The following is a 72,089-nucleotide window of genomic DNA, read 5'->3' as shown; positions in this document are numbered from 1 at the left end:
TGCAAGAAACACGTAGCCATGGCTCATCAATCAGTGAAAGTCCAAGACAGAAAATGACAAAAGTCATCCTTGTCATTGAGAATTCTAGATTTCCCCCTAATTGACAGGAGTAATTCAGCAATGTATGACTATTGGTGGAACAAATCACTGTGACACATTTAGTGTAGTTTCAATATGTCTCCTGTGAAACTCAGCCTCTAGAAATGTGACCGTGCTAAGAAGTGGGTCTTTAAGAAGAGCTTAGGTCACGAGGCAACCTTGTCAGTGGAGAGTTGAACATGAGTCCTTAGGCTCTCAGTAGGATTCAGAGGTGTGTGTGTGTGTGTGTGTGTGTGTGTGTGTGTGTGTGTGTTCATCAGCTTCCCTTTGCTGTGACAAAATGCTTGAGATAAATAATTTATACTCAATTGAACATGTTTTCAAAGGTTACAAAGCAGGATGGCTTGACCCTGTTGCTTTGGACCTATGACCAGGTATTAATATTGTGTTTACCTCCTGGTATCCAGGAAAAAAAAAAAAGAGAGAGAGAGTAAGGGGATGAGAGACCACTCCTAAGTGACTAACTTCCTTCACCTGAATCTCCCCTTCAAAAGTTTCCAGAATTCCAGTATACCACCAGCTGGGGTCCAGACCTTCAACATATGCACATCTTAAATGTGCATTTAAGATCCAAACCACTGCAGCTAGCTTGCTACTCTGTTCTACCACATGAAAACATGGTGCCCACCTCCCCTCAGCACAAACCCTCACCTTACTGTGAACTGAACCTACCAGTGCCTTGAATCTTTGATTCCCTGACCTGTAACAGTAAAAAAAAAAAAAAAAAAAAAAAAAAAAAAAAAAAAGATCTCTGTCAATCTCAGGTTTTTTTGTTATGGCAATGCAAATCAAAACCCATTTTAAAGCTGGGCGTGGTGGTGCACACCTTTAACCCCAGCACTCGGGAGGCAGAGGTAGGAGAATCGCTGTGAGCTTGAGGCCACCCTGAGCCTGAGAATACATAGTGAATTCCAGGTCAGCCTGAGCTAGAGTGAGACCCTACCTTGAAAAACAAACAAACAAAACCAATAAAAAGAACCCATTTTAAAAAAGTAGTGTATCGATCTGCAACACATGGTAAATATTGCTTTTCCTCTTCTTGTTTTTAAATACTTTGTTTTCAGAGCAGTTTTAAGGTCACAGCAATTTAGAAAAGGTTGCAGGAATTTTTCTTCATCTGTGGGTCAACATGTGCGTAGCTTCTCCCATTGTCAACATGCACCCTCACCCCAGAAGGGCATGTCACTTACAACTGATGACACTCTGTTGCCCCATCATCACCCAAAGCCCATTAATTACATTAGCATTCACTTTTAGTATTTTTCATTCTATGCAAATATATAATGTCATAGATCCACAATTATCAGCAGCATCATGTATGGCATCTCTTACAATTCCCCATGCTCCATCGATTCGTCCTCCTCCTTCTAGCCACTGATGATCACGGATTTCACTGTAACTAAGCACTTTTTAGGATGGAGTGTTTGTAGCCTGTGTGATCAGACTGGGGCCTATGCACTCAGACCAGAAGGCATTAAGAACCAAGGACAATTAAAACTCTGCCAAGAAGACAAGAAAAGATAGCTGACTCCCTGGTAAGAGGTGAACCACCCCTCACACCTCAGCAAGAGCCTAGAGGAATTGGCAAGATGAGCAAAAGTGCTGCTTCCACTGCCATCCTGACAACCTGCACCAGGGTGAAGGAGATAGACACTGAGGACACTCAAAATACACCAAAGCAGAAATCCAGTAGCTCCTGAGAGCACAATACTAATGTAGACTTAAGGTACATTAATCACAGCTCAGGGAATTAAGCAGAAAAGGTAGGCAGAAAGAATGTAAGAGCCACAGAGTGGGAGGGAATATCCAGTCATTGCCCCACTCACAATGACTGACTTCACAACTCATAACCCCACAGCACATGGTGAATACCAGCAATACCACTGAGGAGGACTCTCAGTGAACAGGGGCAAGAAAGAGGGAAATTATGGTATCAACAAATGACATGTACATACAAAGTTTCTACTTAATTTAAAAAAATAAGAACAGCCAAATAGGACTAGAGAGATGGCTTAGCAGTTAAGGCACTTGCCTGCAGAGCCTAAGGACTCATGTTCAACTCTCCAGGCCCCAAGTAAACCAGACACACAGTGATGTAAGCACTCAAGGTAGCAGATGTGCACAAGGGGACACACACATCTGGTGTTTGATTGCAGTGGCTGGAGGCCCTGGCTCACCAACTCTCTCTCTCTTTCTTTCTCTCTCTCTCTCTCTCTCATTCTCTCACTTTTGCCAAAAAAAAAAAGAAAAAGAAAAATCCGGGTGTGGTGGCGCACACCTTTAGTCCCAGTACTCCGGAGGCAGAGATAGAAGGATTGCTGTGAGTTCAAGGCCATCCTGAGACTACAGAGTGAATTCCAGGTCAGCCTGAGCTAAAGTGAGACCCTACCTCAAAAAACAAAAACAAAAAACAAACAAACAAAAAAGAGCAGCCCAATATACCATTGGTCATAAGAGAGTAATAAAATATGAAAGTTCTTAAAAATAATTAGCATATGTGAATACCAAAAAAGATGATACATTTCCTTGGGCTGGAGAGATGGCTCAGCAGTTTGGGCACTTGCTTGCAAAGTCTAAACGCCTGGGTTTAATTCTGCAGTACCCATGCAAAGCCAGATGCACAGAGTGATGCATGCATCTGGAGTTTGTTTGTAGCAGCAGGAGGACCTGGCTCTCTTTCTCCCTTTCTCTCTTTCTCTGCTTGTGAATAAATAAAAATATTAAAAATGACACATTTCCAAATACCCAGAGGGAGAGTTTGAAGGTAAACAACCCATGGAAATTATCTTTAGAAGATAGAAAAGCTAATTGTCCTGATTTGACTGTTATAGTATATACATATGTGTTAAATTAAATATTGTACTCTGTACAAATATACATGTAAATTAAAGTATCTTTAAAAATCATTTTAAAATAAAAATAAATCACTTCTTTTTTAGCCAGTCATCATGGTGGTGCACGTCTTTAATCCCAGCACTCGTGAGGCAGAGGTATGAGGACCACCATGAGTTTGAGGCCCCGCTGTGACTCCATAGTGAATTTCAGGTCAGTCTGGGTAGAGTGAAACCCTACCTTGCAAAGCAAGCAAAAAAGTCACTTTTTACTTTATGTAAAGTTTTGCTTTTGCCAGACTGTCAGACAGTTGAAATATGATAGTATGTAGCATTTTCAGATTGAAGTTTTCGATTTAGTAATCTGCATGTGAGACTGGCTCTTTCCTGGCTGGGTAAGTCATGCTGTGGCGCTGACTTCTTCGTCTGGGCACACAGCAGGTCATGTGTCCATTCCTCTAATGAGTGGCTTGCTCCCAAGCTGAAAAGTATGAACAAACTTGCCATAAATATCTGTGAGAAAGGTTTCAGACTCAATTCAAGTTTTCACTCCTTTGGATAAATCCAAGGAAAAAATTACTGTGTCAAATGTTAAGAGTAAGGGAATTTTATAAGACGCTTCCAAATTGTCCTCGGAAGTAGATGCCACTGTTTACATCTCCACCAGCAATGGATGACATCTCCCGTGTGTGTTTTGGATTTTCACAATTCTAATAAACATCCCATTTTTGTCTTAGCTTGCATTTCTCTGATGACATGTGATGGGGGACACCCTTTCACGTGTTCATTTCTATTCTCTGTGCCTTCTGATATCACTCTTCATGGTTTTGGCTCTTTGTTCATTGGCTTGTTTTTCTTATGTTTGAGTGTTAAGAGTTCTTGGATTATAGCTCATCATATATCTGTTGAGAACACTGTGCCATCTATGGTCTATCTTCTCATTCTTTTGACTTATTTTTTCACAGAGCAGAAGTTTGTGATTGTAAAGAAGTTCAGCTTCTTTTTTTTACTGACAACTTCCTTATAGACAATAAACCATGATCATTCCATCCCCTCCTCCACTTCCCCTTCACAAATCCAGCAACCACCAAATCCCCTCCCCCTCTTAATTAGTCTCTCTTTTATTTTTATTTTTATTTTTATGTCATCAATTTTTCCTCCTATGATGAGAGTCTTGTATAGTTAGTACCAGGTGCTTTGAAGTCATTTGTGTCTGGAAGAGTGCATTGTAAGCATTCCTAGCCTTCTTTTGGCTCTTTATCTACTTGAGAGAGAGAGAGAGAGAAAGTGAAAGAGGCAGATAGAAGGAGAATGGGTACAGCAGGGGTTCCAGCCACTGCAAGCGAACCCCAGACCCATACGCCACCGTGTGCATTTGGCTTACATGGGTACTGGAGAATCCAGCCTGGGTCCTTAGGCTTCGTAGGCAAGTGCCTTAACTGCTAAGCCATCTCTTCAGACCTTATTATACATTTTTTCCAGTGCAAAGATTAGTAGAGTCTAACTTCCCTAGTCATTGCCCCAAGATGAACTTTCTCCTCAAGGAAAAGAAGCTGTCTGGTGAGTCACGTGTAGTGTTGCTTTTACTATGCACTCAGACCAGAAGGCATTAAGAACCAAGGATATTATAACTAGCACATACGTACACAGACCAGCACCTCAGCCAGGGCTGGTCCAGCTCTGGATATACAGATATGGAAAGGCTGCCTTGCTATGGCCTCTGGCTAGTGGACGGCATGCAGGAAGCTCCTGAGTACATATCTGCCATTGAGAGGATTTTTAGGAGAACAAATCATAGGTGACATTTCTTTCTTTTTTTCTTTTTTTTTTTTTTTAGTGTGTTATCCATCATAGCATATTAGATCCCACTTCTTGAAGACTCTACTTGATAGAATGGCTCAATGACGGGAACATTGTTTCTATGTTGGGAGGTGCCACAATTTTTTTTCTTTTTACCATTTTTTTCTTTATTAGTTATGTACATACTCAGTTGTAAACAGCACATTTTGGTACCATCCTTACCCTCATCCCTGTCCTTCCCCCTCCAAAGGGACCCTCCTTGATGGGGATGCCAGTTATCCCCATGGGGATTGTGGGTTGTGCATTGTGGTGTAGCCCTTAGTTATAGGTAAGAGGCAATGTCTCTGTGCATAATGTCCCAACTTGTGGCTCTAACAATCATTCTGACCCTCTTCCATGAATTTCCCTGAGCCATGTTGGGTTCATTTTAGGTCTGCTTCAGTGATGAGGTCTTGGGATCCTCTGTGTCTCTGCATCTCTGGTTTGGTAGGAGTTGAGTGTCCTCAGTGTCTATCTCCTTCACCTTTGTGCCGGTACCAGGCTCACCTAGAAAGCAACACTCTTGCTCACTACCCCAGTTACTCTATCATTTCAGCTTTTAAATTATTTCTGTCCTGAATTATACCTTCAATATTATATCTAAAAGGTCATTGTCAAAACCAAGGTTACACTGATTATCTCCTATTTTACAACAGAGTCTTTTTTTTTTTTTTTTTCGAGGTAGGGTCTCACTCTAGCTCAGGCTGACCTGGAATTTACTCTGCATTCTCAGGATGGCCTTGAACTCATGGTGATCCTCCTACATCTGCCTCCCGAGTGCTGGGATTAAAGGCACATGCCACCATGCCCGGCACAACAGAGTCTTACTATGGTTTAGATTTTATTTATCTCCCAGTGGCTCATGTGCTAGAGGTTTGGCCATTGGTGTGGTGGTGTAGAAGTGGGATGACCTTTTGTAAGTGGAGCCTAGTAAGTGACCACTGGATTCCTCTGTTCTCTGCTATTATGGTGTAATTTACCAACAAAGCCATCAGCAAGGCTGGTGCAATGCTGCTTCAGACATCTTGACAACATTGAGTCTTTCTATCCGTGAACATTGGGAATATCTATATTTATTTAGTTATTCTTTAATTTCTTTTTCCAAATTTTAGAGGTCTTTTTAAAAAAAATCATATATTGCTATATTTATACTCAGGGTTTCATTTCTGTAGTGCTAATTAAAATGGTATTGTATTAGCTCTTTTAAATATGGGGCTCCTTTCGTTCTATGCGTACGCACTCACTAGGTGGGACCTTGGGAAAGGAATTCTCAGGGCCTCTGTTTCCCCCATTCCTGTAAAATGAGGATAGTAATTGTCTTTTTTTTTTTAGTAACTGCCTTTTCTTTTTTTTGGGGGGGGGTGGTTTGAGGTAGGGTCTCACTCTAGCCCAGGCTGACCTGGAATTCACTATGTAGTCTCAGGGTGGCCTCAAATTCACGGCGATCCTCCTACCTCTGCCTCCCGGGTGCTGGGATTAAAGGCGTGCGCCACCACACCCGGCTTTTTGTTTTTGGTTTGTTTTTTTGAGGTAGGGTCTCACTCTAGCCCAGGCTGACCTGGAATTAACTATGGAGTCTCAGGGTGGCCTCGAACTCAGGGCGATCCTCCTACCTCTGCTTCCCAAATGCTGGGATTAAAGGCGTGCGCCACTACACCTTGTTTAATTGCCTTTTCTTTATAGAGCTATGGTAAAGATTAATGATGCAAAATGCTCATTATTGGGCTGGCCTGAATGGTGCTTTATAGTTGTTAAACCAGGGGTGATGTTGCATGCCTGTAATCCTAGCACTCCAGGAGGCAGAGACAGGAGGGTTTCTACAAATATTAAGCCATGCTAGGCTACCTAGAGTTCTACACAGAAACTAGAGTAAGAGAATGGCTAGCCATTAATATAATCAGACATCTGTAGAGTGAGTGTTTTCTAGTTGTTATACAGTGTTTTATTAGACTTACATATAACAGTAAACAAAAGAAGGGAAAAATGGTATTGTATTAAACTTTTTAAGTATGTATTTTATTTGCAAGCAGAGAGAGAGAGGAGACAGAGGGAGAATGGGTGCCCTAGGGCTTCCAGCCACTGCAGATGAATTCCAGACATAAGCGCCCCCTTGTGCATTTGGCTTATGTGGGCTCTGTGGAATCAAACCTGGGTCCTTTGGCTTCACAGGCAAGCACCTTAACTGCTACACCATCTCTCCAGTCCAGTATTGCATTGAAAAAAATTAATTTTATTTATTTATTTGACAGAGAAAGACAGAGAGAGAAAGAGAATGGGCATGCCAGTGCCTCCAGCCACTGCAAATGAACTCCAGATGTGTATACCCCCTTGTGCATCTGGCTAACGTGGGTTCTGAGGAATCAAACCTGGGTGCTTTGGCTTTGCAGGCAAGTGCTCTAACTGCTAAGCCATCCCTGCAGCCCTATTTTTAAAAAACATTTCATTTTATTTATTTGACAGAGAAAGAGAACCGGTGTTGCATTTTTAATGTCAAAATTCTGCTATATATTGTTAGCATATGGTCAAGCATATGACTTTTGTATATTAATCCTTGTATCTTGCATTTTGGTGTAATGACTTAGTAATTTCAGGAACTCTGTATATGTGATGTATGTATGTGCATATTCACATGTATGTATGGATGTGTGTATACATTGTGGGTGTGTGTATATATGTGTGTGTGTGTGTGTACATGCACATGGAGGACAAAGTAGATGCTAGAAATCTTCTTCAGCTGTTCCCCACTTTTATTCTTTTAATCAGGCTTTCTTGCTGAACCTAGCTCTCACTGATTTGGTTAGACCAGTGTTGGACAGAGGCAGAGCCTCCAGTTAAAGCAGGCCTATGCTATCAGACATGGTCAGGACCCTCGGGTAATGGAGAGGTCACAATAGCCTGAACCACGGACAAATCTCAGATCCCATAACCCCTAGGAAAAAGGCTCCTCTCCCAATTCTCGGGTCACAGTGAGCCTGGACCCCTGGACAAATCTCTGTCCCAGTCCTAAGACCAGCAGGAAGTAGGACCACTCTCTCCCACCCCAGCCCAGGGGCCTGGACATCCTGATAAGAGTTAGGCTTTGCTCATAACTCTGTGACCTTTGGATAGTGGTCTAGTAAACTCCTTAAATGGTATCAGCCAGCATCCTATGCACAGCCCATCCCCCTGTGACCCGTACCCTATACCTCTTCCCGCCACTATGTAGATCACCTGACTCTCTCCCTATGTGCTGGAATGAACATCCCTATGTGCCAACTAAGTATTGGCAAACAACCTTTGAACTCACCAATCCCCTTAGGTCCCTCTTCCTGCTTTCTCTCTCTCAACTGCTTATAAAAGCTCAGTCTCTGACAAATAAACCAACTGTTCTCTGAAGTTGTCTCCCGGATGTTTCTTCCTGGTCACACTCATGGCCACTCAAGACCCTGCTCCACAGTTGCCTGATGCCCCTGGGCAGCTGGTGTGCAATGACCCCCTGAGGAACCAGGGACCCCACAGACCAGTTAGCCAGGGATTCTGTATGTCATTATCCCCAGCTAGGATTACAACTGTGTGCCATGCCCGACATTGGCAATGGCTCTAGGGATCAAGACTCAGGTCCTCGAGCTTGCACAGGAAGCATTTTTCACACAGTATCTCCCAGCCCATGGGAGTGCTTGGGCTGGTTACTTTATAGTTTACAGTGTTTGTGACCAAAATCAGCTCCACTTCTTGCTTCCCAATGTACATACTTCGTATTTCATGTTGTTTCATTTCATCATCCAAGACTAGTAGTCACACTGAAAATGGATAATGAGACTTGACCACCTTTCCCAGGTCTTGGTATTCGTGGGAAGGCTTCTATTTCTCACCAGCATACTACCCTGTGCAGCTCAGTAGACACTAAACCAATAAAGTTTAGTCTTATTCTCCCAACCCCCATCCCCAATAGCTAATATTTAAGCATACTGTTTTTCCTTTTATACAAATAATCTGTTACTTGAAGGAAAATCTTGGGTTAAAAATTTGAAACAGGAGCATGTTTATGCAGTTGCACTATTCCTTTACTTTCGTATGCATTCCACAAATATTTGTTTTTTTTTAAAGCACTATCAGAGAATGAAAAGTACTTGAGTTTCTCATAATAAAAGAGAATGAAAGGCAGAAGTAAATAAATTCATGTGATCATTACATCAGTTATGGAGGACGTTAACAGGGTGCTATGAGAAAGTGATGTTATGTGGATCACAGGAGATAGAAGGAGGAAGGAAGATCCCTATGAGAGTATCAGGTAGGCCAGTTTGTAAAGAGTCATGGGAAGACCTTTCTAGGCAGAGGGAATGTTTGTTCAAAGGCTCTGCAGTACGAATGGAAGAGCTTCAGGTCTGTCAAGTCTTGACACAGACAAGGATAAGATATGCCCACGTAGGAGTAAGAGCAAAGAGCAAAGCATGGGGTAGTGTCAGAGAAGTGGTCAATCAGAAATAGAAATGAAAACGGAGATAAGCAGGCAGGTGATTTGGAAATTTAACAAAAACAAAAACAACCGAAGTTTCCTTTCAAAAGATGTTGGGTACTGTCAGTCATGGTTGGTTTCTCTAAGGAGCCCTTGTCCTTTCTCTTAGCAATGAAAAGGCTTTGGTAACCTATGGTTGCAATGGCACATGAGCTGATTTACTTCATTTTCTTCCACCGATTTAACTCAGGCAACTCACTACTTTGGAGACCCTGGAAAGGTAGGTACCATATGCAAATCACGTGATAATTCAACAAAACAGCCAAATTCCGAATAGACAAACATGTGTACTCCATTTTCCTGTGGTATTCTTGTAAAAAAAAAAAAGAAATCTTTCCCCTTGTTTCCTAAACTTGTGTAGATTAGAAGGCAATCTGATGATTCTGATTCATTTGCAATTAACTCATTTCCATGTTATTCTTTCACAGCAGTTCTTTGAAGTTTAAGAAACCTCTTGAGATTTATTTACTTAAAAAACCAATTTAACTTTAAAAGGTCCTTTTAACTTTTTCTTCTTAAGAGCAGGAAATTATTATTTCATAAACATAAATAAATGAAAAAGCCTACTTCTAGAGCTCAAGTTTGCAGCATAAAAATTTATGATGTTTGTCTAAGTGTTGAATTAGCCACATAGAGCCACACGTCCATGATATAGGAAAATCAACTTTGGAAGCTTAACAAATGGCATCATTTCTGTAAACTAGAACTTATTTCTTTGAGACAAATGCATTAGCTCACTTGTTTCCTCACTTTATTCCAGTGCACCGGATGGTGAAACTCAGAGAGTCTAAAAGTATCAGAACTTTAGCAAAAAAAAAAAAAAAAAAAAAAAAAAAAAAAAAAAAAAATCATAAAGTGGCAGTAAATAGATTCTTAAAAGGTTGTTTTACTGATTAATGCACTTCTGGTTTCAAGTGGCAGATTATCCTCACACCCCAACTAAATTCATGGAAAAGAAGTGGACTGCTTCATGTGGCTGAAAATTAGAGATAGAGGGTGGCTCATATATGGGAGAATTTAGAGACTCAAACAAGAGTCTTTAATTGAGACTAGAGGTTTGTCTTTCTAGCACTAAGCTTGTCCTTTTTTTTTTTTTAATTTTGCCTTCATGCAAAGACAAAATGGTTATTTTAAGTAACTTGAGGCCAGGTACTTCCAGGTTCCATTGGAGTCCAGTGGGAGACTGAAAGGATGACTCTGCACACAGCACTTTCTCTGTAGTTCCATTGAGATTCCCTAGATCTCTGACAGGGACAAGTAACATTCCTGATCCAATCAATGGGCTGAAAGCCTGAGGTTCTCTGGCCTGTCCTCAGTGATGTGGTTACTTCAGAACTACAGGCTTTAGTGATCCTTGCTTCAACCACTAGGATCAAGGTGGAGATGGGGGCTTTCCATAGGAAACTTGAGGAATGGTTCCTAGAAGACAATAAATGTTGTATAGAAAATACTCCAACAGAGTGATATGAAAATGTTCATGCTTAATTAGCCATAAATAAATAATTTATTCAGCAAATGCGCACACTGACCTTATTCACCTTCTTGAATCCCTTGATTGGGGACAGTGCAAAAGCAGCCTGCACTGAAGCCCTGGCTCTGACATAAATCACCTCGCCCATGTGGCCAAGTGCCTTCACTTCTCTGCGCCTCAGTGTCCTTATTTCTCAAAGGAGGGGATTGAACTCATTGTTCTTTCCAAGTCCCCCCACCCCCCGCTCTGCAGTGGTAATGACCCCAAGCTTGCCAAATGAGAATGGGAAGATTCTCCTGGCCTAGGATTTCATGGAAAAGAAAACGGAAGCGGGCCCAGGTGCAGGGCAGGAAAGACAGCCAGAGCCCCTGGGCCATAAAGCGAAGGAAGCCGGGAGAACGCTCCCGGGAGTGAGGTCAGCCCCAGGACAGGACATCTCTGCGAGCTGCGGAGCACCCTCCAGGCCCCTCATGGCTCTCAGGAGCCCAGAGAGCACTCTGCAGCAGTGCAGATAGTTGCCATAGAGAGGGACAAATAGACTGTTGTTTGCTGCAGTTGCTTGGATTCTGCCAGAAAGCGGCACGCTCAAAATAAATATTATATATGGCTCTCATCAGCGCTGCCTAATCCAGAAAGAAAAACCATATACAGTATATTTTCTGTGGTGTTAGAAATATAATAATTTGACACGTCCACACTGGCATGTGGAACCCTTGAAATCAAATGCATTTTGGAGGTGAAGTTTTGATTGTGTCCTAAGAAGCAAATATAAAACACATATCAAGTTACCAAAACCGGGGTGCAATGTAGTGCCTATATGTACATATTGTTATCAAAATTTCTGCATTATAATATTAAAATTAAGTGTTTCATTGGGATGAAAAGAATAGAAATGGTCACTCTTCAGTTCAGGTCAGATTTGTAACAAAAATTGGAGGCTGGAGAGATTGCTTAGTGGTTAAGGCACTTGCCTGGAAAGCCAAAGGACCCAGGTTCAATTCCCCAGGACCCACATAAGCCAGATACACAAGGTACCACATTTGTCTGGAGTTTGTTTGCAGTAGCTGGAGGCCCTGCTGAGCCCATTCTCTTTCTCCCTCCCTCTTTCTGTCTCTCGAATAGATAAAAATAAAATACTTTAAAAAAGTGTTTAAGAGCTTTTAGGGTTTCTCATTACTAGAATAAAAACAATGTACTTTTAGATACTCAAGTTAATTGAGATCATTCCAGACAAGGGAAGAAAGGAGAGATGAGGATTGAATCTAGATTCAGTATTCCCTATGGGGTTGTGGGTTATGGGAGCAGCAGTCAGTTATTTTGGAGGGAAGTTATTTTGCCTCTGAACATGATGTCTCAACCTGTGTCTGTGACAATCCTTCTAAGCCCCTCTTCTGCAAAATTTCCTGAACTGTGGTGGGTGGGTTTTAAGTTTACTTCAGTGCTGAGCTCTTAGGAGCCTCTGGATCTCTGCTTTGGTAGGTGTTGAGTATCCTCAGGGTCTGTCTTCTTCATTTTGGCATTGCTCAAATTTTGGGAGGTTTTGGCTCATGGTTGGGGTTGAGCCTGTGGTATATACCATGATAGGAGTGCTTGGGAAAGAATTTCCCCATGCTGGCTGAAAAGCAAGGAGGAAGAAAAGAGGGACCAGAGCCCCCAAATTCCTTCATATCTATGCATTTAATGACTAAAGTTCCTTCCAGTAGGCCCTACAGTCTACCAGCTCCCATTAGTGCCACAGGCTGGGGGGCAAGCCTTCAATATATGGACCTCAGAGGACACTCAAGATGCAAACTATAGCTTCTCCCTGAGTGTCACCTGTAATCTGTGGGCTCATATCTCTCAATAGGTATCTCTAGCTCAAATGGATCTCTTGATCAGGACCAGCAGATGACAAGACGTTTATCAAGTCTAACCATACTGGTGATTTTAAGTGAACTTTATGCAAACCCCCTTTCTCTTCTTCCCCCTCCCTCTCTCTCTCTCTCACACACACACACATACACATACACAGCACTCTTGAGTTTTTTCTGTGACATACTTTATTTTCAGTTGTCCTATATATCTCTCTTCCCCATCTTTTACTCTGCCACCAACTGAATTTGTAACTTCATCATCTGTCTATATCATTCATGAACCCCCACCTCCCTTCTCTGGTCCTAGCTGCCACTATGTAATCCATTCTTGTCACTGCAGCTAGAGAAGTCTTTCTGAAATAAAAGTCTGAGCAAGTTATGCCTCTGCATCGATCTGTAAATCTCCTCACCCTTAAGAGTCAGGCCAAACTCCTTGTACAGATACTATGCTCCAAGCTCCGTGATGATAAATCGTAGAATAACTTTTGGTTCCCAGTTTGTTGCTCAATCATAACTATAATTCTCCAAACCTGCTCCAGCCATCTTTGCCTTGTCCATTTGCACTTGTTATTCCCATTTCCTAGAACTATTTATATTTATGATTCAGGCAGCTTTGATATCTGTTGTCCCTGGAAATTGTTCAGATCATGCTCAGTTAATCTTTGAAAAGCAACATGCGGATCCATATGAAGGACTGATGTCTTCTGCAAACCCACCGAACTGTGCTTATGACCCTATTGTATTAAAGTTTATAATGTTTATTTTCTTTTACAAGATTCTAGTTCATTGTTAGCCGACGCCAGGCAGTTCATGTCCTTATCCCCTAGACCAGTGCCTGACCCCCACTTTCCCATGATCAACTTGTGTTCAATGATGGAACAACTGAGCATGCGTATATGTATGCACATGTACACACAGACCTCTCAAACACTAAGGCTCAGATAAAACATTCAATGTGCTTGAATGGCTTGAAATGCTAGCTCTAGGACCACTAAATCTAAAAAATACTCATTTGATTTTTCATTCAAACTCCTAGATGTCACTCAAATTGAGTGGTGTTATTTTGAAACAGCAATCCCTAATCTCAGAGGTTATGTGCCTCAATTCATCACCTGAGCCCCAGGAAGGACAAGCCTACTATATGGATGAAGAGTTATGAGACATGTGTAATGCATGACAACAGTGGAATTTTACATTTGAAGACTAACTATCTTTTCCCCCCATATATTGAAATTCAAGCTTGTGAGGAAAGCACACTGCTTAGTATTACATGTAGAAGCTGAAAAAGCTTCCATATCAAGCTGAATTTATTTTATTTTTCCTTGCCTATATCAGCATCTAATTCCTTGAGCCTCCAAGTGCTTCTGAAAAATCATTTAATGATATGAATTTCTTTGGGACAGTATGAAAAACTCAATCCATGTACATAGTATGCCATGATCAAATCAGAATGGCTAGTACCTTCATATTCCAAATTTTAAAAACTTGCTAATGTGGTAATTGTATTTATTTGCTGGTTTTGGTGTGAGAAGTGAACACATGTATAGTGTGTACTGATCAAAACAGGATAGCTGACATTTCCATGTTATCATTACTTTGTGTGTACTTCTAGCCCCAGTATAGTCAGCAATAAAATATATATTTTTGTGAATTATAGTAATCCCACTGTGTAGAACACTAGAAGTTATTCATTCCATCTGTGTTTTGATACCTATTATTCAACTCACCTCATTCTGTAAGCTTTCCAATCTTTTTAATTTTTTTTTTTTAAGAGAGAGAGAGGCACAGAGAGTGAATTGGCACTCCAAGCCTTCAGCCACTGCAATAGAATGCCAGATGCCTGCACCACCTCCTGGGCGTGTATGTGTGACCTTGCGCTTGACTCACCTCTGTGTGTCTGGCTTATGTGGGATCTGGAGAGTCAAACTTAGGCCCTTAGGCTTCACAAGCAAATGCCTTAACCACTAAGCAATCTCTCCAGCCCAAGCTTAAGCCATCCCGATTCGTGCCCTTCACCATCACAGGAGTGCCTCCCTCCCTTCCCTGGTCTCATTCATTAGTACCATCCCCTCATTTCTGAATGGGGGGCTTTAGCTTGCTGCCATTCACAGTTTCTTCTCATATCATCTGATATTTTGCATGTGGACTAATTCTACTAAAATCATCCTTACCCTGTATCTCAAGAGCTTATAGAATAAACTATTAAACCCATAGCTTGTTACAATTTGTTTTCACTTCCATTGTGACAATAATTTCTGATTGTCTCTCTGTAAAAGCCTTTGGCTTATGCATTGGACCCTACTTGAGCCTTCTCTCTCTTATCTGTGCACAAATAATAGTGACAGTTACTATCAATTATGGTTGTTTTGATGACTGAATGAAACAATATCTCTGTCACATAGCCATGACACCCTTGTCCTTGGTGTTATTGTGTTGTGCTGCTAAAAATACAAATTATATGTTTCTGACATTTCCATTAGTAGTCCCACTCACATTGCCAGTATCCATGCAACATACCAGCATTGTCTTTAATTCTCTATGATTTGCTGAAAACAACTTAGTAGCAGACACACAGATAACAAACATTCATACTGAAAAGTTAGATAAATAGCTAGAACTCAGTTCCTTGAGTCAAATATCCCCAGTTCTTAGCTTGCAAATGCTCTTACATTCCTTAGTTTTGCTAAGTTTCACTGGCGGCTGGGGAGAGGGCATAGTGGTTAAAGGTGCTTGCTTGCTAAGTTCCACTGTGACTGCCAATGTGAGGCAGCCACTTCAAGGTGTCAACAGCTTGAAGGTGGAAGAATCTGTCATGGTTGTAGCAGGGTCTCTTCATGGGCTGCTTTCTAAACGTGAAAATTGGCAAATTGGCAAAGACTTTGGTCAGTTCTGAGCGGGGTGGCGCAGTTTATATCCACTGTCATTATTATGCCAAGGGCTGTAAAGGGTATTACCCCATGAATGGGCACACTTGCTGGGAACAAAGCTGGCATCACTTCTCACCCTTCATGAATGCACTGTTACCTAAATTGCTTGTAATGGGGCTATAAAATGATGTCATACTGTTTAAAAAGTACTGAATTGGGAGTTTAGAGGCCTGGACTCTGAGATCTACTTAAAACTAATGGTATGATTCATTAAAGGCAGTAGATTATAAATTAATACCAGTCTAATAAAAAGATTATTATAAACAACAAATGTCATTAGTGAAAGCATCATATGTAAATAGACACTTTCATTTTTGTGTATATTTTAAACATAGAAAATGCATTGCATTATTGCTAAAATGGACTTTTATTATATTTGCGCTGCTTGCTGAAAACACTGTTTCTTTAAAACCAAAATAAGTTCCTTTATAAGACATGTTCTCAGTGTCAACCATCACTGAAGTAGAGAAAATACTTTCTGCTATTTTTCATAGTATTTTTGTGTGACTTTTCCTGGGGAGTCTATTTCTATTCACCCCAGATAGAGAGGACAATAGCAGACCAAAACAAAATTCTACCCACTTCTAGCTTGGTAAACCAACAAGTTTAATTGGAATTATATACAGGAATATGGGTGAGGAGTTACACACAGGCATCATACAGACTTATACCTCCAAGAAGAGTTTCCCTCCCAGCAACTGTTAGCTTGTAGAAATATCCTTGGGAAGGGGTAGGGCCTCATGCATCTTAGAAACTTCCACTTTCAGGAGGGAATACTAGTGAGTCCAATCTTGTGAGGGTTTTGGGTGGCTATTCACAATTGCTCTGACTTTAATATGGCAATGGCAAGGTTATGCATGAGGTTGTACAATGGTTTGATTCAGGTGTCCCTCATGAACTCATGTTCTGAGCACTGAGTTCCAAGCTGGTTGCACTTTGGGAATTGGAGCCTTCTATCAGGGGTGTGTTGCAGAGGGCTGGCTAATGGGTGTTATAGCCAGTTTCCAATTGCTGGTATTCAGCACACTTTCCTGTTGCTGCTGATCTCCAGATGTTGGCCAGGAGGTGATGTCCATCTTTTTCCCTGCCCTCGTGGAGCAACCCTTTGAGTCTGTACCAAAATAAACCCTTTCCTCCCATTAGCTGCTTTTGGTCAAGTACTTTCTGGCAGCAATGGGAAGGTGGCTGCAACAGGATATTGCCAAGAGTGGGGTCACTGCTGCTAGAAACCTGACTGTGTTGATTTTGGCCTTTTGGAACCGACTCGTAGGAGGAAGGACTTGAAACCTTGTTCTAAGAGATGCCTTGCCGGTATTGAAGGCAGAGTTTCCTGGACCATTATGGTAAGTACTGAAAGACCCGAATGCAATAAGAACTATGGACTCTAAGGTTTCGCTTATGAGGGGAAGAATTTTGTAGTGGCTGGAATTAGAAACTGGAATTAGAAACATTTTGTGTAAGAGGCTTACTGTATTCTGCTTGCCTGTATCCTGAGAACTTGTACAGGGTTGCATTGCATAGATATGGACTGGTGTGAGCCAATAGATAATGGTGCAGAAACAAATGAAAGCTTTGGTCTCGAGACAACAACCTAGCTTAGCTGCAGTTGTTTGAGAAATTACAACAATTGAGATTGGGCCAGCTGTTCTGCATTGAGATAGCAGGAAGAATGCGCCCTCTTTCAAAAGTGTGTGGGGGGGGGCTGAATACTGGAGGAGTGTTCTGCTCTTCAAAGTAGACTTTATTACCCACTGGATTAACACATTGGTAGTCCACTTGTTACTATGGAGTATAACAAATACAGGAAAAAGAAGGTCATTGGATTTGCAATAAGGTGTTTTTTTTTTTTTCTTTTGGAAATTGCCATGTGCGATGTGGAGCTGGGTTGTTGGAAGTCCTTGTGTGGAGACCCAGTGGAGCCATGAGAATGAACTGTAAGTTGCAGTGGAGACCCAGTGGAAATTCTAGGGCTATGGGTTGGCTGCCAAGGAGAGTTGCCAGCTCAGGATGGAGTATCTTTTGGATTATGAGCAATCCAGCTGGAAGGGTGGAATTGGAACTCCAGAGACTTGTCACTGGTTAGAGTTTTCAGACTTGGAGCTATAGAGTTTGATGCTTGCCCTATTGTTTTAAATCTTGTATTGGTTCAATCTTTCTCTGCATTGCCCAGTGCTATCTTTTACTGTGTGAATGTTTATTCTGTGCCATTATTATTTTCTTTTTCTTTCTTTCTTTTTTTGCTTTATAGGTTAAATATTAAGAGACCTTGGACTGTGGAATTTCAGCAGTGTTGGGATTGATAAAGTTGGACTGAATGCATTGCATTTTACATCATGGATTTTCATGAATTTATGATGGCCATGGGTAGAATGTCATGGTTTGAACTAAGTTTCTTCCATAAATGTTTTCTCAGTACTTATTCCCCAGCTGGTGGCAATTTGGGAGCTGGAGCCTCCTGGAGGTGCTGTTTTGTTGGGGGTCAACTTATGGACATTATATCCAAGGCTTCCCCTTGCCAGTGTTTAGCACACTGTCCTGCTGCTATTGTCTACCTGCTGTTGGCCAGAAGATGATGTCCACCCTCTGCACATGCCATTGTTTTACCCTGCCATCATAGACCTTCCCCTCTAGTTATAAGCCAAAATATACCCTTTCCTGCCATCAGCTCCTCTTGGTCAAGTACTTTCTTTTAGCAAAGGGAAGAAAACACAGGGAACAGATTTCCATAACAAGAAGAATGGGATTTTTTATAAAAAGGAAGTTTGAAGACTATGACAATTTTAAAATTCCTTTTTCTCCCTTCATATTGCTAACTGGAGCAAAAGTCAGAAAGATCTGAGCTAATATGTAGATCAGCAGAGCACAGCAAAGACTACATTGACTATCAGTGGGGGAATCACTGGTCAGTCTGGCTGTCTTGCTCACGGGTTAGTCTGGCTACTTTGCTCAAACTGATAAGACAAATAGCAGTCATAATTATGGCTCCTGCGGCATTCTTCCTGCTCAGGAAGTCAGCACAAGGTTCATCATGCAGACTGCATAGACAACTGAGCCAGAAGCTAGGAAACTTGCTCCAGATCTCATCACCGAGCCAAAGTGAAGCAAGTTCTATCTGTCACCCAACTTGTGTTCCCTTGCTGGAATCACCAGACAGAGCTGGTTGGGAGAATAACTGTGACTTCAACCAAGAAGGTAAAGTGGGTCTGGAGAGATGGCTTAGTGGTTAAGGTGCTTGCCTACAAAGGCTGAGAATGCATGTTTGAATCTCCAGGTCCAGTGTAGCCAGACACACAGCGACGTACACATGCAATGTCACACAATGTTGCCAAAGGAGGCACAGTTGTCTGGAGTTCGTTCTTAGTGGCTGAAAGGTCCTGGCATACCCGTTCTTGCTCTCTCTCTCTGCCTCTTTCTCTGTTTGTGTATCTTACTCAAAAATAAAATTTTAAAAAATGTGAAATTGGAGGTCTTCTATAAGATGCAGTATTTTCCTTGCTTTGTTCATGGAATGTTTGATGGCCTTAAATCACTCATTCATTGTGAAAATTTGGGGTTTTTTTGTTGTTGTTTTTTGTTTTTGTTTTTGTTTTTCAAGGTAGGGTCTCATTCTAGCTCAGGCTGACCTGAAATTCACTCTGCATTCTCAGGGTGTTCTCAAACACACAGTGATCCTCCTACCTCTGCCTCCCAAGTGCTGGGATTAAAGGTATGTGCCACCACGCCCTACTCATTGTGAAAGTTTTTAATGCAAGGATGAAAGAGCAGTGACTGACTTTAGCAGCAGGGCGGGACAAGTTTTGCAAGAAGGTGAGTGCATGTGCTCCAAATAGTAGCTAGGGTCACACTGAAAAATATTGAAAGGCATTGAAAAGACAACTCTTAGTTGCAACACAGTCTGTATCTCAAAGACCTGAAAAACATTGATGTTTTTATTCTCCAATGTTTCTCTACCCCTCCCCCCACACCACTCCCAGACAGACTGTTCTGTAAAAAGAGGCTTTCTGGTGATATTCAAGGCTTTTTAATTTTTTAATTTAAACAGGCTTTAGCTAGTGCCTTAAAAGGTTCTAAGACTCATTCTTAAAACACCATGCTACATATGGCCTTAAAATTTGGGTTTTCATGTTACCCTGAGGAAAGAGACTCAAGAATACATCATATTATAATGGAAAATATTTCTGAAGTTTCCCACCCTTGAGCAGCTGCTTGTAGTCTCTAACATGTGCCCAGATCGCCCTCTCCTGGTTAGTTACAAGAACAGCTAGAAGATCAGGGACCATCTGTTTTTGCATTGCCTGGGCTTTGACTAATCTGCATTTGATAGAATGGAAATTATCAAGTGATCAAAAGAGAAAAGCAATGAGGCAGAAAAAGAATTCTCATATGTGACGTTGTGATGCAGATAATAAATTGTGACTAAGTGGGTGCCATATAAAGCAACTTGATGTTGGCCTGATGTCTTGCTTTGATCATCCGCTAGTTGATCAAACTCATCACATGCTACCTATTGTGAGTGAGCAGCCCTCATACGACTTCTAGGTAAGATTGGCTTGGTCCTCATAAATTGGAAGACCAGAACCTGATGTAAGCTTTGAACATCAATATAACATTTTAAAATATACATCATTAGGGTGAAAAGATTATCAGGATTACATGGAAGAAGCTAGAGATCAGGAAAAGGACTTATTTTCACTGTAAAGTCACTCACAGACTCAATTCCTGGCTGTGATGAAAACTAGACAGCCTATCTACTCACCTCTTTGCCTCTGGTTCAGAACTGTAACCTTTGAAAAGGCTATGGTGGGGGGAGGGTTGAGGAGATGGCATAGAGGTTATGAGGCTCTCCTGCAAAGCCTACCATCCAGGTCTGATTCCCCAGGACCCACATAAAGCCCAATGCACAAGGTGACATGTGGATCTGGTATTCCTTTATAGTGGCTACAGGCCCTGGTGTGCCCACTGTCACTGTCTGCCTCTTTCTCTTTCAAATAAATAAATAAAATGTATAATAAATATATAAATAAATATATTAAGATATGTAAGTTAAAGGCTATGGCTATCAATACTGTTGGCTTCTTGGACAACACCACAGGTTTGAGCATGCAACTATAGTCCTAACTGCATCGCCTTACAAAAATCTTCTAATGTGAGCCTAATTTTCACATCTGTTAAATGATGGTCATACCCTGGCCACTGTGAAGACTAAACCTGAGAGATGTAAGATTCTTAGATCAGTGACGATCACAGAATTAATGATCCACAAATGTTAGCTGTGACTGTGACTCTGCAGTGGAGAGGGGGGAGGGTCAACCTCCATTCACCAGAGGGAACCGAAGGCCATTCTGTACTATAAACATGTATAAAGTTCAGCAGTAGAATTGCAGTAATTTCAAACACTATATCTCTTGCTTGCTCTTCTCAGATCTGCCTGATACCTTCCTTCTTTTCTAGGACTCACACAACACACAAATGGAGGTGTTGAAGTAAATTATTTTTTAAGCTTTTTTTTGGTCACACAATTATACATAGTTAGAGGGTATAGTATAATATTTAAACATACATCTGTAGGGGCTGATGTTCAAATCAGGGGAATTAGTGTATCAATCACTTCAATTGTTCATCATTTCTTTGTGATGGAACATTGAATACAAAATGTTTTTGGTTTTTCAAAATACATAATGCATTGTTATCTATAGTCCTTTACTGTGCAAGGGACCACTAGAACCTATTAACCCTATCAAGGGTTTCTTTTTTTAATTTTTTAAAACTTTTATTTATTTGAGAGTGACAGACAGAGAGAGAAAGAGGGAGAAGCAGAGAGAGAGAGAGAGAGAGAGAAGAGGAGAGAATGGGCATGCCAGGAGCTCCAGCCACTGCAAATGAACTCCAGATGCATGTGCCACCTTGTGCATCTGGCTTATGTGGGTCCTGGGGAACCGAGCCTCAAACCGGGGTCCTTGGGCTTCACAGGCAAGTGTTTAGCGGCTAAGCCATCTCTCCAGCCCTTGAGTGGGTCCTTTATTCCCACTGACCAACCTCTCACGAACTTCCTGCATCCCAGCCTCTTGTACTCAACCACGTTACTCTCTGAAGGAAATTCTTCATTATAATGTTTTCAGATCAAGTCTGTAACAGATAGCTCAAGATATCAGAATGGATTTGAATTTTACAGGTAAATGGGAAATTCTGAGAAAGAACTAACATAGTCAGACTTTTTAGCCTGTGATAGATAGGGAAAGAAAGCTTCATGATTCAGACGCAAGGAAAAACATGAACTCAAAATGGCCAAGCCAGGATTAATACCATCCCAGCTTCACTCACTGCAGAGGTACAAAACCATGTTTGCCTTTCATCTAGCATCGACTCAGTAGTTCTGACTAACAGAGTGCACACTATACCACACACAAGCTAGGCAAATACAGAACAGAAGAGGGACTGCTGGCCTTTTCTTCATCCTACAGAAGAAATCGTTGTGATCCAGGGAACTTTCATGTTAAGAGTACCAGAACACCTTGGAACTTGATCAGGGGACCATGGGAGCGCGCAGGAGCACCCCAGGGCAAAGCCCGCATGGCAACGGCATCAGAGACTGGGCGATGCCGCTGCCCCCAGAGTGCCAAGGACCGCTGACTACACCAGAAGCTCAAAAGGGCACAAGGAAGGATGCTGATCTCAGAGGGAGTCTGCTCCTATGCGGATCAGCTCTTGATTTAACACTTCTATCTCGCAGAACTGTGGGGATCCATTTCTATTGTCTTAACCACCCACGTGTGGCCGTCTGTTACTGCAGCCCTGAACACGGGCACAGTGCTCAGAATCCAACTCTAGATTGCCTTCCACAAAGAGTAGCGGCTTCATGCTTGACCTTCACTTGTTTCTCACATTCCACACCCAATCCATTGGTTCATTCTGTTGGTTTTTACCTTCACAGCATCCCCTGACTGCAACCTGTGCCCCACTTCCAACGCCACCTCTATGATGTGATGCATCATGCTCCTTACCTGGCTGTCTTCCTTAGCTACTGGGTGAGTGCCTGGATCTTGTCCTTGATCCCCTACAGTCTGGCTCTAACCTAGCAACTCAGTATTATCCTTTATTTTTCTTTTCTTTTTCTTTTTGGCAACACTGGGGCAGCTTTATGCTAGGCAAGCACTCTACCACTGAGCTATATTCCCAGCCAAATATTTACCCTATTAATCCTGGAGTCTCGTTACAGCATTCTTCAATGGCATGCCCTCCAGTTCAGAAACAGGTAGAGGTTTGGCATTTGATAACGAGACTTTCTGGGAGCTGCATCCCAGCATGAAGTGGACTACCACATCTCACCCACTCCTCTCCTGCTTGCTTCTCTTTGGATACATGTCCTGGATCCTTCTTGCTGAACCCTGGTTACACCAAACGTGTCTTTTTTTCCTTTCCTTTATTGTGTGGGTTGTGCATGTATGTGTGGAAACATGTGTGTGTGGAGGGCATTGTGCATATTTGTGTGTATGTGGCTAGAGGCCAACAATAGCTGTCTTCCATAATTGCTTTCCCACCCCATTTTTGGCGAGACTAGCTGGTTAGTGAGCCCTGAGCATCTCCCTGTCTCTGCCTCCCCAGTGCTGGGATGACAGGTGCATGCTGCCATGCTCAGCTCTTCTGTGGATGCTGGGGTTGTGAACTCAGGTCATCATGCTTGTGTAGCAAGCACTTACCCATTGAGCCACTTCTCCAGCCAAATTTCAGTCCTTTTTATGGAATTGTAATTTCTGCACAAAGAACTCCCCCCCCCGCTCCCCCGCTCAGGGTGGCACATAACTCTCTCCTCAGCTGCAGGACTCCACTCTTCTCTCTAGATAAGATTTGCCTTGCCAACTTAGTGGAAAGTGCAAGTTTCCTGCCCCTGGCACTTCTATACTCATTCTAATTTTTTCCTTAGCCATCATGAGTATCTAGTATTACATACAGGTACAGTCATCTCTCAGGGTCCATGTGATGATGGTCCCAGAATATTTCATGGGAGCTTAAATCTGCAGATGCTTAGGTTCATAGTATAACATAAAAGACATATTCCACATAACTCACACACATCTTCCTATGCACTTTAAACCATCTTCATGTTTCTTAAACTCAATCTACACTACTTAATGTAATGTAAACACTATGCAAATACTTGTTTTATTATTTTGTTTGAGGAATAACAGCAAGAAAAAGCCTGCACTAGTTTAGTACAGAAGCAATTAATTTAAAAATATTCCCCACCGTGGTTTATTGATATGTAGATGCACAGCCCTAGTCATAGAGGGCCAGCTATATTTAGCATTTTCTTTCTGCCTCTTTATATCAAAATGGAAGCCCTATGAGGACAGGGCATGACTTTCTTCACTGTCTGTCTCTCACACACTTAGAATACAGACAGCATCTATAGGATCTCAAAAGTATTAATTCAGTAAGTGGAGGAATGAAAGTTCTTTTAAATACAGTCTTCTACTTTTTCATTATATACAAATGTGAAAAGTATTGTTCAGAACAAATGATTAAACTATGAAACTTTTAAACAGGAGGAAAGGGCTGGAGAGATGGCTTAGCCATTAAGGCACTTGCCTGTGAAGCCTAAGGACACAGGTTGGATTTCCCAGTACCCATGTAAAGCCAGATGCACAAGGTGCCACATGAGTCAGGAGTTCATCTGCAGTGGCTAGAGGCTCTGGCATGCCCATGCTTTTTCTCTTCTCTTTCTCTCTCAAGTAAATAAATAAATAAAATATTCAATAAAAGGGAACAAATACACTCAAAACACCAGCAGCTCACTCTTCCACTTACCTAGATGAACATTTTAAGCAATTTAATTATTTATCTCCAATTTACTTGAAATAACCAAGAGATTCAAAAGTAAAAGAAGCGACAGAATGGAAGAGGGTTTGTAAGGCCTCTCTGTCATTAGTGATCACTTTTAAAAACACAAATTGAATACATTCTGTAAGTAATTCAAGTCCCAGTGAGGAATGAATGGGTCCAGATGACGTGCATTAACCTGAGAAAATCTGCCTGTGCTAATATGAAGGACTCCCTACAAATATGGCCACACTATTTTATCTAGTCTTCTGGATTTCTTTCCTACATTTGAAAAGCAAATCCACTCAAATCTCCCTTGAATGAAAAAGTACCATGATTAGTTATTGGAAACTTGGCAAATTTTGCATGACACTCTAGGGTGAATGAATTTTGGGGGGGGGCAATAGTAAGCACACTTTATGTTTCATAATTATTGTCAGTAAAGTGGGTAAGATTAAAAAAGAAAACTGTGCATCTACCCTATTGGTGAGGGTCTTGACACAGACTTTAGTGGTACAGAAGAAGGGCACATTAAATGCCAAAGAACAAAAGCTGGTGACTAGCCTCCCCGATGTCCTCCAGGTTAATGAACTTTTCACTGCATTTGACTGATTGATCAAATTCCTCTACAGGTCTTCAAGGCTTTATAATGTGTCTCCTGTGGGATCCAGTCTTTTTGATGTTTTCATGAAGCTTTTGTTTAACTTCTTGTATTTTTCATTTCTAGCTTTCAGTTTGATTTTTCTTCAGGATTTCTCTTTACTGAGTTCCATTTTAATATCCCACTTATTCATTTAGCTGTTTGTGTCCTCTTAGAATTCACTGAGGCATTTGTGTCCTCTTACAATTTATCCAGGACAGGGGGTTGGAGAGAGAGTTCAGCAGTTAAAAGTGCTTGCTTGCCAAGCCTGCTGGCCCAGGTTTCATTCCCCAGCATCCACATAAAGCTAGATGCACAAAGTGGCACAATTGTGGGTCCCGTGATCACCTGTGGTGGCGTGGCCATCTGTCTATCCATTCATCTCGTTGTTCTAAATTTTATCCTCCCGACAAGTGGATATATATGAAAAATATACATGAAGGAGTGTATTTACATGGCACAGGGAACAAAAAGAAGTCATGGTGTGTGTTGCTCAGATTTCTAAGAGACTCATTCACAGGAGGTCTAGGTGTCTGATGGCCTCTAACTGCAGATGCCTTTGAGGTTTCTGCTCAGTGTCTGAGCCAATGAACTGAGATAGCATTCATTTTAGGAAGTCCACAGCCAATGATTGTCCACAATGGTGGCACATGATCATCCTGTCTATCATCCTGGGACCCCTGCAGGTAATCTTCGAGCCAGAGCTCACTGCTACCTTCATGAGGCTTTCTCAGAAGGTAAGATGAGTCTCGAGGCTTTTCCTAAGTAATCTTACTCATTTCTCCATCCCCTTGTACAAGAGCCAGTCAGTCTAGCATCAGGGACAGGTACCTTCCCTACACATGTTCCTTTATCTCTTTCTCTCTCATAGTCACTATCTCCAAAACCCATCTTGAACTTCCAACTCCCATCTTGGGTTTTCTTCTCAGAGGACCAGTCCAGAAGCTTGTGTGATCACTGATGGATGAAGATATGAATTAAGTAGCTTTGCCTCAACAATACTGCTGTTAAAAATACTTTAATGGCTGGGTGTGGTGGCGTATGCCTTTAATCCCAGCACTTGGGAGGCAGAGGTAGGAGGATCACCATGAGTTCGAGGCTACCCTGAGACTGCATGGCAAATTCCAGGACAGCCTGAGCTAGAGTGAAACCCTACCTCAAAACAACAAAAACAACAACAACAAAATCTTTAATGTTTATCATAAGGAACATATCCAGGAAACCAGTGTCTTTGTACATGAGTTATTATTTCCAAGTTAACATTGAAAGTATAGCTATGAAGTTAAAAAAAAAAAAAAGCGAAACTTTCAGAGCCATGAAGTTGGGAAAGAATATAATGTTATATTTTTTTCTGAGAATTTATTTTCTCCACACAAGTATATTTGTCCAAATGCTAATTTGGGGGATTTGAGCATAATTTTGTCATGCTAAAGAAATGCAGGGGGCTGAAGAGATAGCTTAGCAGTTATGGTACTTGCCTGTGAAGTCTAAGAACCCAGGTTTGATTCTCCCAAACCCAGGCAAGCTGGATGCACAGGGTCACGCATGCATCTAGAGTTCCTTTGCAGTGGCTGAAGGTCCTGGCACACCCATTCTCTCTCTCTGCCTCTTTGTCTCCCCCATCTCAAATAAATAAATAAGTAAATAAATAAGTACAATACTTAAAAAAAAGAAATAGAGTACTTCTTGGGAACCCAAAGCACAGTAAATCATTCAATTACACAGGGTTACAAAAAGTATATTTTATGATCTTATAAAATACTTTATGAATAGTGAAAATAAGTTGGCATTAGTTTGTAGATTGCACATGTTTATACAGAATAAGTGTGCCTAAAGATTCAGACAACTGTCTCCAAGTAACAAATCATTAGCCAATCGCTATAAAATATTTCTAGATATTTGTGCATATAAATAAGCAAGACTCTGCTCCAAAATTGTTCACAAAAATGTCTTGGTATAATCTGTGAGATAGTATATGTAACTGCCAATGACAATCACAACTTCATGAAGACACAAGACAGCTAAATCTAGTGACACATTCAACCTTCAGTGCTCCAGCTCAACCTCCTTCTGACTCAGGATATCAACACAGCTAGCTAGATACAGCTGGGTAACCTACAGATACGGAATTCGATAGCATGCTTCATACAGACCACCTGGCATACATATGCAAGGAAAAAGCTCAGAGTCAGGAGACAAAAACTTGAAATGTCACATTAATGACCTGCGCCTTATTTCATGTTGAGAACAAAGTCTTTCACCATTTCTGGTCAACACTATTAGACACAGTCCTCCACTCCATACCTAGAAAGTGACAGGCTCTAACCTGGAGTTCATAGTTCTGATATTGACTATCCAGGTCAGCTGATTCTTCAGGCAGATTTTCAGTCATGAGAAGGCTGAGGACAGAGAGCTAGTACGTTTCGGTGGGATGTTCAACTCTTACATGCACACTCCTTTGACATAGACAGCTGCCTGCTCAGCATTCTCACAATATACTTAATGATGAGAGCCACCTAACCTCGTCTCAGGGCGGGAAGGGGCATCCTAAGGCATTGTCTAGCCCCCACCCCCTGCCCCAGAGACTGACAAATGAATGATTCATGACTCCACATTGAATATGGATAACCCTAATGAGGAGGATCTTCTGTGTAACGGGAATGAAGGAGATGGAACATATGAGGATAACCCAAGGGCATATGACCAACATGCAATGTGTTCATTCAATAAAGTTCTCAATAAAAAAATTAAAAACTCCTAGTCACTTTTTTAAATAGAAGTTTTAAGATGTCAAATAGATAGGTTTTATAGAATGTATTCACTGGAACTCAAAAGTAAGGAATTTCCATTGACATTCCACCATCACTAATTCAATACACATTGACTGAGGACCTGCTGTTTTATTGGAGGATACAATAGTTAACTAAATAGGAAATTCCCTCTAGGAACTTTATATTCTAGTGAAAAAGACTAAAACAACTCTAAATTAATGTATGCCATATACATCTACATTTCCTGTAAGTTGTATGTCATCAGTATCTTGGAGGAAAATGCTGGAGAGGAGAACATGGAGCAGTAGTGTGAGATTCTCCATAGGGCTTCACTCCAAAGGTAACAGCTTACAAAGACCCAAGGAGAGTGAGGAAGGAAGGCCTTAGAGAATATCCTAGAGATAGAACCAATCTTTTGTCATCTCTCTCTCTCTCTCTCTCTCTCTCTCAATCAATCAAGCATATATCTATCTATGAGAGAAAGAGAGAATGGGTGCACCAGGGCCTTTAGCCACTGCAAACAAGCTCCAGACGCATGCGCCACCTTTTGCATCTGGCTTACGTGGGTACTGGAGAATCAGACCTGGGTCCTTAGGCTTTGCAGGCAAACACCTTAACAGCTAAGCCATCCCTCCAGCTCCCAAGAGAACTGAATTTTTGTGAGGAGTGTGGCTTTATAAATGCCTAAACAACATGCTCTTTCTACAAAGCTGAACAAAACATCAAAAAATAAGCATATGCTAAAGACAGTCATCATTCCCAAACTCTGATGTCCCCGCCCATGAATATATTTTGTTACACTTGAGTCACTGAGAAATAAACGTGAAGGTAAGAACTTTTGTGACAATGACAGAGAATTTCAGGTCCTATTTCAGGCATATGCAGAGGTGGAAACGTGAAGCATGTGTGTCAAATCTATAGAAAGCCAGGCTAATCTAGAGACAGGCTGACTCAACATGAGGTAATGAAGCTGGCTGCAGCCCTGCCGTCCATGGCAGGATTAGCAGACTAGAGACATGGCAGCCACGCTCCCTAGGGGTCTTTGCAGACCATGGCTGCCCAACACCTTCCCTTCATGCACACTGGGCATCAGTTTTTAACAGCTGAAGTCATGGTTCTTGGTTAGGACAAAAATGTCCTAATAGAAGACAGGTACCATGAACAACATTATGTTGCTTAACGCAATGCTCAAAATTTACTTAGGGAAAGAAAAGGCCATGTTTGGATATATATGTAGGACCTGGGAGAACAGAGGCATACGCAGAAAGTTAAGAGCTGAGACTTTGCAGACGCTTTGCAGACAGAGTGCTAGAATTTACAGGCCAGCTTTCTCCCTTGGTAGGTGTCCCTGGGTATTTTTTTTTTTGGGGGGGGTTTGAGGTAGGGTCTCACTCTAGCTCAGGCTGACCTGGAATTCACTATGTAGTCTCAGGGTGGCCTCGAACTCACAGCGATCCTCCTACCTCTGCCTCCCAAGTGCTGGGATTAAAGGCGTGCGCCACCACGCCTGGCTCCTGGGTATTTTTTGAAGGGCTTTTATTGCCCCAGTCTTTGAAATAAGATAATAGTATCCTCTGCTTCAGGTTGCTGTGATGAGGATAAGTGAGCTATTCTAAAATGAAGACAGAATTCTGACATATATGAAACACTGGGTACATGCTTTTAAAACAGAGTATACAAATGCTTTAATTTGCCTTCACAGTATCACCTTTCCAAATGTAACTTCTTCATATTCATCACAGATTAAAGATTTACTTACCTTTCTTGAGAAACTTTCTTCAACATAAAACAGCTTCAAACAGAACTGTTTTATATGTGAGTCTGGAAGTTCTGTCAGGTTTAAACTGTTAACTGAATTCCGAAATGAAGAGGGTATAAAAACAGATGACCAAAAAGATTATCAAATGAATACTTTATTAGAGTCATAACACTTATAAAATAAATTTCTTTTCATCATGGAGTTATCAGATTTTTAAAACCAACAAACACTTTCTCATTTTTACAGCTAAGATGTGTAAAGAAATTCTTAAATGCCATAGGTTTTGTTCAAGTGCTTTGCCACTCAACTCACAAATCTAGAATGCAATAAATCTAAAATGTAGGTATTCACAGTTAGTGAGCGTTAGGTTTAGTTCTTAATGATCGAGAAGCAGTCCCTTTACAAAAGTGCCACCAACACACTTTGAAGAAATCATTTACTTTGGTGCCACAAAACATGGCCGGTTACATCTTTGGAAAAAATAAAACCTTACAACTAAATTCTAGAATACTATCTTTTAGTGATTCTGAGTAGAATGCATAATACATCTTTATGGCACATTTATGACTTTAAAATATATATAATTCATAATACAGGTTTAGAAAAGGTATGATGTGAGTATAAAGTCACCAGACTGATTTCCTCAAGTCTCATATTCAGACACGTCTCTCGTCATTAGAAGTGTATTTCAGAGCTCTAACAAGTTTCTTCTTCTAGGGAGTGTCAGGTGAGCAGATCTGATCACCAGGCTTTGATCATGCCACTTATTCATGGTGTGCCTATGCTCCATGAATTCTGACACTCCAACTCTCTCACAGCGCTCCTAGGTGATGATTCAGCTAGGCGGCAATGAGCTGAAAGAATAAAGCGATCCCAAGACCCACCCCCTTTCCAGAGCCTAGTTCTGTTAAAGCAACAGGCAAGTACTTTGTATGGAGAACATAGAGAGAATTATTGCCTACCTCTAACTGGTTCTCCCATTCAAGCCGTTTGGTAACTTGCCATAGCCACAGTCTCTACAGTGTCCTGTACTATTTAGCCAGAGGCAGCTTTTGTGGTAATAACTGTCTAAAAGCTGACTTGGTGTGTCAGTCACTAATGCAGTAACAACATCGACATTTGGGCTATGATCAAAATGTGAGAATCCGTATCTCTATGTGATCCATAATATTCTACTTAAATCTGACTCCCAAAATAATGCAAAAACAGAAAGTAAAAAAAAAAAAAAACAACTTCATAAAGATATTTGGAAAAGCTTTACATACATAAATATTTATATACTCATGCACAGGGCAAACAACCATATTCTGAAACATAAATAAACCAAAGTAAGACATACATAGATACCAGTTCCAGTAATGACTGTCTCTGGGGTAACTCTGGTGAGAGTCTTGCTCAGCTGTCAGGAGACCAATAGTTCGTTTAAGCAAATAGGGTTGACTTCATTCATTACTTTTCCTCATACCCAAGGCTTTGATGGAGTTATGGAGTTATTTTGAGAAACAAGATGCCCTTAAAAGGGTAAGTATTTGAACATGAACAAAAAGGAATGTGATTATTGGATAATGAGACTAAATATACTATGTGCTTTGTCTAGTGACACTTATAAACTTTTATGATTGGTTCAATAAAATGCAAAATACCTAACTAAAGGTTTCCTGGCAATCATTGACAAATTGCAGCTTGTGGGCCAAATCCAGTTTTAATACCTTTTTTTGTGAATAAAGCTTTATTAGCATATAGCCATACTATTTAATTGTTGTCTATTACTGCTTCCATACTACCACAGCAGAACTAGGCTGTACGTGTCCCATTTGACACAAAGAAGATGTGGACTAACGCCTGTTTTATACTAAGGGATAGAGTTTAGTGGGAAGGCTGTTTGAAATTTGTTGTTTTAGTTACCTAGTAAGGTTCAGGTGACTTTGCTACCAAACAAAAGGAATACTATTCCTTCATGAATAGTGTCTTGTGTACTCTATGAAGTACATGGGAGCTTTCTTCAAAAAGAAGACAGAGACAAATGTAAAGTGGACGATTATTTCTCTAACAGCATAATAATATTAAAATTCAACCCCTGAAATAAACCAAAACTTTCACTTAGGCTTTCTCTCTATACTAAGCAAAGTATGGAATGTGATGGTATCCAAAGTGACCCGACATATAAAGTAGAAACACAGCTGAGTTTTCAAGGAGTGTTACGGTCGCCATCTTCGGAAAGCCAGAGCCAAACTGCAACCATAACAAGCTGTCGTCACGAAGGCAAAAATCTGAGGAAAGAGAGAGGAAACCTGGTATGAGATTCATAACACTGACTTCAGGCAAATACTTACCTAGCAGAGAGCTGTAGGAAACTGACCAAACCTCAAGACACTTCAACACTTAATGAAAATAATTTATTCTGACCTCTTTTTGTGAATTTAAAAAATATTTTATTTATTTACTTGCAAGCAAAGGAGAGAAAGAGAGAGTATAGACTCACCAGGGCCTCTGCCTACTGGAAAGGAATTCCAGATGCATGTGCCATTTCATGAATCTGGCTTACATGGATACTGGGGATTTGAACCTGGGGAGTTATTGACCTCTCTCTCTTTTTTTAATGACTTGAAGTTCTGCTTTATCCCTTCAGACCATTGATCCTCCCATTATACATTCTTTTTAAATATTTAATTTTATTTATTTGATAGAGAAAGGAGGGAGGGAAAGAAAGAGAGAGAGAGAGAGAGAGAGAGAGAGAGACAGAGACAGAGAGAATGGGTGTGCCTTCAGCCACTGCAAACGAACTCCAGACATACCTCTTTGTGCATCTGGCTAACATGGGTCCTGGGGAATTGAGCCTGGGTCCTTTGGCTTTGCAGACAAACACCTTAACTGCTGAGCCATCCCTCCAGCCCATCCTCCCATTATACATTCTACATATCTCTTAAGAACTCTCTCATGTGCAGACAGCCTTATGTTCAACATCTGCTTACATACTGGGCTCACTTATTGTTTATGAAATCCCAAGCACTGTACTGAACATTTTAGTATGAGTTATCTACTTACACAGTGGCTTCACAACCATGAAAGACAGTAACAATCCAAACCCAAAGATGTAACAAATCATTTCTATGATTTTAGGAGATGGTCCTCAGGCACAGGTCCATACCCAGCTCTGCACTGCTATTTTCAATGTCACCGAGGCGTTCCTTAGCACCAACTACGTGTGCATCACCACATTTGGTGCAGATAAGCAAATAGATAATATTCCCATGTGACCTTTTGGGGCTTATGACCCACAGAAAACTGTCAGACAACATAGTTCAATATGATAAAATACTATGATTGTGTGTGAAAATTGGTAGCTCTGGGAAGAAATATCAGATTCACCCACAGAAGACTTTCTCAGTTCAGTTTCCGTGCTGCTGTTCTCTCTACACTCCTACTGCAGGTTGTTCCTCTGATACAAGTGGAGATACAAGTTCTCTGAATAAGAATAACTGCTTTTGGCATCTATTATTAGTGGAAAGTAAGTTCCTGCATCCTCAGGTATAAAGAGAGCAAAAGAGAAGTGAAAGAGTCAACATAATGTCAGCCGTGAAGGCAGACCTGAAAACTGAGGAGCTAGAGGTCCGCCTGCACCGGGGTGTGTGGATGGATGGGAACCTCAGGTGCAACTTGAGGCACATGCACGTTTATTGAGGAAGCTTCACTTCAGCGGAATGAAGTGTGTGTGTGTGTATGTGAGAGAGAGAGAGAAAGGGGGGGAGGGAGGGAGGGAAGGAGGGAGGGAGGGAGGGAGGGAGGGAGGAAGCAGAGAAGGGAAGGAAGGAGGGAGAGACAAATTTTGCACAAGAGGCACATCAGAAAAGAATGACTCTAGGGAGATCTCAAACCTGAGCTGTAGTGGACAAGGGTAAAACAGGAAACATGAGGTTCAGTATTAGACATGAAGGAAGCTATTTCAGATTTCAGTCAGAAAAGTAATTCCAACCTGTGATGCTTTTAATACTTATCTATGAAAACAAAACCAGTCTTCACACAGAGAGTTTTTTTTTTTTCTTTTCAAAGTTCCCCATAGAATGCTTGTGGTGGTTTGATTCAGGTGTCCCCCCCAAAACTTAGGTATTCTGAATGCTAGCTTCCCAGCTGATGGAGATTTGGGAATAAAGGCCTCCTGGAGGTGGTGTATTGATGGGGGCAGGCTTATGGGTTTTATAGCCAGTTTCCCCATGCCAGTGTTTGGCACACTCTCCTGTTCCTATTGTCCACCTGATGTTGGCCAGGGGTGATGTCCACCCTCTGCTCATGCCATCATTTCCCCCTGCCATGATGGAGCTTCCCCCTTGAGCCTGTAAGCCAAAATAAACCTCCTCCCCCCCCCCCCACCAAGCTGCTCTTGGTTGGGTGATTTCTATCAGCAATGCAAACCTGAGGGCAACAACCTTTCTGCCAATTCCCCATCTATTTTGATGGCTGGTGTATCTTCCTTCCCTGCTCACCTGTCTTCTCCCTAGCCTGAAGCAGAACCTGCAGTGTATTCATCCCAATGCAGCCCTCAATGTGGTAGGCCCACTGCAAAGGCTCATCCCACCCAGATGAACTAGGAGCAGGTTTATATTAGAAAGAGCAAAGCCAGAAACAAGCCTCCCATCCCAAGTCTGATGTTTTTAAAGAAGGTAAACAACACAATTCTTAGGGTAGAAATGGCTGTAGGAGGACAGGCAGCACTCGCTCACACCCCAGATGACCACCAATGGCCTCTTGCTTCAGGTGATTCCTTACTCCAGGGCTGGTAACAGTGTTTTGTGCATACAGCTGTTGGACAGACAAATCACTATTGCATGGTTAATTCTAATGCCTACGACAAAAAGACCATGCTGCTTCAGCAATTTCTTAGAGAGACTTAACAGTAGAAGGGCAGCGAGGGTGAGCTGTCCTCCGGGGCACTTACTGTGGCTGCCACGTTGATGTTGTACTGGTTGTCATTCAGGAGTGGTTTCACTGTCATGGTTGTGTTGCATTGCAGGTCATGCAGGGAGGTGGCCGCTGCTTCTAGCAAGAAGGCTCCAAAATAGAAGACAAACACTATAAAATGGTAGGCAAAGTCCTGGAATGGGAGGGAAAAGACATCTGCAGTTAAAAAATCACAAAGTTGTGGGGCTTTTTGCTTTTTTTTTTTTTTTCTGTTCCTTGTTTCAGAAGATGAAGTTTAAGTCTGGAAAAGTTGAAAATATGTGATCAAATTATCTTAAGTATATTCATAGTTTATTTTGGCTGCATTAGAAATGTCAGGTTATTAGAATCCAAATAAAAATCAACTGAGTGATTTTATTTGGTGTAAATGGCAAACCTTCTAATATAGTGACTATACAGAGATGCCAATATTACGTAAGATATAAAGAAATAGCATGCTCTATTTAAAATTCAATAAAATAGCATTCAAAGTAATATCCTTTTATTAGTTACATATATGTTTGAGCAATTATTATTTCCATCTTATATATCATCCTATATACCAAAAGATACAGAAGACTTAGTAAATCATAGAATTCAATAACATGCACCCCTACATTTCATTAAAATAGCTTGCATCCTTACAACCATCATTTATCTCTATTTTACAACCAGAATTTCTTCTTTACTTTTAGGTCAAAGCCTTACAAAGATTAACTTTTGGAGGGAAGCTTAATACCATACCTATTTGACTCTAAACCCTACTTTCTTTCTATTTTAAAAAAATATTTAAGTTGACAAATAAAATGTACATATTATGTAAATCGTGTCTTGAAATGTGTACAACTTATTTTTTTAAAAAAAATTATTTATTTATTTTAGAGAAAGAGGGAGGGTGGAGGGTATGGGCATGTCTTGGGTTCTAGCCACTGCAAACAAACTCCAGACACATGTGTTACTTTGTGTGTCTGGCTTTACGTGGGTACTGGGTAATTGAACTTGGGTCCTTAGGCTTTACAGGCAAGCATCTTAACCATGGAGCCATCTCTCTGGCCCCTACACACATTATCAAATAGCTAAACTGAATTACTAAATACATGTATTATCCCAAATACTTACATTTGCAGTGAGAGAAATTAACATCTACTTTTAACAGTCTTCCAGTATACACTGCCATTAACTACAGCCCCCATGTTATATACTAGGCCCCTTGAATGTATGCCTCCTGTGCAAGGTTTTGTATCCTCTGATCTACATCTTCCTAGTTTCTCCCACAAACCCTAGTAACCACCATTTTACTCTCTGCTTCTATGAGATCATCAGGCATGTGCCATTTGGTACCTTGGCTTCTTCCACTTAACTTCTCTATGCTCATCCATTTTGTTACAAGTTTTCTTTCATTTTAAAACCAAATAATATTCCATTGTTTGTGTTTGTGTGTGTGTGTGTGTGTGTGTGTGTGTTTGTGTGTATGCCACACTTTATCTATGTATTGATCCATTGATGGAGACTAAAGTTGATTCTATATCTTAACTACTATAAAAGATAGTGCAAAAGGGCATGGAGCCTGGATATCTATGACGTACTAATTTCATTGACTTTGTAATGGCAGTAGTGAGACTGCTGGATGTTATGGTAGTTGTATTTTTAAGTTTTTGAGAAACTTCCATATCATTTTTTATTATAACCCATTTATGCTCCTAGTAATTGTGATTAAGGGTTCTATTCAAAGTCTACTTTCTCTCAAATAGTGTTATTGATTATAAGAAAATTACAAGCAGTGAGAAACCGATGGTGAGACCCTATTGCTGAAGACTTCACATGCCTGAGAAGCAATGTTACTGAGAAATCAAGATGGTACTAAGCAGAAAACTTTCTCCCTGTATACCAACCAACTGAAAGCTGGAGAAAGCTACACTGCATGCAGCCCTTTGGGGAACAGAAGTCATCAGTGGTAAAAACAGTGGACACTGGAAGCCTCAAGTTTGGCCAAACAGGCCAAATGACTGAACAAGTGCAATAGTGGCATGTCTGCTATGGGGGAAACCAACTGCTATCTAATTGGACTGAAGGCCTGCTCGTTGGGAGGGAATACATGCATGGTACTGAAAACCTCATCAAAAGTCTATGTCAGGGGAGATCATGAGACTTAGGGGTATAAAGCCTGTTCTTGTCTGGATAAATATATATAGTATTTTCACCAAATTGCCCAGTAAGGACTACACTTAATGTTCATATTCATGTATTAATGCTACTCTGACTTCTGGTTAGAGAAGTTTCTCTTTTCAGATGCATTGGCCACTGGGATGACCCAAAAGGCAACATAATGCTGAGAAGAAGTGACGGAGGAGTGTCCACCACTGAAACATCTCTATCACACCCTCCAAGGCTCACGGTCCATTGCGGAAGAGGAGGCAGAAAGAATTTAAGAGCCAAAGGAAAGATACCACTCCTTACAATGCAACTTCCCAGACAGAAATTGGCCTTGATATCCATGACCTCATAGTGTCTAGCAATACCTACACAAGACCTTCATATTAGGAAAAAAAAATATGATAACATCAAAATAAAAGAGAGACTAACAGAGAGAGGAAGGTGATATGATGGAGATCAGAGTTGTAAAGGGGAAAGTGGGGGAGGATATATCATGGTTCATTGTCTGTAAGTATAGAAGTTGTCAATAGAATTAAAAAAATAGGAAAATTACGAGAGGGAATACTGCAATGCCTCTGTACGTGTCCATGTAGCAAACACAGTTGTGCATAAAATTGTCCTTGGGATGACCAGCACATGCTGCTAGGTTAGCGTTAACTAACCAGCCATGCAAGCCACAAGGTATCATGTTAAAATGCTTTCTACAAAACATTTCTCATTATACAGTCACTTGCATGCTTTCAAAAGACTTATGACAAATGTCACATGCTGGCCATATGCCTGAGCCATAACAGATACTCAGAAACATGGTTATTCAATATGTACGTTTAAATGTCAGTGCGCTTACAGGTTCAATACTTGAGCAAATTATTCATTAGTTATAAAAACTGGGAAAGTCTATTTAAAAATATAATTTTATTGATCTTCAAGGAGAGAGAGAGAGAAGGAACAAGAGGGAAAGAGAGAATTGGCAGAACAGAGACTCTTATCAGTACAAACTAAAGATGCATGTACCACTTTGTGCATCTGGCTTTACACAGGTAACTGGGAAAGCAAATCCAGGCCAGCAAGTTTTGCAAACAAGCTTCTTCAATGACATTGAGCCATGTCTTCAGCCCAAGAAATTGTTTGACATCACTAAGCGTTCATGTAATTTACTAAGGAGATCCTCAGAAATGACTTGTTTTATCTCTAAAAGGGAAATATACAGTTTGTTGACTTGATCTGCATTATCTTTGAGATCCAGTCCTAACACATCTCTATGAACATCAGCCACTTTGGCCTCATTTTGGACCCTAGGATATACTCTATCCCTCAAGCTTCAGTGGACATGGGATATGTTTCACTATTTGAGCCAAGACTGCATTCTTCCTGGGAAGCTCATAACCAGTCATAGCACAGTGGCCTGTGGGTTATGCCTGGTCACCCGTGGCCACTGCAAGATCTTAATGGGTAGGCCACATTGTGGAGCATTTAATGGAAAAGCCAAGACTGCGTCAGAGTCCGAGCATTCTCTGCCTCATTCTACTTCTTCTGCCTTATCTTTTCCAGTTCTAGCCTCCTATCATTGAAACAAGCAAATAAATAAAACAAAAAGTACTTCTACTTCTGAATCCATCTTAGAGTCTGCTTCTCCTTGGTGCCCTCGAGATTAATAGATTTTTTTTTTTGTATGCTTTTCCTGTTTGGCCATTACATACTTTTAACCTGGCATTATTTTGTATGATGATTCCTTTACTGCCACGTCTATTACAGTAAACATTTTGAGAGTCCCTTTCCAGGCCTGTGAACTATTTTCTTTGTAGACTCAGTAAATATTCCTGACCCCAGGGAAGCTGTAACACATTGATATGTAGCCATATGGGATGTCTATTTCAATTTCTGCTTGGCATAGGGGAGAGTAAGAAGTTCTGCAAGGTTCGCTTGTTACTGTGGACACCAGCTCACAAGTACCGAGCTGGAGGTCCTCATACACACTGGAACACATCAGAACCACCTAGAGTCATTCAAGCACAGATGACTGGGCCCTGCCAGTAGACTTTTAGTTTTAGTATTCTGGGAGAAATATTTCTGACTGTGTCCAGGTGGTACTGGTACTCTCGTCTGGGACCATCATTTGTGAAAACCCATCCTTGCATTTCTTCCATAGTAGGTGGGGACAATCCATTTCAAGTCGTTTTAATATGGTTCTACTTTTATTGGGGGGGGGCAGGGTTCAAGGTAGGTAGTTCTTGCTCAAGTATCCAATCTTGCTAGCACTCACCTACCCCAGAAAACTACATTCTTCACTTTTTCTTTTTTTTCTTTTCTTAAATCATCAGCCTTAACGAGAGGATTTTTTTTTTTTTAGCACAGTGAATATTTCTCATGTTTTTTTTTTTGAGCCTATCTTTAGTGCCAAATTTTCACTAACCATTTAAAAAAACAGAAAAAAGATTTTCACTGAATAAGAGTGATTCTGTTTGCAGTAGGCAAAAGTCACACAGCCACTCAAAGTTCTATTTCTTCTCTTGTGCAGATGAAGAAAACGTCATCTGTCATTCAAAAAGAACCACCTGAGTATGCCTATGTCCATATTCCCAACACTCAGAGGTTGACTGGAAGGAGGACCTTGAACTTGGGGCTAGTCTAGTGTGGAGACTTGAGTGTAAGATGCATCCCACAGGCCCATGTGCTGCAACACTTGGTACCATTTGGGAAGGCTGTGGAATCTTTAAGAGGTGGAGCCTTGCCAGGAGAAGTTGTTCACTACAGGTGGGCCTTGAGATTTTATAGCCCAGCCCCTACTTCCTGTTCACATTCTGCCTCCTGACTGCATTGGCCAGACCTGCTTTATGCTCCTGTTACCAAGCCTTCCCTTCCATGAAACTTCCCCCTGAAACCATAAGACAAAATACACCCTATCCTTCCTTCCTTTGTTTTTGGTCAGGTATTTGTTTATAGCATTAGGAAAAAAAGTAATACATCTAAGTTACACATACATAACAGGACTTTCTTGTCATCCCCCACCCCTGAAAGTCAATTTGTCTAGAAAGTCAAGGAAGTACGGATGTGGGCGTGGCGTATAGAATAGTCAGCTGCACATTGGGAGGTTAAAGGGAAATGTATATATATATATATATTTAATTAATTAATTAATTAATTTATTTATTTATTTGAGAGCGACAGACACAGAGAGAAAGACAGATAGAGGGAGAGAGAGAGAATGGGCACGCCAGGGCTTCCAGCCTCTGTAAATGAACTCCAGACGCGTGCACCCCCTTGTGCATCTGGCTAATGTGGGACCTGGGGAACCGAGCCTCAAACCGGGGTCCTTAGGCTTCACAGGCAAGCGCTTAACCGCTAAGCCATCTCTCCACCCCAGGAAATATATTTTTAACTGTACAGGATTTTGAAAATATTTCTTATTTTTCTAGCATATAGCTGAGTGTGGTGGTACTTGCCTTTAATGGCAGCACTCAGGAGGCAGAGGTACGAGGAACTGAAGTCCAGGTTAGCCTGGGCTAGAGTGAGTGAGACTCTTACCTCAGGAAAAAAAAAATAACACCATAAAAACCAATAAAAATATGATTTTCTTCTTAGCAGATTTTATCTAAAAAGGGGGAATACCAGTATGGAGTATGTTTTAAAAGTTAGACAAGGACTGGAGAGATGGCTTAGCAGTAAAACGCTTGCCTGTGAAGCCCAAGGACCCTGGTTCAAGGCTCGATTCCCCAGGACCCAGGTTAGCCAGATGCACAAGGGGGCGCATGCATCTGGAGTTTGTTTGCAGTTGCCGGAAACCCTGGCGTGCCCATTCTCTCTCTCTCTCTCTATTTGCCCCCCCTCCCTGTCACTCTCAAATAAATAAAAAATGAACAAAAAATTTTTAAGTTAGACAAAATAGTATTATTTTCTCTCTCTCTCTCTTGCAACATATTGAGCAATAGCTATTTCAAAACAAAAATCCCCTTCCTTTGTATATATTTTTAATTATTTGAGAGAGAGAGAACGAGACAGATAAAGAGGCAGACAGAGAGAGAGAGGGAAAGAGAGAGAGGGAGATAATGGGCACACTATGGCCTCTTGCTACTGCTAACAGATTGCATATGCATGTGCCACTTTGTGCATCTGGCTTTACTTGGGACTGAGGAATTGAACCTGGGTTTTAAGGCTTTGCAGGCAAGCGCCTTAACTGCTAAGTCATCTCTTCAGCCCATCAAAACACCCTTCTTGCAGCAAGACTGTAGTTCTAGCTACTTGGAAAGTTGAGGCAGAAGGTTAGCAAATTCAAGGTCTTTCTAGAGTATAGAACAAGTTCATGTCAGGGCTGGACAACTCAGAAAGACCCTGCCTTCAAATAAAAAGAAAAAATAAATGTAGCTCAGTGGGAAGGAGCTTGCCTAGTAGGTTCAAGGCTGTCAGTTCAACCTCTACTTAGTGCCACACAAAAACAAACTTCTTTCTTTCCCTAGATTAGAACTGGATTTTTAAAAATGTTTAACATGCTTTTATTATAACAATTATAGCAAAGCTAATATGTTTGGGGAAAATACTAAACATATCTAATACTATGACTGTTAATTGAATGGCATGACCACAAATTAGAAAAAAATAGGGGTGGAGATATGGATTAGCAGTTAAGGTGCTTGCCTGCAGAGCCAAAGGACCCAGTTTGATTCCCCAGGACTCATGTAAGCCAGATAGCGATATGTGCAAGGTGGCACATGCATCTGGAGTTCGTTGGCAGTGGCTGAACGCCCTGGCACACCCATTTTTCTCTCTCTCTCTATTTCTCTCACAAATAAATAAATAAAAATAAAATATATTTTAAAGTAGAAAGAATATTGTAGTTATTATAAAAAATCCTTGCTGGGGGCGGGAGGGTATTACCATGGGATATTTTTTATAGTCATGGAAAATATTAATAAAAATTGAGAAAAAGGGCTGGAGAGATGGCTTAGCAGTTAAGAGCTTGCCTGTGAAGCCTAAGGACCCCGGTTTGAAGCTCGCTTCCCCAGGTCCCACGTTAGCCAGATGCACAAGGGGGCGCACGCGTCTGGAGTTCGTTTGCAGAGGCTGGAAGCCCTGGCGCGCCCATTCTCTCTTTCTCCCTTTATCTGTCTTTCTCTCTGTGTCTGTCGCTCTCAAATAAATAAATAAATAAAAATTTTAAAAAAAATTGAGAAAAAAAATCCTTGTTGAAAATAAATTATTAAAAAATGCATTCCTATTTCCCTTGACTATGGCACATGGCATTAAACTATTATCACAAGGGAAAACAATTATTTTTGAGCAATGAATGTTTTGCAGCTCCAGAATGCATAAATTAAAACTTGTCACTTTCTTGTGATGATTCTATGATAAGCACGGCGCAAACATTTTTCTAGCTTGAGAACGTACACAGGTGTTACAAAACCTACTTCGTGCTAGCTGTGCGATCTACGTGAATCCACATGAAGAGATCCCACAAGAAGAGGGCGAAGATGAACCTGTCTAAATAGGAGGAGCACTCATTAGAGTTCATGAAGGCAGGCGCTGGCTCTATGGAAATAGCATCACCATGTGAAGAGTCCTGTTGCCATGGAAACCACGGTACCACGTTCTGAGTGTGGCTATTACAGGTTGGACATGAGACATTTGAAAGTAGAACATTTGAAAGGTTTCAAAATCGGAATTGTTTTTTACATGTGCGTGTACTGTACGTATGTTATATATAGATACGTACATCCACTCCCACCCACGCGGAGGACAGAGGACGGCACAAGACCTCCTCCTCCACCCCTCCTCCACTTGCTTCCTTGGGACCAAGCTGCTCGTGGAGCCCGGAGTTTCCAGATTTTCATCAGACTGGCTGACTAGAGTTTGCGATTCTCTTAGCGCCTCCACTGCCCACTTCCAGGGTTACATGTGTGTGTATATCCATGCCCAGCTTCTGACATGGGTGCTGAGGAATCAAACTCAGACCCTCTCAGGTCCACATGCTCCCATGGCAAGCGCTCCTGCCTGCTGAACCATTTCCCCAATCCCTGAAACTTAGTGAGTAGTAATGTCTATACAAATACTCCAAAATGAAATAAAACAAACAAGAAAAAAGAAAGAAAGAAAGAAAGAAAGAAAGAAAGAAAGAAAGAAAGAAAGAAAGATCTCTCCAAAATCGGAAACATTCTAGACCCAAGCAGTTTGGATAAGAGATACTCAGCCAATAACTATTTTATTTTTCATTAGTAATAGTGCAATATTCCAGCTCACAGACAGACAAGCCAATGACTCAAGATAATCTTCATGAGACATGTCATTAAGACTTTCCAGTACCTGTTAGTTGGGTCTTGTTATAGCCCAGGTTGCTTTGAACTGGAGACCCTCCTGCCTCAGGGTCCAGAGTGCTGGGATTACAGGCTTGTCCCACCATGCCCAACTTTCCAATTTTACCTGTCACTTTCATACAGTGGCATAATTTAAACAAGAACACAGTTTCTTTTCTTTCATTATTATTGGGAACTTTGGTATATAAACAGTCATAAGGCTTTTGGGTTTTTTTTTTTGAGGTAGGGTCTTGCTCTGGCCCACGCTGACCTGGAATTCACTATGGAGTCTCAGGGTGGCCTTGAACTCACAGTGATTCTCCTACCTCTGCCTCCTGAGTGCTGGGATTAAAGGCGTGCGCCACCATGCCTGGCTTGATAGTCATAAATTTTATGTTTGAACATCACAAATAATGAGAAATGCAAAGCTAGGAAAACTAATAAATTATTAAGCATATTAATATTTGTACTCAATACCAAAGATAAAATTTGATACAAGGAAAAGGGGAAAAAAGGTAACAGAGACATATGCCTAGCGAGATCAGGAATCATATCCAAAACACATTTAAACAGCTGTAAGGCAGATATAGCAACAAATTAGAAAGACTGCTGAATCCTGTGGAACCCTGGAGACTGTTTCCAGGGGTGCTAACACTTTATGTGCTAGGCTTCTACGGTATCCGGGAAGGTTCCAGGGGAAGGTGGCTCAGGTACAGCACTTGGGGAAAGGCAGCAGTGTAGGGCACTGGTTACTGCGAAGCATGAGCAGGGCCACAGTGGGACACACTTGAGTGACTAAAGACGTATTTGAGCCAGAGTCTGAAAGAACCTGGTTTCCCTTAGCAACACTGGAGAATAGATCCCGAGATCTTATTATGGGAAAGCCAGGCATTTAGAAAGCAAATAGGAACCGTCTACCTGTATCCTGATTAGGGAACTTGGATTTTAATCATATAATCAAACAATAGGATATTTTCTCATCACTGAGGGAAAACTAGGAGAAATGTCCGTAGATACTGGCCAGTCACTCACAGAACTAGGGCTTTCAGAATTCTGAACAATAAGCCTTAGTTTGTTTAAAGAATAAGAATTATTACTATTTACTAGAACCCAGACGCAAAGCTAAGCACTCTTCCACTCATTATTTTCAGTTTTTACTTTTTTGGCTGCTGGTAAGGCAGGTATTATTATCACCATGGTACAGAGGAAGAAATAGTAATTCAAAGAGGTTACCTACATTTTTTCCCAAGACTACACAGCCATTAAACAAAGCAGCCCTAACCTCAAAGCCTGTGGCCACTGCACACCTCTGCCTTCTTTATTCTACCCTGAACCATCTCATTTGCCCCGGGCTGTCTTAAAGGACAACCACGTTTGCTAGACTCCAGTGCTGAAAACATTTGGAATTACACTTCCCCTTGTGCTCTATGAATAAAACAAAAGTGCTATTTTACTTAAAGGGAATACATACAAAGCCTGGCTGAAGGTCTGATTTTGTGTGTGTGTGTGCGGAGGGGTGGCATGTATGAGTGCATATATACTACATGGGCAGTGTATTCATGTGTAGGTAATATGCAGATGCACATGCCCGGTGTGCCGTGTATGCAGAGGCCAGAGGAGCAGGTCACATGTCCTCTGTGTTCATCTGCATGGTTCCTTGAGGTGGAGTCTTTCCGTGAACCCAGAGCCGTCATTTCTGGTCAGACTGCTTCCCGCAGGCCTGGCCTGGAGTACAGGCATGTGCACACGGCCATGCCCAGCTACTGACATTGGTGCTAGGAAACTGAACTGAGGGAGCATCAGGCCTGCTTAGGCCCTCATGTTGAATAGCAAGCGCTCTTATAGTCTGAGCCATTGCCTTGGCCTGATTTAAGTTTCAAAATGTAGTTAGAACCTAATGGGATTTTCACATGTTTCCTTTAAGCACTGTCCACTGCAGCCGAAATGATTCCCCAGTAGACCTTTCTGAATTAGTTCCAGAGAATGAATGACCACTAGCATGGAAATGAGGCTCCGAGTATCGCCTAGGAAAACAGAAGGGAAGCGGGTCCAACTGAACGGTGTTCTATTTTACTCATTTTTTTTTAAAAAATTATTTTTATTGTAATATAATACTTGGGCTGATAATAACATTGACCGAATCATAGTTTTGTCCACCATTTGACTCTCTTATTGCTAAAATATTACAGTATGAACCTAATAACCATTTTCCATTTCTAGTAGCTGGAGAGATAGATTCATTTTTTTTTTTTTTTAAAAAAAACAGCTGTAATAAAACCAGGCTGAAGGCAGTAAGAGTAACCCTCAAACCAGAGCCAAGCACGCAGAACAATAAGCCATGAACACTTCTCAAACAGGACAGAGCAGCTTGAATCCAGAAGAAAAAAAAAAAATTGCAAGGCAGATCAAATCACCAATCAAATATGGTGTCCTACGTTAAACACTGTGTTCATTATAATTTACGTTTTTAAAGCTCACTGATGTTAATTAACTTAGGATAGGAACTAATTATAATTTTTTTAAGCATTTGGAGAACAAAATATATAGCTAATTGTTTTGGGTAAAGCACATACAGTCTGCCTTTCTGTATCTGTGGGTCTCCTATTTGTTGATTTAATCAATCATGCATCAAAAAATTCAGGAAAAAGTATGTCTGTATTGAACATGTACAGATAAATTCTTCTTGCCTTTATTGCATAAACAGTTCTGTATAAAAGCCGTTTGCATAGCATTTACACTGTATCGGATATTGTAAATAACCTTCAGATGACTGGAAACATAATTAGTGTAATTTGTTTAAGTTTTATGTAAATTAAACCTGTTATATTTTAATTAAATCTATTAAGCCTACTACTGAATTGTACCATTTCATACACACCCATGTGCACACACACATGCACACATGGGACCTGAGATCTATAGATTTTAATATCCCAGGTGGGAGTTACTTGCAATGAGAGCCCCACAAACACTGAGACATGACTACGTGACTATATCTCGAGCAGAACTCAATGGAAAATTTCAAGACACATCCAACAACATTCAGTTCCCAAAAAGCATCTGTTCAACTGCTTGCTAATTATAATGCAATTCATTTGTACGCAATAGAACTGTTTTTGAATAAAAGTCATCCATCACAAAGGATTAACAGCATGACTTCTCAGCTCTGTCAGTGTGGGAATTTTACAAAATGGGTCTTGCTATCTACCAAATCCACACCTGGGCCTCACAGCAGCCCCTGTGACCTGATTGATTGATTTATTCTCCCCAGTAAGAGGCAACAAACAGAACAGCAGACGCAGGCATTCCTCAACAAAAGTAAGTTTTTTACATTTTCTTGCAGTACACTTACAATGAAAGTTCCTTACCAGGAAGTTCCAGTTGGCATCAATTTGAGTCACCATCCTAGAGAGGAAGACACCCAGGAAGAGGAGGGAAAAGAAGAAAGCTGTCACGGACACAAACATGACCCATCCTTGGAGCAGAGGTAGAGGAACGTTGGAGGAGGCCACCAAAATCCAGACGAGACCCCCAAACAGCTGAAAGAAAAACAACAAGAGTTAAAGCTTTGCTTAAAAGATACCTTTTGGCTGAGTGTGGTGGGGCATGCCTTTAATCCTGGCTTTTGGGAGGCAGAGGTAGGAGGATGACAGTGATCTCGAGGCCACCCTGAGACTACATAGTGAATTCCATGTCAGCCTGGGCTAGACTGAGACCCTACTCTACCTCGAAAAACCAAAAAAAAAAAACAACAAAAAAAAGATACCTTTTGTATAAAATAATTAAACATCCTTATCTCTCTCTTTCCCCAAGCCCATGCACACCTTCCTTACTATTTTAGGATCGTTATAAAATGTCATATTCCCCTAGGTGGAGGACCAGTCCTACCAGGAGGGTGCTCTGACTGTATCTGCACCTTCGGGTTGGAAAGACTTCCTCAACCCATGTGCTCACACAGCAAGCTCTCACCATCTAGCTTCCTGCAATGCCAGTGGACATACTTTCCTGTCCAGTCACCATTTTTTCCACATGGACTGGCCTCTTCTTCCTCTCCTCATTACCATTCAGACCACTGGCTTCTGCGTTCACTGCTTCTAGAGAGTCTCTTAGCAAAGAACTCCCCACATCAGTTTGGTCTTGCTCAGGCTTTATCATGACCTGTCTGTGTTTCTGAGATGAGTGTCTACATATATAATCATACGTGCAGCTGTTACTCACTACAATAGTCAAAGCACCATTACCTACGATCTACTATGTTCTGGACATCTAAATATGTACTTTAGGTGGTTATAAAGGTTAAAAACAATACCAATACAACCTAGGTACTTTCTGGGTGCTGGGAATAAAATAGTAACAAAGCTGGGGCCTGGAGAGACTGCTTAGCAGTTAAGGTACATGCCTGCAAAGCCTAGGAACCCAGGTTCAATTCCCCAGTACCCACATAAGCCAAATGCACAGGGTGGCGCATGTGTCTGGAGTTCATCTGCAGCAGCTAGAGGCCCTGGAGTGCTCATTCTCTCTCTCTCTATAGTGCTTCTTTCTCTACCCCTGCCACTCTCAAAAAAAAAAAAAAATAATAATAATAAAATTAAAAAAAAAAGTATCAAAGCTGCATGGGTCTCTATCATCACAGAAGTCACTCTACTACAGGAAAGGGACAGCTGAGCAAGGGATCACAGGGCTGCTTTACGAATGTCCTGACGGAGGACATACTGGGCTCTGCAACTCCATGGAACAGGTGCTCCTGATCCAGATGTAAAAAATGGGGAAACATATTCTAGAAGGAACAATCCCAAGGACAGGATGAGGTGGACCAGAGGGACAGTACGGGTTCTCCAGGTGATGAGTCTCAGATGACCTGGCCAGGGCTGTACAACAGCCAACACAGGCAAGTGCCACAGCTCAAGTGCACACCAGCACCTCATCCAAGTGGACAAAAAAGAGGGTGGAGCCTGAGGACAGGCTGGGGAGATGAGGCCGGCCAAGGGCAACTGGGAGGCCATGCTTGTGGTTAGCATGAAGTAATATTCAAGGTTTTCGGTTATAGGTTTTTCTAGCTAGAATGCACTGAACAGGAAAGGATGCAGGGCTGGGGATACCTAGGGGACCAATATAAGCACTGTGTAAATTACCATTCGGGCACCGAAGACAGACAGGCCTAAACATGATAGAAATTTACTTTATTTTATTTACTTATTTGCAAGCAGAGAAAAGTAGAAGAAAGACAGAGATAATAAGTGCACCAGGGTCTCCAGCCACTGCAAAAAGAGTCCAGATGCATGTCTACTTTGTGCACCTGGCTTTATGTGGGTACTGGGGAATGGAACCCAGGTCATTAGGTTTTACAGGCAAGTGCCTTAACCACTGAAATATCTTTCCAGACCTCAGATAGAAATTCAGAAGGAGCACGATGATAGTGATTGATACGATGTAGAATATAACAAGAAAAATAAACAAACAAACAAAGATGGAAAATTCCCAGATTTCAGGCTTGGGGAACTAGGACTAAGAGAAAAGGAGGAGAAATAGGAGTGATGTTAATGGTTGTTAGGAATCTAACACCAACAGTCGTGTGCAGCCTATCCTCAAGTAATAAAGGCTATGCATCCAGTACATGGTGCCACAGGCCTTTTGTGATCTGACCGCCTTTCTTTCATCTTTGTCTTACATCACTAAGCCCTTCACCTTTTCTATTACAGAAATAAAGAAGGCACACAGCTTGTAAACAAAGCTCTTTCACAACTGAGTGGCCCAGGATGCCATTCAACCGTTTGATTGACTATTCCTCATACCTAATCTTGAATCTTCATTAAGAAAAAAAAAATCTCTCCTGAGTTCCACTCATGCTCAGTTACACACTCCCTGGGTGCCCTCCCTAGTGGTATATCTATTTCAGCAATGAGACACGTGGTAACTGAATACCCTTGGCTTTGGCTCCGTCTCCACTACCAGGCCTTCTTAGCTGCACAGTGCTTTTATCTCTGCATCCCACGCCATCTACTACTCTCATAATAACCTTTTCCTACCTACAATTTGGGCACAATGCTAGCTTTGGCGTCACAAAACCCAGCCTATGTTCTGGCCCTAAGATGCCATGGGCAGGTGGTACACACTGTCAACACAAAGGATGCTCTCAAATATCTGTTTAGAGAACAAACAGACCAGTGCTCATCTGAGATCAGTTGGAGCTCCAAATATGAAACGCCAATCATTATTTGTATTTTGGCAATACCCAAGGTGCAATGAAAGTTAAAAAACGCTAGTTTTCATTCAAATTTCAAAGGATGCTTATTCATATAATTTGTTATAATTTTGAAATACAGTTATACTTTATTATACTTTTTGGTGGACTGTTTTGAAAACATAAGTTACCACTTGAGTAATAATTAGCAACTAATTAATTAGAGCAACAACTTAATAAACTTATAGCTATAGTACTATACCTCCATCCCTACTTTCAAATAAAAAGTTAACAACCCCAAGTTTTTAGCAAATAAAATTAAGCAATGAATACTAATGCATATTAAAATTTTAACTATCGCTTTGATTTACCAATGCTTATGAGAGGAATAAACTTGCTCATGGTAAAAGATTTTTTTTGTTTTGTTTGTTTTTTCAAGGTAGGGTCTCCCTCTAGCTCAGGCTGACCTGGAATTCACTATATAGCCTCAGGGTGGCCTTGAATTCTTGCCAATCCTCCTACCTCTGCCTCCTAAGTACTGGGATTAAAGGCATGCACTACCATGCCTGGCAAAGATTATCTTTTATCTACTCTTTTATGTATATCTGAAGGCAATGAGAATATTTTCAATAGGCCAGTATTTTTTTCTTTCAAGATTCTTTTTTATAGTAGACTTTTCCTTTTCCATTTATGAACACCCATTATTTTAAATATAGTGTAAGATATTTAGGTCATTTTTAAATTTCAACTAATTGTAGGATCATTTGCTGAGAACCTATGGATACATGCAAGGGGGAGAACAACTGGTCATCATTTCTCACGGTCAGTCAGACTAAACAGATGAACAGCTTAGGTATTGGGATATACTCATATCTCTAAACAATTCTTTGGAATGAAACACAGTATTTAATAAACCTGAACTAAACCTGAAGCCAGGCCCAAACCTATCATTAGGCATTGCAAAAGAACATTGAAGGGGGAAAACGAAACAAAACAAAACAAAACAAAAAACAGTGTTGGGTGTGGTGTTACACATCTTTAATCCCAGCACATGGGAGGCAGAGGTAGGAGGATCGCCATGAGTTTGAGGACACCCTGAGACTACACAGTGAATTCCAGGTCAGCCTGAGCTAGAGTGAGACCCTGCTCGAAAAACAAAACACAACAACAACAACAAAACAAAAACAAAAACAAACCAAAAAAAAAAGCGGTGAGCAAAGCGGTGAGGTTCTGTCTCCAGGAGCCCTATCTAGGGAAGAAATAGATGCCATTAAGTCTGATTCAAGATCAAGTTGAGGCGAGTGCTATAAAAAGCGATTAGCACAGTGCACTTGGTGAGAGGGGAGGAGAAATGGAACAAGAAGGATCTGGAAAGAGAGGCAGAGTGGAAGGCAGCTCTCAAGTCAGATCCAGGCTGGGGCAGGAGGCTATTGTGTACAGAGTATGCATTATCTGCTCCTTCAAATACAACTTTATAGCACCCCCCCCCCATATCTCAAGCCTTGGAAAGGAAACTGAGTGCTTACAGGTACGAGATCTGAACTGACCTCCTCCTTTGTGACATGTGGGCAGTGCGGCAGAGAGGGACCAGTGAGAGCACGCTAGATCCCTCTCTCACTTAAGCCCATTCACCAACCCCAGGTCGAGAGTCTATGACCTGCATGTGTACATCACACTTATGGGCCAGCTCTGGACCACAGAGGCCGAGTGGATGACAGCAGGCTCGCTTTGAAGAGCCACCTCCCCTATATCAAGTGTGCCTGACTATCCACGGGCAAGGCCCTGGTCCCCCCAACACAGAGTCCTGCTGCGGTAGGGAATATTATGGCTTTGATACAATCATCTCTTCCCTTTTTTTGTGTGTGATTTACTCCTGATGGAAGCTTCTTTTCCTCCAAAGCTTTCCAACCTAGTCCCAATATTAAAAACCAACCTTCTGTGAGGTCAAGGCTAGCCTCGGACTGCATAGAGAATTCCAGGCCAGTCTGGGCTACAGTGAGACCCTACCTCAAAAAAAAAAAAAAACGAACAAGCAACAAGAACAATGCCCTCTCCTCAACCTTTAAGTCAGCCTGCCCAGATTCAAGCATATGTGCTTCCAATTCTAGGTTTCAGTAAGCTCACAGCATATCCCAGACAGAGAGAGGGTAATACCAGTGTTTCTGGTGAATAGGAAGGAGTCCTGTTCTAAGGCGTGAAAAGCAGAGTGCTGAAATGGTTAAGACCTGAGCGAGAATGGTTGATAAAGTATCCTGGCAACTGCAGTGTGCACACTGTGAAGAGAGGTATTCAAAATGCCACGCTGCACCCACGGTTTTTTCTCCTCTTGGATCGGAGTCCACATTCTGACCTCCTGTCCACCCCTGCTTGCCACTGCTCCCGGTGTTTGGAAAAGCACGATAATTGTATATAAAACAAGTAAATGCACCTTAGTTTGAAATTTCTTTAAGGAACTAAATCAGTGCTCATAGCTCCTAAGCCTCAAACTCTTACCAGAAAGGCCACTCTACTCCTGGAAACCCAAAAGGAGAGAGACCTCACAGCAGTCGCTGTTAGCTCTTCCTGTTGCCGGTTGCTCTTATCTTCTTGGCTCAACTTAGGTGGAGCTGGCAAACACGGCACATGTGTTCAGATGTGTTCTGGGCTGCAATTATTAGAGTGATACTTGTTATGCTTTCAATGTAAAATCCCCACGTGGAAGCTTGTGGAATGTTTTGGGGTGGTGTCCTGGCAGAGTATGTGGGTCATTGTAGGGTGGGCTTTGAGAATTACAGCCCAGATGTCTTTCTGGCTTGAGTATTTTTTTTTTTCTCTCTCTCTCTCTCTCCTTGATCAGAGGAGATGTGAGAAGTCCCATGGCATGCTCTGAACTCCATCATCCCTTTCTCATTATAACAGTATGACAGGCCATACCCTTTTAAACTGTGACTCCCCACCTCCCGCCAAAAACCATTTCTTCCTTAAGTTGGTCTACCCAGGTACTCAGCACAGCCATTATAAAAGTAACCACTACCATTCATTTCTAAAACAATAGTCCTTTTGTGGTTTAAAATAAATTTTCTCACTTTAAGCTTGGCCTCTGTGGATCAGAGGAATATGACTAGGCTGAACCCCTCCCAGGAGAAAAACCAAGGAAGGATTCATCTGGAGTCACATTGAACTGAGCTCTCATAGTTGGAGCTGAGGCATATCTCCACTAGAAACTGTGGTCAAAATGCATATGGCCCCGTGGGCAGACATGGTACCGGAAGGAAGGGACACATGATTCTGGCTGTGTGGACTACAGACTTCTCAACTCGTCTCCTATTTGGACACCCCTCTTCTGCTTCCAATGGATTACTTTTGCAAGTATCCTTTTTATGTTCACTTGTTTCCTCACAGCCTACTTTAAACACACATCCTGACTAATTTTCAAACCAAATATGACACCTTCATCTCTGTATACCTTTACTATTGTATTAAGTGAACAGGCTAATCCCTACTTTGATCTACTTTTGGTTAATGTTTAAATGAAAAATTGAGATAAGTATGTGAATCACAAGGGGCAAACAAACTACTTAGAATATCCCCACACAACTATTTCAGTACTTAGCATTTTTGCGTATAATATATAACAACTCTTATTGTCATGTTATCTATACCTTGGACATGTCATTTATTGCAAGGAGAATGAACAAATAGAAAGTCACGTTTCCCAGGGTGGTGACAGAGAAAGCTTGAGAAGGTGGCTGATGGCAGTAGGCCAACAGGACTCTTAGGTGACATCTATTAAGCTCTTAGGCTTCAATCACTATTTTAAGACTTTGCACCAACTTATTCCTCAGAGCCTGAGGAAGATTATTACTCCCATCTGACAGAGGAGTCCATTGAGGTACAAAGCTATTAATAACTTTTCTAGGAGGTACAGTTAACAAGTGTCAGACGTGGGGCTGGAGCCTGGAGACCGAATCCCTGAGCTTAGGTGTTAACATTACGCTCTACTTTAAAGTTAAGTTCTCATTCTAGAACCAGGTCTTTATCACCTTTCCAAATAATACCTGAAAGTCGTGGAAAACTGGGTCGACAGAAATATAAGCACTTATTTCCCCCCCTGAGGACATAGATCACAATTTTTTTTTTTTTTTTTTTTTTTTTTTAGTTTTTTGAGGTAGGGTCTCACTCTAGCCCAGGCTGACCTGGAATTCACTACAGAGTCTCAGGGTAGCCTTGAACTCACGGCGATCCTCCTACCTCTGCCTCCCGAGTGCTGGGATTAAAGGCGTGCGCCACCACGCCCGGCTTCATAGTTCACAGTTTTCACTCAAGTCTCAAAAACTTTTGTAGGCCTTCAAAACTTCAAAACACCTTACCTACTTACTAAGCCTGTTTTAGAATTGTGTGTGTGTGTGTGTGTGTGCGTGTGCATGCGTGTGTGTGTGTTCATATGTGTTGAGCAGGAGGTACATGCACTTATGTGTGAGTGCATGTGGAAGCCAGAGGTCAACATGGGGTGTCTCAACTGCCCTCTATCTTATTATTATTTTTTTATTTATGTGCAAACACAGAGAGATAAAGACAAGAGAGAGAGAGGTAACAGGCACAGGCACCCTAAGGCCTCTAGTCACTACAAATGAACTCAAGATTCACGCACCACTTTGTGCATCTGGCTTTACCTGGGGACTGAAGGATCAAACCCAAGTCGTTAGGCTTTACAGGTGAGCACCTTAACTGCTACGTCATCTCTCCAGCCCTCTGTACCTTATTTTTTGAGACAGCATCTCACTGAAGCTAAGCTCAATTAATTGGCTGTACTAGATGGCCAGCTTGGCCCTGGGGTCCTCCTGTCTCTGCTTTCTCAGCACTGTGTATATAGCAGTGTGTTGCCATGCCCAGCTTGTACACAGGTGCTGGGGATGGCAACTCGGGGCTTCATGCCTGTGAACCGAAGCATCTCCTCAGCTCCAGCTCCTTCTGTTTCTTACTGGAAGCCTCTGCATGAAACACTATTAGAGAAATACTTAATATCTCCAAAATTTATCACCCAGAAACAAGGATTGTCTACAGTTAGTTCCAGGTTATAAGCTATTCTTGTTCTCCAAGTTTTCTTTTTAAACTAGAAACTTCACACTTCAGACAAAAGACACAAGAGGGATGGTTCAGTGGTTAAGGCACTTGCCTGTACAGCCTAACAGCCAAGGTTCGATTACCCTGGGTGCACATAAAACCAGATGCACAGTGGCACATGCATCTGGAGTTCATCTGCAGTGGCTGGAGGTCCTGGCACATCCATCTTCTCTTTCTCTCTCTCTCTTCTTCCTTGCTAAATAAAGTTTGTTTTTTTTTTTAAGACACAACTGGTAGGTAGGTATACAAGGCAGGCTAATAAAATGTAATTTCATTCATGATGCAGCTTTGCCCAGTCACAGCAATACTAAAGAATCTGGTTGCCTAACCATCCCTAACCTCCAATTTCTCTGTGATGCTCCTTTCCCCACCTACTTTTCCTTTGCACTCAGCCTCTGCCCACCACCCCACCCCTGGCACACAAAGAATTCGCTACACTGGCCCAGGCTTCTGCTCAACAAGCACCAAATCATTTGCTGTAGAACTAACCTGCTGTATCACATCTCCCTGAGCAATTTCCCTGGCTAAGTGCCATCCTCAGGGCCTGTGTGGGTACTGATGCATGCATCTTTTAGACCATTTACACCATCTAGATTGAAATCATGGGCTTACATACCTTTCACCCGATGGACTGTGAGGTCAGAATTGGACACATTGCTTTTAATGTCTCTGGATGCTCAGAAGCCAGAAAAGTGCTTTCCACATAAGGTATTCAGTCCTGTCTCCCTCAAAATGAGCACACATCAATGAGTGTGCAATGAATGGCTCCAAGAAGCTACTTCAGAAGGGCAGCTTTTGATGGTTGGAATACATGGCTGTGTGGAGTCCAGCCCTTTCCTGCTACACGATGGATGTTCAGAAACAGGAAAGAGGACTGTGAAATAGGAACATATACTTCACCTAGCACAAGATTTCAGGAGGTGAGCAAGGAAAGTGATGGAAAGGTTTGCATCTCTTGGAAAGCTACCTCAATGACATCAATTTTCAATTTTCTTTGGGCCCCCATTTACCCAGATGACCTACCACTACTGCAAATGCTACTGAAACTTTTGCCACCCCTAGCCTTCCTGACCCCTTCACTAGTCCTCACTTGTTTAGCCATGCTGACTAGCACCTAGACTGGTCCTGGACTAACAATGGCACAGAACTGAACTGGAGGTACACATCACAAAGGTTTGTTCCATCTTATTTAGAGAAAGAATTGTGGGAAGCAAAATCAGAAATGGTATCTATAAAAGAGGCCTGTTGTGGCTCATGTTTGAATGTAAAATTCCCTGCATAAGATAATATGTTTGAACACTTGGTCCTCAGCTGATGGTTCTGGGAAGGTTGTAGACCCTTAGCAGATGAAGTCTTCATGGAGGAAGTGGGTCACTGTTGGCAGGCCTCGGGGTCTTGTAGTTGAGTTCCACTTCCTGTTCTACCTCTGCTTCCTGACTATGCTGCAGTGTGCTGACTTCCTGCTCCTGCCACCACACCCTTCCTGCCATGAAACTTTCCCTGGCACTGTGAGCCAAATTAAACCCTTGTCCTTCCTGAAGTTTCTCTGGCCAGGTCTTTTTTTGTTGTTGTTGTTCATTTTTATTTATTGAGTGTGACAGAGAGAGAGAGAGAGAGAGAGAGAGAGAGAGAGAGAGAGAGAGAGAGAGAGGGAGAGAGGTAGATAGGTAGAGAGAGAGAGAGAATGGGTATGCCAGGGCTTCTAGCCACTGCAAACGAACTCCAGATGCATGCGCCCCCTTGTGCATCTGGCTAACGTGGGTCCTGGGGAATCGAGCCTCGAACTGGGGTCCTTAGGCTTCACAGGCAAGTGCTTAACTGGTAAGCCATCTGTCCAGCCCATCTGGCCAGGTCTTTGATCACAGCAACAACAAAGTCACTGATACAAAGCCTACCAGCAAAATACATGAGGTGCAAAATAAGTTTCACTTTTTAGGTTCATGTTTCAAATATGCCTGTCAATACTTCATTATCCCCATCTGACCCAAACTTCCACTTCAGATTTCAATATAGCTAATGCTAATGCTAAAACGGAAGGCATATATTACAGAGGAGAAATGGGTTCTGACCCCTTTAAATTGTTGTTTGTAATTTCTCTTGCTTTTCAGAATCCTTCTAGTTACCATGTAGGTCAAAACTAACTAGTTATTGTGAGTGTGGTAAACTGCTCCTGTATGCCTGACTCTGGCAAGAATAGGTTAAATCACTTTTCTTTTCTTTTTACCTTCTTTCTGAAAGTTATTACATAAAAGTTATGAGTACCTGGCAGAATGGCTGAGAGGACTTGGCCCTCTTCTATAAAATAGGCCAAATAGGAAATTCAGGTCAAACTGTATAGCTACCCAGGAAGCATGATGGCATTTTCAATTGGACAAGCATTAAAGAATGCATTTACTTCAAAACTGTTCATCTCCATGTCAGCCAGTTCTTCCAGAATATTCTCAAACATTATTCAGTTTGTGCACAATCATGCAGCAGCATTTTCCAAGTAACTGCATGTTGCAATACTGCATATGCTAGCCTGGTTTCCAGCCTTTGTCATGATGGGGCCCTATTATTCAGCTCTATTACAGGGGTGAGGCCACGCCCATGGCCCATACTACCTGGCCCATGTCTATCTAGCCGTTCAAACCCAACAGTCTCCTCTTGAACGTTCCCTTTGTAGCTCAAGGTCAATCTTTTGAGCAAGTTCCTTTAAAGTCTTTGAAGTGTTAGTTCTTCATATTTCCTGCAGGGCTCTGAGTCAGGGAGAATGAATGCTTAACAATGCTCTCTGACAGGCCTTGGTTTATTTTCTCTTATGAAAATTTAAAAGGTCTTTTCATGTTGATGGAGATTTTCAACCCATAGGCAAAAGAAAAATCTTAGTGATGGGGAAAAGCCCATTTAAGGAAGCAGACACATTCGCTGACACATTCTTTTTTTTTTTTTTTAATTATTTATTTATTTATTTGAGAGTGACAGACACAGAGAGAAAGACAGAGGGAGGGAAAGAGAGAGAATGGGTGCGCCAGGGCTTCCAGCCACTGCAAACGAACTCCAGACTCGTGCGCCCCCTTGTGCATCTGGCTAACGTGGGACCTGGGGAACCGAGCCTCGAACCGGGGTCCTTAGGCTTCACAGGCAAGCGCCTAACCGCTAAGCCATCTCTCCAGCCCTCGCTGACACATTCTTGTCTGTCTACTCCAGACACAGTGATTCTTTGCAATCAAAATCTACTTCCTGGGCAAGGGAAGTAAAATTCAACCTACCAGAGCATTCACGTTAGTCAGATTGGACTCACAAGATTTTTATTCAAAATAACCTGAAATTCTTTCAAGAGTTTCACCTGCATGATGGAACATGCCTCCTATACGTCCCTTGCCCTCCCACCAAGCTTCCCTTAACATTCATTTTCCTGATACAGTTCATTTCAGTTACACCTTATATTGCAGTCTCGTTTCGTACCATTTGAATGCATGTCAAACTTCACCTCACACTTCTTCTTTTCCCCATCCTGTCTTTGGTGTTATTTCATGTTCCTATCACAGCTTATCTTAGCTATAATAATAAGTTGATCTCTCTTACATTAATCTGTGGATTTTACAAGCAGATTTAGCAGACACAAGGTGTCGTTCAGCAACTGTCTAACACAAAACAGGTTTAAACCTTGGCTTAACATCTCTTAGCAAACCACACCCTGAGCTATGGCTTAGCTTTGTCCCCACCTCCTCACCAGTCATGTCAAAAACCGAACATGCACTATGGAGGTTGTGGCCTGGTCTTTTTTGTCTGTTCAGTATACATATGCCCTTTTCTTTCTGCCTGGAAAATTCTTTCCCGATTTTTCTGTTGATTGAACTCTTGCTTATCTTTTAAGGCCAGACTCAAACATCACCTCCCTGTTGAGGCTGTCTGTCTTAGCACTCCAGCAGTCAGATGCTCTTTACCACGCTTTCCTACAATATCTTCATGACCTGATTTCAACACTTCACATGCACTGTTGTAATCTTTGGCGCTTATATTCTGCCATATACCTTCTTTCAATGACAAGAACCATGGTAATTATCCTATACCTAGGTCATAAAAGAAGGCCCAATGCACACTGCATTCTTAATTATGTTATTATGTTAGATAAATGATAATCATCATGGCATCAAAACATCACAGTTAGAAACATGTGGAAAAAGCCTACAACTCCACTCATAAAAAGAGATGCAAATGGTTAACTTGAGGAATGTTATTTCCTAAACATTATGGCTGAAATTGAAATGCGTTAAAATACGAATTTTACTCTTTCTGTGATTAATACTTCGACATTTGATCTTATGCATTCTATAAAGTAACATAATTAAGAATAGAACCCTAAATATACTGCTAAGCCCAACAGTAGAGACGCTCCAATGTCATTTCTTGTAGCTAGACCAGTATACAAAATGCTTTAACTGCAGCTCACCTTTCATATGTAAGTTTTACTTCCATAAATGGTATTTTCATACATATCCTGTCAACTGGACTAAAGGGCTTCAGGTGAGGAGAGATCCAAACACCTTTGCTCCCAGTGCCTTGTGCACAGTAGGTAGTCAATAAACATTTGTTCAGGAAAGACCTAGAGGATTTTGAAATGATAACTTTGAGGGGGCTGCTTTTCAGCCTGAACTAAAAGGCTTGGCTTTGCAATGTTAACTTAGTTTTAAACTCTGTGGCAAGTATGCACTGGTCAGAGTGGCTTGAGGCCCTAAACAAAAGCACCAGCCAGGTAGGTATTCCTAAGAACACACTATCTCAAAAACACATACCATGCATGCAAGGTTGAAATGTTCTCCTGAAGCCAGTGTTGTAAACTGTTTTACCTGGTCTGGTAGGCATGCACTATTTATATCTTTTGTTTGATCTCTGAGAGGTTGTAAATGCAGTGCAATGAGGGCTGGGATTAAATTCTTTGAGGAAGGTCTGAGAACTGAACTCCAATATCATGGTCTTATTAGCTCAGTCTCCTATCAGGAGCCAAAACCATCCTCACTGGAAACACTTTTCAAGGTTTTATAGGGCAACCATCCATAAAGGGAAGACATCTTGGGGCTAATTGGACCTGGCTGGAAGGTAAAAACTGAGAAATAGTTGAGAGACTTCCAGAAGCATCCAGCAGCTGAAGTATTTGTCCCCAGATCTCCAGGAGATGGAGACCACCTAGCATTTGACACTGCGTTTGAAGAATTCTCATGTTTAATTACAGGAAAACGAGCCACACATTAGAGGGACATTGGGAAAGCAAGGGGCAAAGGTGCTTCAAAAGTCATTCCTGAGCTCTCTTCAGGAATTCTACTTTGGTTTTATTTTATTATTATTATTATTATTATTTGGTTTTCTGAGGTGGGTTCTCACTCTAGCTCAGGCTGCCCTGGAATTCACTATGGAGTCTCAGGCTGGCCTCAAACTTATGGCGATCCTCCTACCTCTGCCTCCCAGGTGCTGGGATTCAAGGTGTGTGCCACCACACCTGGCAGTTTTAATTTTTTGATGTGTGTGCATGTGTACATGCATGTGGGTGAGTGCAGGAATGTGCATACCAATTATGCATGTGGAGGTCATTGGACAACTTCTTTCCTATTACTTTGTTAAACCAAAGAGAGCCTGTTTGAGGCAGAGACTTCTTGTTCATCCCTGCAAAAGCCAGGCTAGCTGACTCACAAAGCTTCCATGTGATTCTGACCTCACCTCCCTTCTCACCCTAGGCATGAGGGAATTAGACAGTGGCACAATAGTATGCAGATTTACCTGGGTTCTTAGTATTTAAACTCAGGTATTCACATGTGCATGGCAAATAGTTTATCCACTATGCCATCACGCCAGCCCAAATTGGGTAACCTAGATTAAGGAATACAATTATCCAATGGCTGTTTTGTTTAAATTTATCATCTGGTATCTCTTAGTATTCCAGAAGGATGGGAGCCAAAAAGGACCTGTTGATATCTCTACTGTGGTCTCTGATTTCCCAGAGGTCACTAGTTTCATTAGTATATTTTGATTCTCCCTATGGAGAAGGAGGTAGAGGGAGGTTAATGTGCAAGTCAAGGAGGTAACAGAGACCTTCAACTTCAACTTAGAAAGATTTCTGGCCATAAAAAGTGAAAGTGCAAGCTGAATGGCTTTGCAGTGATGCTTTCCTGTCTCAATAAATCTGAGCACATTTCAGGGTTAGATAAGGTGCCAGAGGAAATGAAGATATAAGAGGAGTGGTTTGTAAATGTCCAGGTGTCTAGGATCCCGCCATCCAGTCTGAAAAAAAAAAAATCACATTTGCAAAGGCTGGCCGAATGGCTCTATCAACACTTCCCACCTATACCTGTTTATTGGACTCTTCAGGGACCCTTAAAAAAAAAAATCTATCTAACTCTTTGTGTTCCCCGAGAGATTCTGATTTAATTAGTTTGACCTAACAGCAGTAATTTTTAAAGCTGCCAAGTTATTAAGTACAGCAAGAGTTGAGAAATAACCACTGAAGGAGATGAAACAAAGTGATACGGGACTGAGAGAAATTGAACAAGTCCCCTTCTTGTGTTTATTCACCCTCAGAACTACTAGACAGTGTTCCCAGAGGTGCAATACACCCACACATGGGTCTTGAGATGCTATTCAATGTCTGTCATAGCATGTGGATAAGTCTTCTGCATGTATTTTTCCATGCATATACATATATGCATATATCCACATAGATACATATGCAAATGTGTAAATAGGTTTGAAACAATATTAGAAACATGTAACGTATCATCTTTGAGACTTCATGCTCATTTCTGCAGAGGATGAGGCTAACTTCTAATTAACATTTAGAATGTGAGTCTATTGACAGGAACATTCTGTAAACTTCAGTGCAGGTAGAAAATGGGTATATACATGAGGAAAACTTCTAAAAGGAGGTAGCAAGCATCTGGAATTTGAGGAGCACAGAATAAAAGGAGGTCAGAATCCACGAATGCTTTCTCTCCTGATTTTCCTGTTTTAAACAAGCATCCCTCCCCCAGCTGCAAGGCTGGCCCAGAGCCATCTTCTCACTTCTTACCTGTATGCCATCACCCAACCCCAGTTATTCGGATGCTTTTGTGGTGGGCTCAGACTTTCAAATTCTAACCAGCATCTCTCAGCCTCATCATCACTCTGACCACCAAGGCCGCAGCTTGTAACTCACCTGTGTCTCTCCTTTCAGGCTTAAATCTGAGCTAAACTTAACTTACCAAGGATGGCAACCTCAGTTAGTATTACAGGACAGAAAACCAATGCTCACACGGTGTCCCAGCCCCACAGTCCAAAAGCAAAGGCCAAATGACCCAAATTCAGGTCATGCAAACTCGCAGGAGAGGATGGGGAGAAATGAAAACTGCAAACCGAGCAAACAAAACCAGGCTACAAGAAAAAGGCCCTGCCTTGCTCACAGTTCACTCTATTTGCCATTCTCAGGGCATGATGCAATGTGCCTTGCCCAATTAATATTTGCACATTTCCCCCTTGTCCACGAGGAGCTGAAAACGCTTCCAACTCCGTAAAATTCCTCTGAAAAAGTTCAAGTGCTTGGCTCAACAAGGTTGCATGACCGGGCCTCGAGTCCAGCAAAGTGTGCCCAGAAGGCCTGGAATCCGTAGGTAAACTAGGAAAGGACAAGGTGCACAGGCAGAGACGTAGGCGACAGCCACGCTTACACCTTTCCCCCACTCTTCCTACACCCATTAGATTAGACATTGCCAAAGGCATCGCACATACCTCACTCACCTTTCTCCCTGCCCTTCCTTCTGCGCCCTGTTTCCTTCCCAACTCAAAGGGCACTAGGGATGGCAAGGGTGGGCGGGGGAATGAAACCAGACCCAGGTCTTCAGCTTTTCTTCCTGTCGCCTCCCGCCCCCGCTTTCCACACCTTGGCAGCCTCCTGGACACCCGGACATAGGTACACCTTTGCACCACCCAACAAAATGGCAGGTTAGCAACAGGAGAGGCCGGAGGGCGCTGGTTCTTCCCCTAGCCAAGCTTGGCCCCTGGCCGAACCCAGCGTCCCTGACTCCTCCAAGCGCAAGCATCCCCCACCTTTAAATTTTTCTTCTTTTTTTTTCCCCCGAATCCTCAGCCCCCACCGGACCTAGCTCCCCAAGGGCCCTTTCCCGGGCAGCCCGCTGAGCAGGTGCCCGCGTAACAGGTGCCAAGAAAGGAGAGGATCCCCAGAGGGGGCGCAGGCCGAAGCCACCGCCGAGGGACCCAGACCCGGCCCGGCCTGGGGACAAGGATGCTGCAGGTCCTCGCTGGCAGGTCCGACCCTCCCCGAGGCTGCTGCCCCCACTCACAATCTCCAAGCAGACGAAGGCGCCCGAGTAGGTCCGCAGGATGTCGGGGCCGGCGGGCAGGGTGACCCGGGGCGCCGGGAACGAGACGGCAGGGTTCGGGGGCGGCGGGACGGGCGCTCCGCCGGCCGACATGCTGCCGCTGCCGCTGCCGCTGCTACGTCTCGGCGGCCGCCGCCGCCGCCGGGTCCTGCGGGCAGGGGCGGGGCCTCGGGCCTGGGGGCGGAGCCTCGGAGCCCTCCGCCCGGCGAGGCCCCGCCCCGTCACGTGGGCTCAGGTGAGCGCTCCTCGGGCCGCAGGTACCAGCCCCGCCCGGCTCTCCCTGCGCGCCACGGGCGCCCAGCTCTGCATGTCCCCTGCTGGGGCTGCTGTCACTTCCCACCTGCGCTCTCCCCCCTCACCCCACTCTCACAGCCTGTCGTCACCCACTTTTCACGCCCGGACACCGCCCGAGCAGGTGACTCAGAAGGTAAACTCGAGGTCGCCTGCCTGTCACACTTAGGAAGTGTGGGGGTGTTCGTGCTCCAGGGGAATCCTACTGGGGATTTCAAGATGCCCCTGGGTCGCGATGCACTCTGGAGTCGCTCCCCACCGCCTTCCCCCCGGGTCTCAGATCCAACACTTATGACAGTGGGTCGTGGCGGAGTGGAGAACAGCTTCGAGCCCTGAGGTGTCTGCTGGGTGACGTGGGCACAGGGTGTCTGTCACCTAAGGATGAAGAACGAGTTGGGCGCTTAGTAAAGCCCTCTTTAACTGCTGTGGTCACAGCTTCTTTCCTGAGTTTCACAGGCGCGTCGCTGCTCTATATGGACGCACGATGTGACCACGATTGTTTGTCACGTAGTGGGACTTTTAACTGTTGATCTCACCTGCCAGGAATTTACTTCTTGCCATTGCCTCTTAAACACTTGAGAAGCTTTTTATTTTTTATTTTTTTTAATTTTTAGGATTTTATATATGATTTGGATCCTGTACCCCAATTTACCTCTATGTATCCCCATTTTAGTCTTCCTTTCAAAGTCAACGTGGATTAAACAAGAGGACATTAATTTTCGCAAAAATCGGCACAGTGTAGACCAAGTTGGAAAGTACTAAGTTAGGGTGGCATATGATTACAAATCCAGCCACTAAGGAGGATTATGGTCAGTACAAGGCCAGCCTTGGTTGCATAGTGAGTGAGTAACAGGACTGCTAGAGATCATATAGTAAAAACTTGCTTCTAATAAAACAAAACTTCTATGTCATCTATCTACCCTATCTACCTATCAATCATCTATCCTGTCTATCATCTGTCATCTTTGCTAATATCAGGTGTTCTCCCAGTGGAATCCTGTTCTGGTCTATCAAGTTTGGCCTTTGAGGAACTGTGTGTCACCTTTGGGTGGCTTGTCAGCAGGTTCTCTCTCTGCCTCCTCTTTATTGTTTTAATAAGCAAAACTCAAGGTGTGGTGGCATCAGTGTGAAAACCACAAAGCAGGGTGTGGGTGAAACTTTCTGTGCATGCCTACTCTCTCCACCTGTTTGTTAATCATTGCACTCTGGCGTCTAGTGTGTGCTGTCTACTTAATGGGAGACTTCCAGTTCTTCACATTGATTAGTTTAATCAATGGATCTTTTCTCTGCCCAGTCCTGTTGGCAAGGAATGTTTATGGTTTATTTCATCCCCCCACCCAAAGTTCTCAAGAAGCACTTCAGAATGTTCAGAGGGGAGACCACTTCAAAGAATCGGTTCTGGAGATGCTCAGAAACCACATACAAGGTGTCCGAAGTATTCCAGTGCCTGAACTTGAAATGACCTTGGGGTTGCCAGATGTATTAATGACTCAAGAAACTCCAATGAGTTATTTTAAAATTGTCACCAGTGAGAAAGCATGCCAGACTGTCTCTTCCAGGATCCCCTCCCCTTACTGATCATACTTGCCTCTCCTACCTGTTTCAAGAATGATCAGTGCAACGAAAATGATTGTCACAGATCCTATTGTAGAATATCTGCTTGAAAAATGAACATGTTTCTGGAAGTTCTTGTGACGGTTTGTGTGTAGAATGTAGCCTCGTGTGATTGTGATTAAGCCTCATAATGAAACCCTAGGGGGTGGAGCCTTTGGAAGGTGGAGCCTTGCTGGAAAAAGTGTGTCACTGGGGGTGGGCCTTGGGTTTTTATAGTCCAGCCCTGCTTGCCAGTGCAAGCACTTCCTCTCTCAACTACCTCCCTGGTAATACGCAATGGTGTGAACCAACTTTCTGCTCCTGCTCCTGACATACTTTCTCCATCGTGTAAAACTTCCCCTTTCCTTCCATAAGCTGCTTCTGGTCAGGTGTTTTGTCCCAGCACCAAGAAGATAACTGCTAGTTTCCTTATTTTCTAAAAACAAAACAAAACAAAAACCAAAAAACCCCACAATTATTTATTTATTTGACAGAGAAAGAGGGAGAGAGAGAAAGAATGGGCACAAGGACTTCCAGCCACTGCAAAAAAACTTCAGACGCGTGCGCCCCTTGTGCATCTGGTTAACGTGGCTCTCCGGGGAATTGAACCTGGGTCCTTTGGCTTTGCGGGCAAATGCCTTAACTGCTAAGCCATCCCTCCAGCTCCAGTTTCCTTCTTAAAATCATTACCAATACCAGTTACCATTTCATGGTGGCAATGGCACCGGGATCAGGGGGAGGAAAGCATTCCTCCTGCCCATTATCCCACCTATTGTTTTCTCCACAAACTTGGTCATGAGTACTTAACAGTTCCAGCTTTCTGCCCTTTTCTCACTCGTTTCTGTGGTTACTTGCATCCACTGTGGCTTGCTAACAGAGTGAGTTCCTTTGAATTCACATTCAATATTTGTTTAACTAATTAATGATCAATTGATTAATTAGCAGTAGTAGGTATTGAGTCCAGGGCCTTGGACATGCTAGGCAAGTACTTTGTCTGCAATCTAATATAATATCAGCAGTCTCCCACTCCCATTTTTCCTATTTTTACATAAAAACCTTTTTATTGAAGCCTATATTTTTTTCCTTTTTTAAATAAAAGACTTTATTAAAAATCTTTTTTTTTCTTTCTTTTTTCTTTTTTTGGTTTTTCGAGGTAGGGTCTCACTCTGGTCCAGGCTGACCTGGAATTAACTCTGTCATCTCAGGGTGGCCTTGAACTCATGACAATCCTCCTACCTCTGCCTCCCGAGTGCTGGGATTAAAGGCGTGCGCCAGCACGCCCGGCTTAAAAATCTTATATACCCCCCCCCCCCAGCTTAGTTTGTTTCCCCTTCCGCACCCTCCTCCACTGGCTCCTCACCTTTTGCCTACTGTTTCCTCTTTGACATTGATGCCTCTTTTTTTTTTCCCCTCCTTTATCATCCATGACAACTTGTTAGTGGGCCCAACATTAAGCAGGTTATGTGCGGATAATGACAGCCATTTTGATGTCATGAATACAACCACCATTAGATAAGACTGGGACACAGCATCCCAAGTCACTCCTTCTCAAACTTTGGCTCTTAAATTCTTTCTACCACTTCTGTTAAGTCCCTGAGCCATTGGATGACATGAGAGAGCTGTCTCATTAAGTGCTAAACACTCAACTGTCGTTTTTTCCCTCAGCTCCTTATGAATTTTGAGTTGTCACAGAAGTTACTGCCATCTGAAAACAGAGACTTTTCTAAAAAGTCTCTAACCAACAGTAAGAAAAGCTCTAACATATATCCATAAACATAAGTATTTATGGGGCAATTTGGTGGGTATATTGTATCCATGTAACCAAGCAAAAATTAACTTCCACTGTCAGGTTAGTGACTCTTTCAACCATAGGCTTTTGACTAGGGTTTTAGTATTAGGCATTGTGGTGATTTGATTCAGGTGTCCCCCATAAACTTAGATATTCTGAATGCTAGTCTCCCCATTTGATGGCAAGTAGAATTTAAAGCCTCCTGGAGGTAGTGTATTTTGGGGGGGGGCGGGATTATGGGTATTATAGACAGTTCCCAATGTCAGTGTTTGGCACACTCTCCTGTTCCTGTTGCTGACCTTATTTGGGCCAGGGGGTGATGTCCATCCTCTGTTTTTGCCATCATTTTCCCCTACTGTCGTGGAGCTTCTCCTCGAGCCTGTAAGCCAAAATAAACCTCTCTTACCTAAAGCTGCTCTTGCCTCAGTGATTTCAACCAGCAGTGTGAACCTGACTGCAATAGGCATGAATTTTTCCTGGCATGGAGCAGGATCCTCAAGTCAAATTAGAGAGCAATTTGTTAGCCCCATAACAGACATGCCACTATGGTTCGCGTGGGCACACCTTGCTTCTTGCTTGTTGGGTGGTCAGTTGTGCAGCTTGCAGGGTCCACTGTTTGTTGGACTGCTGATGATTTTTCTCCTCTACTAGGCAGCACGGTACCTTCCACCTCTATGGCTTCTAGTCAGCAGGGAAAAGGCTTCCATTTCACTTCTAGCTTCATTTCACAGTGTCACGAAACTAAAACACATGTCATCTTCAGCAGTAGTCTTATCTAGTTCTGGTTGGTCACCAAGAGCTTTGGCAATAGTCTTCATAGATTTTTGGGGAATTCAAGGACTTTACTGACCAACACCAAACTGGGTGGTATCCTGACTCTGACAATCAAATTTTCTGTGTTCTGGGCACAGGGTTTACACCCCCACAGGCTATGTTATTCCAAACTCTCTCCTTTTTTTTTTTTTTAAAAATACTTATTTATGTATATTATATTTTCAAAGAGAGAAAGAGAGGGAAAGAAAGAGAGAGAGAGAGAGAGAGAGAGAGAGAGAGAGAGAGAGAGAGAGACAGAGAATGCCAGGGCCTCTTACACTTTTACAGCTACAAACAAATTTCAAACTCATGCTCTACTTTGGGCATCTGGCTTTACATGGGTACTACAGCATTGAAACTGGGCCAACTCAGGCTGGCAGGCTTTGCAAGCAAGTGCCATTAAGCACTGAGCAATCTCTCTAGCCTAATACTTTTTTTTTTTTTTTTTTTTTTTTTTGCTTTTTCAAGGTAGAGTCTTGTAGCCCAGGCTGACTGAAATTCACTCAGTAGTCTTAGGGTGGCCTTGAACTCACGACGATCCTCCAACCTCTGCCTACCAAGTGCTGGGATTCAAGGCATGCGCCACTACACTTGGCTAATACATTTTTTTAAATTTAAACCTAAAAATAATTTTTTTGAGACAAGGTCTTGCTAAATGGCCAAGGCTACCTTCAAATTTGGTATTCTCCTGCCTCTGCCTGTCAAGTAGCTAGAATTATGAGTGTGTTCCTTCATACTTGGCCCTTTCTGCAGCCTGTCCCTGTCCATTCAAAATGACACAGGGTTCCTTCTGTCCTGTGAGTGTCCAGACATGTCCTGTCCAGTCCTGTCATGCTTACTCCTCTTGCTGAATTGCTCCTATAGCTCATTGTGTAACAGGATATTAATTTCAAAAGTTCAGTGGAGACACCAATAAATGATGAATATTGCATGCCAATGTGAGCTATGGCTCTGATAATCAGTTTTAAAGTGGAGTTGAATGCAAACTCACTAGATAATCTATACCCCTCCACATACAATTCTATCAGGAATATTTACATCTCGGGAATAAGAGGATTCGAAAATAGCATTAGGTGCTAATCTCACTTCTGGTTAGAGAAGTTTCTCTTTTCAGATGGCAGTGGCCACTGGGAATGATCCAAAAGACAACAGAGTGCTGAGAAGAAGTGATGGAGGAGGATCCAGCACTGAAACATCTCTATCACACCCTCCAAGGCTCAGGGTCCATTGTGGAAGAGCTAAGAGGTCCATTGTGGTGAGAACCAAAGGAAGGGTAGGACTCCTTGCAATACAACTGTCCAGACAGAAATTGGCTTCAATATCTATAATGATGCAATGCCTCGCAGCAATACCTTCACAAGACCCTCATAATAGAAGAAAAAGACGATGACATCAAAACAAAAGAGAGACTAATGGAGAGAGGGAGGAGATATGATAGAGAATGGAGTTGTGAAGAGGAATGTAGGGGAGGGGGGAGTTATGGTTTATTGTCTATAAGTATGAAAGTTGTCAATAAAAAATACATTATAAAAAGAAAACAACATAAGGGAGGAGAGGTGAAATAATCTAACAATTTAAAAAATTTTTACTCTCCCCTTTCCACCCCTTCTTCATCATTACAGGAAATAGTTGAACTTTATTCACATTACATAATAAAAGTTCAAGTATGATCAGCTGGCCAAATGAACTCTGCATTTAAATTTTGCTACTTTACAACCCTTAATTTTCTCCTGTTTCAGATTTTTTTTCATATGTGAAGTTGAGCCCCATTTCAACTTTTCATTATTTCCATTTTATATTTTCTTTAGGAAATTAATCTTAATTTTTCCTTTTCTTTGTCAATTCTCAATTTCTGTTTTTCCAGTTTTAGTTTGCATTTATTTTTTCTTCCTGTATAAGTATATGGAAATTTCCCTTATTACCCAAAACAACATCACCTGGTTTCTACCTTCAACAGGATAAACAAAATGTGTTATTGTGAGTTTACTCTTTGTAGAAAAAAAGCTAATATTTGAGAGAAAAGCAGTGAAATAATAGTTTTCATAACAGGCAATGAAGAATTGTGATCTTTCTTTTGTGACTGGGTCTCATGTAGCCCAGGCTGGCCTTGAACTTTTTGTCCTCCCAGCAAAAAATTAGAGAGACCTCTGGACTAAATGATGTCATGGAACAAATGGACATAACAAATATCTATAGAACATTTCATCCAAATGCTGCAGAATATACATTTTTTTCAGAAGCACATGGAATATTCTCCAAAATATACCATATATTAGGACACAAAGCAAAATTTAACAAATACAGAATAATTGAAATAAACCCTTGGACTCTATCTGACCACAATAGGATTAAACTACAAATCAGCAGCAACAACAACAACAAAAATACAGAGCATACAGAAATTCATGGAGATTAAAGAATACACTATTGAATGATGAATGGTTCATTGAAGAAATCAAAAAGTAAATCAATAAATTCATAGATTCAAATGATGATGAGAATAAAACATACTAAAACCTTTGGGGCACAATGAAGTCAGTCCTAAGAGGGAAATTTAAAGTTTTAAGTGCCTCTATTAAGAAATTAGAGAGTTCACAAGTAAATAGTTTAGTACTTCACCTTAAGGTCTTGGAAAAAGAATAAGGCAAACCAAAAATCAGTAGACAGGAAGAGATAATAAATATTAGGGCTGAAATTAATAAAATAGAGCCCCCCAAACCTCAAGGAATCAATGAAACAAAGAGTTAGTTCTTTGAAAGGATCAACAAGATTGATAAACCCTTAGCAAATCTGACCAGAAGAAAGAGAGAAGAGTCAAAAATTAATAACTAGAGATGAAAATGGCACCATTATAACAAACACAAAAGAAATTCAGAAGATCATAAGGACATAATTTAAGAATATATAATCCTCTAAATTTGAAAATTTGAAAGTAATGGATTATTTCCTAGATTCACATGATCTACCAAAATTAAGTCAAGAAGAGATAAGCTAAATAGACCTACAACATCTACAGAGAGCAAGCACTTATATAAAGTCTCCTAACTAAGAAATAGTCCAGCCCCAGATGGATTCACTGGTTAATTTTACCAGACTTTTATGGAAGAACTAACACCACTGCTTCTCAAACTTTTCCATAACATACAAAAGGAAGGAATTCTACCAAATTCTAGCATCACCCTGATACCAAAACTAGACAAAGAACAAAAAAAAAAAAAAAAAAAAGAAAGAAAGAAAGAAAATTACAAACGAATCTCCCTCATGAACAAAGATGCAAAAATTCTCAACAAAATACTGGCAAACAAAACACAAGAATTTATAAGAAAGATTATTCACCCTGACCAAGTAGGCTTTATCCTAGAGATGCAGGGATGGTTTAACATGTGCAAATTAATAAATGTAATACACTATATAAATGGACTGAAGGACAAAAATAACATGATCATCTCAGTAGATGCAGAAAAGGCAGTCAACAAAATCCAACATTTCTCCATGGTAAAAGTTCTACAGAAACTGGGAATAGAAAGAACATATCTCAACACAATAAAAACTATGACAAACCTACAGCCAACATAATACTTAATGGAGAGAAACTTGAAGCCTTTCTACTAAACTCAGGAAATTTATTTATGTAGTACTGGAAGTCCTAGCTATAGCAATAAAGCAAGAGACACTCATAAAGGGAATACAGATTGGAAAGGAAGAGATGAAATTATCATTATTTGCAGATGATATGATTCTATACAAAAAGGACAGTAAAGACTACACCAGCAAGCTGTTAGAGCTGATAAACAGTTTTAGCAACATAGCATAATACATAGCAGAATACAAAATAAACACACAGAAATCAGTAGCTTTCCTATAAACTAACAACAAACATGCAGAGGATGAAATCAGGGAATTCCTCCCATTCACAATTGTCGCAAATAAATAAATGAATAAGTAAAGTACTTTGGAATAAACATAACCAAGGAAGTGAAGGATCTCTACAATGAGAATTTTAAAACACTCAAGCAAGAAATTGCAAAAGACACTAGGAAATGGAAAGACATTCCATGTTCTTAGATTGGAAGAATCAATATTGTGAAAATGTCAATCTTACTAAAAGTAATCTACAGATTTAATGCACTTCCCATTAAAATTCCAATGACAATCTTCACAGAAATAGAAAGAACAATCCTAAAATTCATTTGGAAGCACAAAAAACCTCGAAAAGCCAAAACAATTTTGAGCAACAAAAATAAGGCTGGTGGTATCACCATACCTGATTTTAAGCTATATTACAAAGACATAGTAACAAAAACAGCATTGTACTGGCACAAAGACAGACACATAGATCAATGGAACAGAATATAGGACCCATATCTTAATTCAGGCAGCTACAACCATCTGATTTTTGACAAAAATGCCAAAATTACTCATTAGAGAAAAGACAGCCTCTTCAACAAGTGGTGCTTGGAAAACTGGATATCTATATGTAGAAGGATGAAAATAGATCTTTGTCTTTCTCTATACACAATAATCAAGTCAAAATGTATCAGAGACTTCGTTAATATCAGACATGAAACTCTTAAACTGCTAGAGGTGAAGTTAGGAGAAAACCTTCAACATATTGTTATAGGCAATAAGTTCCTGAATAAAACCCCAATTGCTCAGGAAGTAAAATCACTAATCAACCAATGGGGTCTCGTGAAATTACAAAGCTTTTGTACAGCAAGGACACTATGAATAGAGCAAAAGGACAACCTACAGACTGGGAGGAAATCTTTGCCAGCTACACATCTGACAGAGGATTAACATCCAGAATATACAAAAAACCTCAAAAAACAAACCAATAAGAAATCAAATAATCCAATTAAAAAATGGGCTGTGAAACTAAATAGAGTTCTCAAAGGAAGAAATACAGATGGCATATAAACATCTAAAAAAGTGTTCTATATCCTTAGCCATTAGGGAAATGCAAATTAACACTACTTTGAGATCCCTTGTCCCTCCTGTCAGAATGGCTATCATCAAGAACATTTATTGTTGGTGAGGATGTGGAAAAAGGGGAATCCTTCTACACTGTTGGTGGGAATGTAGTATGTTGTAGCCAT

At 41.6% G+C, this 72,089-nt stretch overlaps 1 protein-coding gene across 1 annotated transcript; it reads right to left on the bottom strand.

Annotated features, from left to right (window-relative positions):
* Window positions 1-29,640: 29,640 nt before the first annotated feature.
* On the bottom strand, window positions 29,641-62,600 carry Mal2 (mal, T cell differentiation protein 2). Its single transcript, XM_004661417.2, has 4 exons — window positions 62,469-62,600; window positions 46,244-46,414; window positions 34,436-34,591; window positions 29,641-31,772 (listed from the first exon to the last, which is right to left on the bottom strand). Exons 1-4 carry the CDS (start codon window positions 62,598-62,600, stop codon window positions 31,701-31,703), a joined length of 531 nt encoding a protein of 176 aa, XP_004661474.2. The 3' UTR covers window positions 29,641-31,700.
* Window positions 62,601-72,089: the final 9,489 nt, after the last annotated feature.

This window comes from Jaculus jaculus, chromosome 2 (genome assembly GCF_020740685.1).
Source record: "Jaculus jaculus isolate mJacJac1 chromosome 2, mJacJac1.mat.Y.cur, whole genome shotgun sequence".
NCBI lineage: Eukaryota > Metazoa > Chordata > Mammalia > Rodentia > Dipodidae > Jaculus > Jaculus jaculus.
Note: the sequence above shows the minus strand (reverse complement) of the source record. Positions and strands in the feature narration are given on the sequence as shown.

Bases quoted from the DNA above. Each gene is read 5' to 3' on its own strand.
- Mal2 (XM_004661417.2), bottom strand. From the start codon at position 62,600: ATGTCGGCCGGCGGAGCGCCCGTCCCGCCGCCCCCGAACCCTGCCGTC. The intron at 34,592-46,243 runs GTAAGGAACTTT...CTCCCATTCCAG, and splicing joins ATGCCAACTGGAACTTCCTG to GACTTTGCCTACCATTTTAT. The intron at 31,773-34,435 runs GTAAGTGCCCCG...CTCTTTCCTCAG, and splicing joins ACATCAACGTGGCAGCCACA to ATTTTTGCCTTCGTGACGAC.